The 71,096-nt window shown below is 44.5% G+C and overlaps 2 protein-coding genes across 8 annotated transcripts in view; both read left to right on the forward strand.

The window, feature by feature from the left end:
• CLSTN3 (calsyntenin 3) overlaps positions 1-2,755 on the forward strand; it is a 26,529-nt gene extending 23,774 nt beyond the window's left edge. Inside the window, exons 17-18 of the mRNA XM_008683514.2 lie at positions 891-1,093; positions 1,318-2,755. Of these exons, the coding sequence (XP_008681736.2) occupies positions 891-1,093; positions 1,318-1,458 (344 nt within the window). The 3' untranslated portion in view covers positions 1,459-2,755. The remainder of the gene's footprint in view (positions 1-890; positions 1,094-1,317) is intronic.
• Positions 2,756-20,405: 17,650 nt separating this feature from the next.
• PEX5 (peroxisomal biogenesis factor 5) lies at positions 20,406-37,366 on the forward strand. Of its 7 annotated transcripts, none has more exons than XM_040642121.1 (16): positions 20,406-20,552; positions 21,179-21,341; positions 21,676-21,711; positions 21,968-22,100; positions 22,329-22,460; positions 27,681-27,786; positions 28,314-28,404; positions 28,803-28,913; positions 29,155-29,247; positions 29,612-29,731; positions 33,743-33,886; positions 34,092-34,162; positions 34,555-34,767; positions 35,079-35,244; positions 35,582-35,739; positions 35,910-37,366. In XM_040642121.1, the coding sequence occupies exons 2-16, from the start codon at positions 21,195-21,197 to the stop codon at positions 36,109-36,111; spliced, it is 1,923 nt and encodes a 640-aa protein (XP_040498055.1). In that variant the 5' UTR covers positions 20,406-20,552; positions 21,179-21,194; the 3' UTR covers positions 36,112-37,366. The 7 variants fall into 7 exon arrangements, with proteins under 7 accessions (XP_040498055.1, XP_040498056.1, XP_040498058.1 ...); XM_040642122.1 differs by having other exon boundaries at positions 29,636-29,731; XM_040642124.1 differs by having other exon boundaries at positions 29,642-29,731.
• The last annotated feature ends 33,730 nt before the right edge of the window (positions 37,367-71,096 follow it).

Genomic DNA, 71,096 nt, shown 5'->3' on the forward strand with positions numbered 1-71,096 from the left:
CGCTTTTCCTGGGCACGTGCTTGTGCATCCACGTCTGCTTGGCCGCCATCAGCTCCAGGGTCCGCGTGCGCGTGCACGCGCCTTTCTCTGTCTCGCTGCCCTTCAGGGTCCGTGCTCCCCTGAGCCGAGGCATCCAAGTGAGGCTGTGGGGCCAGAGGGGTGACGGGGCCGCGGGGGAGGTGGGTATACCTCAGGGGGAGACTTGGGAGGAGCAGGAGCCCCGGATGCCCAGGAGCCCTGAGCCCACAGGGAGAGGAGAGGTGTCACAGAGCAGGAATGAGCTCAGTCCAGGTGGGTAAGTGAAGGGGCTGCTGCTTGCCCCTGGGGCCTGTCCCTCAGCCTGGGGCGCTAGTATCTCCTTCTGGCTGCCAGGCCAGGCTTGGGGCCTGCTTCGCCTCTTAGGATGCAGGAGGACATTCTCTCCTCTTGCACCATTGTGCCTGTGTGGCTGCCTCTCTCCTCTCCCCCCGGCCCCCAGGCGCCAGGCACCTCTTCCCTAGGCTGAGTGACCCCTTCCTGAGCGGGGAAGGCATGGGCAGAATGACTGTAGGCTCCAATCCTTACACCTGTGTCTGCTGAGAACAGGGCTGCTCATGACAGCATTGGGCAGGGAGCTCTCCTCCCCTGGCCCATGCCCCGCTTGGGACACCCTCTCCCTCTGTCTCTGTCCCTTTGGCCTTAGCAGCTCTTCCCCCCACTTTCCTCCCTATCTCCTGCTCTTCGTCCTCCAGCTTGCACAGGGTATTCCCCCCTTCTGGGCCATCAGGGATCCTGTCTTTTCTTACTCCAGGACTCCCTCTTCCCCTGGGGCCCCCCATCCCCCGCTCCCTGCTGTGCCAAGTCCCTGCGGGGGTGCCTGGCGGTCTCCTCACTGCACGCTGTCCCTGCAGTGGTCCCCAGCGCAGCGACTCTCGTCATTGTGGTGTGTGTGGGCTTCCTGGTGCTTATGGTCATCTTGGGCCTCGTGCGCATCCACTCCCTTCACCGCCGTGTGTCAGGGGCCGGCGGGCCTCCAGAGGCCTCCAGTGACCCCAAGGACCCTGACCTCTTCTGGGATGACTCAGCGCTCACCATTATCGTGAACCCCATGGAGGTGAGTGGCACTGGGAAGTGGGGCAGTCTACAGTCAAGATGCAGCTGGAGCATCTCCATGGCCGGGCCCTGGGCAAAAAGCTCCAGGATGAGCTGCCTTGAGTGGGAAGGAGGAAGGTTTGAGGGTGTGGGGTAAGGGGCCCGAGGGAGCGTGGTCCCCACAGGAGAGGCTCTGGGGTGTGTGTGGACCACTGAGCCCGTGCTCTCTGCTCCCACTTTATCCAGTCCTACCAGAATCGGCAGGCCTGTGTGGCAGGGGCTGCTGGTGGCCAGCAGGAGGACGAGGACAGCAGTGACTCAGAGGCAGCGGACTCCCCCAGCAGCAATGAGAGACGCATCATTGAGACCCCTCCACACCGCTACTAAGGCTACACTCCTCCCTGAACAGAGAATTCTGCGCTGGTGAGACAGAGACACCCCCAGAAAAGAGACAAGGACATTCTGAGAGAAGAGACCAATAGAGAGAGAGTTCTTCAGAATGAGTCATCCTTTAATCCCCGAATCCCAATGGGCCCCGCTGGGATCCACCCCCCCTGCCCCCCACCCCCAGCCCACCTCTCTCCTGTGCCTCTGGGCTTCAGTTCCCCAAAAGACTTGGGCTGCCTTCTCTGTCCCCAAGGCAGTGGCCGCTTAGCTTGCCCAGGTCTCTGTCCCCCCCACCAGCCATGTGCTGCATGGGGGATGGGGTCGTCACTAGCGGCGGGGGGTGGGATCGAAGGGAACCTTTCCCTACTCTCCTGTCCATGGAGGCCTTCCTTCCCTGGGACTCCCTCAGCTGGGCCTTCACAGCTTCTCTTCTGTCCCCTCCCCTTTCTCTCTTTCCATTTCACTCTGGGGACCCCTGCTTCTTCACCTTGCCCACTCTCCTTCCTTTCCTGTCCTCTTTCCTCTCTTCTCCTTGCCTGAGGTCCTGCAGCCCCTACCCCTTCCAACGTGACCTGGTTGTGGCCAGGTTGTGGGGATGGCAGGCGGAGTGGCGGGGTGGGGGCCCAGGTATTATATATAATGTATATTTTTTCATGTTGCTGTGAGCGCAGCCCCTGTGTTCCGTGTGCAGCTCACAGCCTTGTGTGTGTGTGGCATCGTCATGTCCTGGGGTGGGGGTAGGGGGTTGGGTGTGGTGAGGGAGGGGACACACCCTAGGGTTTTCAAATAAAACAACCAGAAAAAGCTCTGTGAGCCGCCTCCTGCCTGCCCGATCCCCTGTGGGTGTTGTGTAGGTGGCAGGCTTTCCGGTCCCAGGGCCCGTTGGGGTTTTTGAGTGGGGCTGCAGTGAGAGGGCAGGGTGTCAAAGCACCCCCCAGGTAAATCTCCAGAATCCAGGCCACTGGGAATGTGATACTATTGGCCCCACTGCCTTCTTCCTTCAGCACCCCCAAGAAAAGCATAGACGATTCAGGGAGCGCCCGCATGCCTGGGCTTCGGGGGAGACCCTGTCAGCCCCTCCTTGTCTCTTGGAGATTCTGCCTGGAGCTTCTAGCCCGGAAGTCCAGGGCGAGAGGGCAGGCTACCCTACTGTTTGTAACGAGAAAACAGGCTCTGGTTCACGTTCCCCAGGTAGTAAGGAACAGGAAACAGATGGGCTCATTTCAGAAGAGGGAACTGTATTGGGAGCATCCTTCTGGTGCTCTCCCTGTCCCAGAAGTACCAGGGATCCACGTCTTAAGTCCTTTCTGTCCCATGAGGAGCTTGGAGCATCAGTGGTTGTCTGTGATTCTCAGTAACTCAGTTGAGGGGGCGGTGGAGCTCACTGGCCCCGCCCAGACTCCACCCAGGGCCCAGTCTGACTCCTGCTGGGTGCCTCACCTTACCTATGGCTTCATCTACCAGCTGCGGGTTGACGCCACCACCTGTGTGGCTCCCTCCCACATCCCCTTCCCCAGCCCTGTGTACAACTACACATTGTTGTCTCCACCCAGGCAGCTGGGGCCTTGAAGCTACCCTTTGCCGGATTCCCACTCTTCTTACTCCCTTGCCTACCTATCCCTTTCCTCTTTCATGCATTTACCGAAGCCAGAAGCCTGGGAGTCTGTCTCCATTTTCCTCTCTCCCTTAACCTCATGTCCAAATGGTGACTAGACCCTGTGAATTTTACCCCTTAAGATCTCTTGAATGTGTCTTTCTTTCCCTTTCCCCTACTGCTGCTGCTGTCTCAAGACATGCCTGTTGCCTATCTGTTGCAAGAGCCTCCCTCCTACCCGCCTCGTCCCACCTGTTCTCCTTGCCCCGGGGTGTCTTGCTGTAGTCCATCTCAACTTTGGATCTGAGTGACCTTTCTAAAGTGCAGCTCTGGTTATGCCACTCTCCTACTGAGAGCTGTCCCAGCCTCCCTGTCACTGCCAGGGTCAAGTCCTGACATCTTGGGAGGTCTTCTCATGCAGGGGGTCAGGCCCTGTCTCCCTCTTTCCCTGGCCCTGTCTGCCCACCTCCTCTGTGCACCTGGGCTCCCGTCGCACAAACCACTGGCACTTCTCCAAGCTCACCCTGCTCTTCCGGTGCCTCCGTGTCTTTGCATGTGCTGTTCCCCCGTGCCTGGTGTGCCCCTTCCCCTTCGTGCGCCTCGCCGTCTTCCGTGCATCACTGGAGACTCAGTTGGAATGTTGCCTCTTCCAGGAAGTGTGTGCTCTGGTGCCCCTTGATCACACCCCTGCCACAGCCCCTCCTCCAAGGCTGTGGCACGTGTCTGTCTCCACCACCCGGTTGGTTTGCTGTATCCTCAGCAACTCGCACAGTGCCTGGCACACGGTAGGAGCTCCGGGAATACGAGCGAGGTGATGTGCATGGCTCTCAGGCTCAGAGAAGCCTTTATTAGCAGGAGGAGAGGGGCTCTGGGGGCCTCTGGCCTGGGGGGTCAGTGCACAGAGCACCACGCAGATGCCCCGCAGCAGCCCCTCCTATAGTCGGGGCCTCCCAGCATGGCAGCTGCGGGAATACCAAGTGGGTATTCGACCTACCTACCTGTTTGACCCGGACTCCCTCAGAAGCTCCGGTGACGGCTCCACAGTAGAGCCTTCAGACATCTGAGGGCCTTCACTCTCAAAGGGTGTGAGAGAGTTTTGAGTGAGTTACCTCCTTCTCCTCCCTCCTGCTATCCCTTCCAGTCCTCACCCGGCCCTGGTCTCAGAGACTACAGCTTCCCATGCAGGGGATCCCATTATTCTTGTGTTGGCTCTTGGAGCCCCTCCAGTGTGGCTGAGACTGGGGTGTTTATTTACCTCTGGCTCAAGCCTTGGCTCCAGGGAGCAGGTGGAGGAGAGGGCAACCTTGTGAACTTGCCCACCGCCCCCCGCCCCCCGATGTACAGACACCTGCAGCATGCAGAGCAAGTGACAGCATAGAGACTTTCTCTCAACATCTGCCAAACCTTGGTCTGACTTCCGGTCTTCCTGGGTCATCTGTCTTGGGAACCAAACGGGTTTCTTCTGAAGTGTATCATTCTGCATTTGATTCCCGGAGACTCCACAGTCAGAATCACTGATCCCCAGTTAGGTCGAATAGCTGTAAGCTTTTCTGTCTCTCCTCATCACCCTCCCTCAGTGTCTGACACCCCAGATCTCAGCCCTTGGTGACCACTCTCTCCCTCTATGACAGTTGGGCAGGTAGATGTGTCATGAGGGCTGAGGGTGGAAGTAGGAGTCTGGAGGCCTAGAGAAGACCTTGAACTCCTTGGGCCACCACCTGTCTCAAACTGTTGCTCTTGCTTGCTGGCCCACCCTCCCTCTCGCAATCTCTCTGTCCCTGTCTCTTCGTCTCTCTGTCCTCTCCACACCCCCCCACTACACACACACACACACACACACACACACACACACACACACAAACACGAGAAACAGGAGTCATGAGTGAGGCAAGATGCCAGCTACAATCATGCAGAGAAAGGGCACCAGGCAGGAGTCCAAATGGGTTTTTATTTTGTTGCTCAAGATCTCCTAGAAGGATGCTCTCTACCCTCCCTCACAGCAGCTGGTAAAGCCTCAGGATGCCAGGCCTTGGGCAGGGTTTCCAATTTACCTGTTCTCAAGTTAATTAGAAACAGCAAACACATCTCCATTGGCCTAACTCAGATCTTTCCTTCTGCATTGGGAGGCTGTTTTCCCCCTAGGTCCATTCTCTGCAGTGTAAATTGATTAGCTTGCTGAAAGGTGCATGATGAAAAGCTGTGCCATTGGGAAAAGCCACGCTGTCACCAGTTCAAGACAGAGTGTGTCCTTCCTGTTACCAGGCCAGAGACCTGAAAACTCACCTGTGCCTTCTGGGCAGGGGGACACAGCACTCTGCCCACTTCGAGAGTCTCTGATTCCACTCTGCACCCTGGGGGCTGATGCACTAATCAGCAACAATAAGGAGGCCTCCATTTCCCCCCTACCAGCCCCCACCCCGGAGCTTGTTGGGGGAGGTCAAGAATGACGAATTTGCTCCCGGTCTTCTAGGAAGGCTATGGAAGATCTCATATTCCCTTCAGATTTTAATCTCCATCCTGGGGACTCCTGAAAGCATGTCCCCTGGATCCCCCAGACTTATGACACCTCAGGGCTCCTCTGGACTGTGTGTTGATCCATCTGGTGAGTCCCTCGGACACTGGGGTGTTTCACGGCACTGTCTGCAAGCATGAACCAAGGATGAGCTTGTGTCTGTTATGTTCTTCTGTGGTTCTGCTGGGACCTCTGTGGTACTGTGGCTCCTATCTTCCTGGACTCCACCTTCCGGGGATCCTCTCCTCACGCACGGTCCTGCTGAGGGCTCACAGTGAGCTCCCTCCTGGGAGAGAGTCAGAGCAGGGGGAAGGGGGCTAGGTGAGGAGGAGGATGGGTGATTCCCCAGCAGGCGGGTGCATCTGACAGACAGAGGGGAGAAGCTGGGGTGCTTATTTTCACAGCGCTGCTGTCACTGCGTCTCCTGCGGCACACGCTGTCACTCTCTTAAAATACTCGCATCCTACAGGAGAAGGACAGATGAGGGTTTAAATTTAGCAACAGTGGGTAGGAGGAGGGGGGATAGAGGCTCTGGGATGTGGTGGAGCTGGCTCTGTCAGAAAAGGAGTAGGAACCCCATGGGACCTGGTGAGGATTATAACCCACAAGGGTAAGGGAACCTCTATCCCAAACATCCAGTCTCCAGGACCTGACCCCAAATTTTGAAGTTCCCACCCCAACTCTACAGCCCCCCCCTCCCCCATCACATGTGGTCTTTTCTCCTCAAGCGTGTGTGGGTTGGGATTATGCTGCCCTCTTCCCATGGGCTGCAGTATGGCTGCCTCTGGGGGGTTATCAACTGGCCAAAGCAACATTTGAGAAGACCTCTGATTTTTGCTTAGGCCACTGGAGGGGGGTTAGTCTTCCTTCATTCTGCTCCACTACAGAGAGGGTAGAGTCCAAAAGGCATGAAGCAGTGAAGAGAGGGTAATGCAACTTCCACCCAACAACTAGGCAAGGGCCCAGGGCACCGAGTGCAAGGTGGGCTTGGGCTGTTCACACTACCTCGTCTCCTGCAAGTTCAGCTGTCCCCTCACAGACCACTGGGCCAATGACTTTCTAGCTCAGGACCCTATTCTTGAACTGCCATCTTGTCACTTTGAGAAAGTCCGAAAGCCCAGAGGGGCACCTCTTGCCAGGGAAGGTGGTGGGGAGGAGGGGTTGAGGTGGGCTTTGCTGTCAGGTTCCTGTGTTCGGATCCCAGCAACTTAGGGTCCAGTCTTGGTCTTTAACTTCTTTAAGCTTTTGTTCATCACCTAACAAGGGGAATTGCTTACTCAAAGGATGAGTGAGGGTTAAATAAGGTAACTCTTTCTGTAGTAACTCAGAATCAGCGTATTACATTAGCTATCATTATCATTAATTATTGGGAGATGGGCAAAACCATCCCCAGCCCCAGTGGCAATGGGGTCTTTAGAAATGCAGTCTTGGCGAAGGCAGGATCCCTGAAGTTTCTTTCATCCAAAGCCCAGCCTTGTGGTTTTGAACACATACTTTGGAGTCAGGCGCGCTTGGGGTTCCTCTCACCTTGGCAGCTTACAGAAGCTGGTTATGGCTAATCACATAGGACAGTGACTATTTTTATAGTTACCGGGCTGTTTTAAGTGGGCACAGGGTTATTTTTTAATAGGTGGGGGCTTCAGCAACAGAAACTGCTGGGATTTTAGTAGTCAAGGGTTCACAGGCTTTCAGGTGCCGACTCCTGCGGCTGACCTTGAGCCAGGTGGGTGAAGGTGACCTGGAGCTGCAGTTAAAGGAAAAACAGAGATTAGTTCACCCAGTAGATGGTCTTTTGATCTCACTTCAAAATGGGCAGAATTTTAGCTATGAAGTCTTTCTAGGCAAGGTGTTGGTAGATGGAATAACTTCTTGTTCTGGTGTGTTTTTCAGCCAGGTTTTCAGGTTGGGCCTCACACGTCACAGGAAGCAAATGACACTCCCAAGCGTGTTTGTGTGTGAACTTTGTGCAGGCGCAGATGGGCTGTGCCTGGTCAGCCTCTTACTGTCATTAGAGACTGTGTTATGCAACAAGGGGATGGGGTGTGGGGAGGCCTGGAGTTACCTCCAGTCATTTCAAGGTGGCTCTGAAATTGTATCCTTTATACTCCTTTGGTTAATTATCCAGTCCTTGGCCATGAATTTGAATCTTGTAGACCCAGACTGCAGCTTCACCTACTAAGGCTGGCGTATTTTTTTCCAATAAAGAGTTCAAAAGAAGTGGGGTTCCTTTATTATATATATGGGATATACCATTTTCTTGTTAAGGTAAATAATTGAACTGACGGCAAACCTAAAGGCTCAGGAAGGTGATTAAAAAGGTCTGTGTCTTGAGTTTTCTGGCTCTAAGAATCACGTTTGCTCAAGAAGTTGGGAAGAACTGCTTGAGAACAACACCACAATCGCTTCTCGGCCTTTTGGCTAAGATCAAGTGAAAAACAATAGCAACAACAGGAGAATTTGGTTTTACTCCTGGAACAGAAGAGGTGGAAAACTGAAAGAAAGATAGAAGGCTGGTTAAGCTGGAGGAAGGGATAGATTTCATTGGAAGAAAGGCTTATGGTCTTTGAAGACAGGCTAGACACATAGGAAAGGAGCCTGCGATCTCAGAGGTCAGGCCAGGTGGGTATGAATAGGAAAAGATCTATGTGAATTTGATACCCCTTAATTAGAAGAGAGGCCAGTGACAGGGCTAGAGCGTTGGGTAAGACAAGCAAAGCAGAGAAGGAATGGAGGACCAAATCAGCGAAGGGAAATTTGCTGAGAGCTAGGTGGGGTGCAGTAGGGGTTCATCTATCCAAGATGGGATCAGGTAGCATGCAAGAGATGCCCTGATTTGCACTGTGAATTGTGAGCTGGTCTAACTGAAAGCCCAGCCCTACGTTCCACACAGGAAGCTCTACCAGGAGAACGCGCAGTGAGCTCACTGGTGAGAATTATTCTGACAGCACGTAACCCCTTCGCCCCTGAGTGCTCCTGTCCTGCTCTTCAGTCTGATAACTAACTGTTTTATTGGCACTAATATTTTGACCTAATAACCTCGGCCTTCCTGATGTAGTCAAATTGATCTTCTGAGAAGGTATAAAATTTGGCATAGAGACAGTGAAGTAAATCATAATATTTTGATGTTAAATTTAAGGTAAGTTTAAAAATCTGTATGAATTTAAGTTAAGGTTTGCATTTTCAACTTGGAGTATCTGTTGATTCTGACTTTTAGTTGAAAGTTATAAGATAGTGCTCACGCTTATAGACAGTATTAGGACATTTAAGACAAATCTAACATCTGAACAAGGTACGTTAAGTAAGGAGATTTACAAGTTGCTTATGTATAAGAAAGATTTTGCGTGTAAGGATTTTAACCTTACGTTGTCAGGCCAGTAAAGTGAATGAGGAAAAAAAATAAAAAATCAAATGTATTAAGCATATGAATTTGGTCTAAAACAGTTATGGAAATTTTAGTAAGTTTGTGGATGGGAGTAATTGTTAAGGAAATTTGAATCCCTTCAAGTTGAGTTAAACACCAATCAAAGAACAAGTGGAAGTGATTAAATGTACCATTTGGCACATTTATAAATAGAATTTCCGGATTTGTAAGTTGAATGTAAAGATTTAAGCAAAACTAGATTTTATACTTACAATTTTAATAAATTACATATTAAAACCCAGATAACTGGAAATAGTCCCGCACACACTAGACATTATAGCTCTTCACAACGATGTGGTGTGTGTGGCGCTCATATCAGTTGTTGAATCAGAAAGAATGATGGGATCTAAAGAAATCTAAGACGTTAGAGACACGTCCCAGAGAAGACCAGAGATATCACGAGAGAGCTCCCGGCCAGGGCACAGCTGCGAGGCGGCTCCCCAAAGCTGCAGTAGAGCCCATGAAGGAACAATTCAAAATCAGAAGATTGGAAGATTGAAGATTGGAAGATTAAAACAGCTACACCGACCTGTTGATTGGCAAATCCTTTCAGTGGAGTTTAAATTCAGAGTCACTGGCATAGCCTGATACTGGTGAGCAAAAGGGTATGTAATTCACACACCATATTTGCCTTATTAAAATCCCCAAAGTTTTGAACACTAAGACACATCTGGCTCCAAGAGTTTAAGATGAGGGACTGTGGACCTGAGAAAATGTGGGTCTGGGGTGTGTATGTATTGTCCTAGATTCTGGGATATCTTGCTTGGGCTAATCAGTTTTGAATTAGAAACTCAGGCTAATACCTTCTGGTGCCTCTGCCATTTTCAACACATGATTTCCAAGGTCACTGGGCATGGACAGCTGCACCAAGCTGGAAAGAGCAAGAGTCCGAGGGTGGCACGTGGGGGGATTTCAGGCCAGACCTGGAAGGAGTGCTTATCCTTCTGCTCCGGTTCTGTGAGCTAGTGTTTAGTTACTTGGCCGCCTTAACAGCTAAGGGAGCTGGGAAATGTAGTTTGGCTGCGTGCCCATTCCTCCCATGAGGAAGAATGAGGCTTTGTAATTAGCTGGCAGTCTCTCTACGACAGTCCATCCTTCTGGTATTTTTAGCAAAATATCCATTTCATCCTCCTTCCCATATAGGGAATACACTCACCCCTTTCCCAAGGGACAGACCCAAGTCCCAACCAGGCATTTCTGGATGGTGTGTAGTATTCTCTAGGTCATTCCTCAGGGTCTGGTGACTTGAGAGCTAAAAGACAAGTTATCTGAACACTGCTATGACTGCACTGGAGTTCAACTTCTTTCTTTGCTCAGTCCTGCTTTCTTTGCTCCACCATACATATCGATCCTAGAGGCACTCCCCAATAAGCCTTGTGCATGCGAGTTTCTACATTCAGGTCAGCTTGCAAAGGAGTCCAACCTGTGACAAAAGAGGTACGGGACTTAGTCTCATAATTTTAAAAAAATTTTCCTGGTTTGTTTTTGATTATTTCTTCCTTGTCATTTCTTAATTTGTGTATTTATACTTCCCCTTTTGCCCCTTGACTAAGTTTGCTAGTAGTTTATTTTCTTAACTTTTTAAAAAACCATATTTTAAATAAATTTTTTTGCTATTTACTAATTTAAAAAATTAATAGACTTTATTTTTTAGAGGAGTTTTAAGTTTACAGAAAAAGAGCTTCAGGTTTTACAGAAAAATGAGCAAGAAGTACAGTCTACATATATCTCGTCATACCCCCCTTTCCGCTATTATTAATATTTTGCTTTAGTGTGGTTATGTTTGGTACAGTTGATGAATCAATACTGATATATTATTATCAACTAAAGTCCATAGTTTACATGAGAGTTCACTCTTTGTGTTGTACACTTTATGGGTTTTGACAATTGAACAATGTCATGTACTCGCCACTATAGTATAATACAGAATAGTTTCACCCTGTGCTCCATCTATGCATCTCTCCCTCCTCCCTGTCCCTGTTGGAAACTACTGATCTTTTGGTCTTTTCACCATCTCCAGAGTTTTGTTTTTTTCCAGAATGTTACATAGTTGGAATCATAGAGTATGTAGCCTTTTCAGATTGACTTCTTTCACTTAAGGTTTCTTCATTTCTTTTTTATGGCTTGATAGCTCTTTTTATTTTTGAGAGAGAGAGAGAAGTGCGTGCGCGCACATGTAGGGATGAGGGGCAGAGAGAGAAGGAGAAAGAGAATCCCAAGAAGGCTCCATGTTAAGCAGGCTCCATGCTCAGCGGGGCTCGGTCTCACCACCCTGAGATCATGACCTGAGCCGAAATCAAGAGTCAGATGCTTAACTGACTGAGACACCCTCATTTCTTTTTCTTTTTAAGTTTTAGCACATTTCTTTTTGTCACTGAATAATATTTCATTGTATGAATGGATACAGTTTATCCATTCATCGACTGAAGGAATCTCGGTTGCTTCCAAGTTTTGGCAATTATGGATAAAGTCACTATAAACATTCATGTACAGAGTTTTGTGTGGGCAAAAGTGTTCAGTTCATTTGGTTAAATACCAAGGATCACTACTGCTGGATTGTATGGTAAGAGTATGTTTAGTTTTGTAAGGAACTTCCAAACTGTCTTCCAAATGGCTGTACCATTTTGCATTCCCACCCAGCAAGAAATGACAGTTCCTGTTGCTCCACATCCTTGCCAGCATTTAGTGTTGTCAAAGTTTTAGATTTTGGCTATTCCAGTAGGTGTGTAGTGGTATCATTGTTATTTTAATTTGCATTTCCCTAAGGACATAAGATGTTGAACATCTTTTCATGTACTTATTTGCCATCTGTACATCTTCTTTGGTAACATGTCTGTTCAGATCTTTTGCCCATTTTTTAATGGGGGCTGTTTATCTTCTTCTTGAGTTTTAAGAGCTGTTTGTAAAATTTCGCTGCCACTTCTTTTCTTTTTTAAATCAGGTACATGTTTTGCAAATTTTTTCTCCTAGTCTGTGGCTTGTCTTCTAATTTTCTCGAAATAATACTTTTTAGAATCAATAAATGTAGATGAGGTCTCAGGGGAAGTCAGATTGGGAAGATGGGAGGGATAGAATGCTCCTACGGGCAGGGAGTGTTTGTGTGTGGTGGGGGAAGAGGGGTAGGTAAGGTTAAACCTGGGAGGGGATTTAAAGGTAATGTAAGTATCACGGTAAATGCCCAGTGTCAATAAAAAGGAATTAAGGAATTAGCACAGGGATTTGAGCTCAATACATACTTGCTGACTTAATGAATTAACTGTCTGGCTTTTATATAGGACATCTGATACTACTCACTGCATGACAGTCACAGATTTTAGAGACGGAAGCCTTTTAGAGATGTAGTGAATTCTATCCCTGCCCCGGGTGTAAATGAGAAAATGAGGTGTCCAGCCAAAGTTACTGCAACTCATAGATGGGATTCAAATCCCAGATTTCATACCTTTACCTAATGCTTATTCCAAAAAATAAAAAGTGGTATAACGATGCTTCGGCTACCAAACATATTTTAGAAAACTCAAGCATATTATATTTGTCCATATTTTTGCTTACTGTATTCTTTCTTTTATCATGATTTTGCATGTTTTTTTATTTTATTGTTTCTCTTCTGCTCAAAGAACTTTTTTTAGCCATTCATTTAGGGTAAGTCTGCTGGTGACAAATTCTCTTCCTTTTCCTCCATTGAGAATGTCTTGATTTTGCTTTCATTCCTGACGGATATTTTCACTGGGTATGATGCAGAATAATGTTCCCCAAAAGAGGTCCATGTCATAATCCCCAGACCCTGTGGTTATTTTAGGAAAAATGGGTTGTAGATGAATTAAGATTGCTAGTCAGCTGAATTTAAGATGATCTGAATGAGCCCAATATAATCACAAAGGTCCTTATGAGGACTTTTAGAAGAGGGAGGCGGAAGGGAGAGAACCAGAGGAATGGCAGGGTGACAAGAACTTGGCCCAACCTTGCTGGCTGAAGATGGAGGAAGGAAGCCATAAGCCAAAGAACGTGAGTAGCCTCTAGAATCTGGAAAGACAAGGAAACAGATTTTTCCCTACAGCCTCCAGAAGGAATACAGCTCTGCTGACACCTCAGTTTTAGCCTGATGAGACCAATTTCAGACTTCCGACCTCCAAGACTGTAAAATAATAAATCTGTGTTGTTTTAAGCCACCAGATGTGTGATGCTGTTTTACAGCATCAATAGAGAACTAGGGTTAATATATCCTAACAATACAGGATTCTGGGCCAATAGCTCTTTTCTTTGAACACTTGAAAAGCATTGTGCTGCTTCTTTCTGGCCTTCTTGGTTTCTGATGAGAAATCTGCTATTATTTGTTGTTTTTTCCGCTATGGGGAGGTTTCATTTTTCTCTGGCTGCTCTCAAGATTTTTTTTTTTTAAGATTTTATTTATTTATTCGACAGAGATAGAGACAGCCAGCGAGAGAGGGAACACAAGCAGGGGGAGTGGGAGAGGAAGAAGCAGGCTCATAGCTGAAGAGCCTGATGTGGGGCTCGATCCCACAACGCCGGGATCACACCCTGAGCCAAAGGCAGACGCCTAACCGCTGTGCCACCCAGGCACCCCTGCTCTCAAGATTTTTAATTTGTCTTTAGTTTTCAGAAATTTAATTATGATGTATCTTAGTGTATATTCCTTTGGGTTAATTCCGTTTGGGGTTTGCTCAGGTTCTTGAATCTGTAGGATTATATGTTCTGCCAAATTTGGGAAAATTTTGACTGTTATTTCTTTAAGCTCTTTTTCAGCCCTTCACCTCTTTCCTCTCTTTCTGGGACTTTGATTACACAATGTTAGATCTTTCGTTATAGTTCTACAGATTCTGATCTTTCTTTCTTTCCTTCTTTTTTTCTTCTTTTTTTCTAGTGTACTTTTTCTCTGTTGTTCAGATTGAGTAATTTCTACTGTCCTATCTTCCAGTTCACTGGTATCTCCAGCCCCACCCCTGGCCCCAACTCACCGTCCTATCCTGTCTCATGTTGAGCCCATCCACTGAGCTTTTTATTTTGGCTATGGTATTTTTCATTTCTAAAATTTCCATTTGGTTCTTTGTGATAGCTTTTATTTCTTTGCTGAGGCTCTCTCTATTTCATTTGTTCCAAGTATGTTTGTAATTGCTTGTTGAAGCATATTTATCATGGCTGCCTGAAAATAATTCCAGTATTTTCATCTTGGTGTTGGCATCTGTTGGTTGACATTTTTAAAAAAAGATTTATTTATTTATTTTAGAAAGAGAGAGAGAGCGCACAAGTTGGGGGGGGGGCAGAGGAGAAGGAGGGAGACCCTCAAGCAGACTCCATGCTGAGCGCAGAGCCCAGCTTGGGACTCAATCCCACCACCCTGAGGTCATGACTCGAGCCAAAACCAAGAGTCAGACACTCAACCGACTGCGCCACCTGGGTGACCCTAGATGACATTTTTCATTCAGTTTGAGATCTTCTTGATTCGTGATATAATGAGTGATTTTATATTGGAATCAGGACATTTTTACTTTATGTTATGGAATCTGAATCTTATTGATGACTTCTATTTTAACTGACTTTTTTTGGACACCACTCCTGCAAAGAAAGAAAGTACACCATATCACTCCTGCCATGTGGAAGTAGAAGCCCAGGTTTTCCATTTGGCCTCCACTGACATGTGAGAGGCCAAGGCCTCTCTTAACTGATGGGCTGGGTAGGGGTATTAATTCCAACTCTCCACATGGTGTCCCCTGACATTGCAGGGAATGGAGGAGAGCCTCATCGCTGGCCTGTGGGAAAGGGGTCTCTACCTGGCCTTCTTTGATACCACCCCACAGTAGGTATTGGGGTATCTTGTAGGTATCTTGATGTAGCCTCATGAGGGTGGAGATCTGGGCTTCACAACGCTTGGCCTTTGCTGGTGTGAGTGTGAGTAGAGCCATAGTTTTTATTTCATGTTTTGCTGGAGCAGAGTGGTTGTTTAGAAGATTCTGTCTTTGCAGGCTAAGCCTTTCCTGGTCTTTTGGCCGGAGAGAGCTGGGCTTTTATTGGCGCTTTTTGTTTGTTTGTTTGTGCATGTTGGTGCTAATAGGCTGCTGACCTTTCTAGCACCCAGTGTGGGATATAAGAGGCAAAAAGAAAACCCATAAAACTGACTATTATGTTGTTTCTTGGGTTTTGAGGTCCCTAGCTAGTCTGCTTTCTTTTTTCCACCTTTTGGACTCTCCTTATGTTTACTTCACATACAACGTCCAGGGTTTTTAGTTGTACTTAGTGGTAGGAATAGAGAAAAGTATGTCTACTCCATTTTTCTTTCTTTTTTTTTTTAAGATTTTATTTATTTATTTGAGAGAGAGAGAGAGAGACAGCTAGCGAGAGAGGGAACACAAGCAGAGGGAGTGGGAGAGGAAGAAGCAGGCTCCCAGAGGAAGAGCCCGACGTGGGGCTCGATCCCAGAACCCCGGGATCACGCCCTGAGCCGAAGGCAGACGCTTAACGACTGAGCCACCCAGGTGCCCCCTACTCCATTTTTCTGAGAGCAGAAGTCTTGCGTTTTCCTGAAAACAAATACATTGCTTATCTATGTAAGCTATGGATATTTGGTGAAAAATCCTGAAGAAGGAGCAAAACTCATTTGGAGAAAGAAAGACTCCCAAGTCAAAAACCTTGACTACTTTTCATTCTTCCTTCCATTCTTTGAGGGGGAGAGGATGGAAAGGTTCCCATTGGATTTTGGCAAGGGTGACATATTCTGAAACTTCTCTGGATTTCTAAAGGTGGTACAATTCTGCTACAAGCTTAGGGGTAGAGGGAACATGTACTACAGTCCTTATTGCTAGCTGGGGGGATTCCCTGCTGTGTGTCCAGGAAATGGAGTTAGGTGCTTTGCACCTAAAGTTTGGTTGGTAGTGCTGAATACACCTAGGTATATCTAGCTCTCACTATTCTTTTTTTTTTTAATTTAAGTTCAACTAATTAACATATAATGTACTATTAGCTTCAGATGTAGAGTTCAGTGATTCATCAGTCTTTTATCATATCCAGTGCTCATTACATCACATGCCCTCCTTAATGTCCATCACCCAATTACCCCATCCTCCCCCCCTCCTCCCCAGCAACCCTCAGTTTGTTTCCTATGATTTAGAGTCTCTTATGGTTTGTCTCCTTCTCTGATTCCGTCTTATTTTATTTCTCCCTCTCTTCCCCTATGATCCTCTGTTTTGTTTCTTAAATTTCACAACTGAGTGAGTACATCTCATTATTCTGAACACTTAAAGCAAACTGAGATTTTTGTCCAAGTATATTTAGATGGGCCCAACTTTGGGATTTGCTGTGTCTCACTACACATGTAGCTTTCTTCCTCTGCCCGAGTTATCTCTGCCAGTGATGGTACTGAGGCTGAAAGGCTGGTAAATCATAACCAATAATCTCTGCCAAACGTACAGGTATAAAGACTGGATATATTTCCAATTTCCAGAGCATGGACAGTTCCATAACACTACATCTTATGTCATTAAAAAACCAAAGAATCAAACCAGAGGAGGTGGTTCCCCATTTCCAACTCCCCCCCCAACAAAAAGAAATACAGAAGTCAACACTTCTACAATAGTTCGTTTGCTCCAGTGAAGTTGAGTAAAGCAATTGGTTGCACCTAAATGAGACAATAAAAGCTAGGGAAAATGGAAAACTGTGAGTCAGGTATCATATTAGCTGAAGGAAATGGCCTCAGGGACTATGATACAGCAGACGGAACTCATCTCTAAAATTTGGCTGAGAGTGTTCACTTATTATTCAGACAGCACTGTCTTGGGAATAGGTAGCTCCCAAGTCTTGTGTGTTGGTCTCAAATCTCTGGCTTTTAAGGACCTTTACTCCGGTTCCAAATTTGGCCTAGTAATCTTGACCTACCCGAGCCAGTAAATTTACTTTCCAGAGGTATAAGTGACTTTATGAATTAGAATATTTGATGTTTAAGCGAATCCGATGTATTAGCCTTCAATTTGGGAAGTAAAATTTTAGACTTGAGATTTTAAAAGGACTAAGGGAATCAGATAAATATTTATAAGTTTGATTTATTAGATGTACAGGGTTGAATAAATCTAGAAAGGTTTTGCCTGATAAGAGTTGGTGGCCCTGTCAGGCATTCAAAATGCTTAAAATATATGTATATTAAATGCCACGTAGTTAAAAATATTTAAGGAAATGTAATTTTTATTTTTAAAAAGGGGAAGTCTAGCATAAGGTTTAAGAGCATGGCCTCTGGAACCAGATTATGTAGGCCTGCTGCCTATTTCTGTAAAGTCTGCAAGCTAAGGATGGTTTTGACGTTTTTAAATGGTAAAAAAAAGATCAAAAGAATTCTTTTGTGATGTGTGAAAATTATATAAAACTCAAATTTCAGTGTCCATAAAAAATGTTATTGGAACATGACCATGCTCATTCGTTTGTGTATTATCTTTGGCTGTTTTCATGCTAAGAGAGCAGAGCTGAGTGTTTGTGACAGAGACTGCGTGACCTGAAAAGATAATATTTACTGTTTGGCTCTTTACAGATAAAGTTGGATGACCCTGGCATAGGTTACAATCACAGCTTCGCTACTTATTAGTATGAGCTTGGGCCAGTCATTTAACCTCCCTGTGCCTCGGTTTTCTCTTCTGCAAAATGGGGAGAATTATAGTTTCTATTATGAACTTATTGTGAGGGACACCTGGGTGGCTCAGTTGTTAAGAGTCCGCCTTTGGCTCAGGTCATGATCCCAGGGTACTGGGATAGAGCCCCACATCAGGCTCCTTGCTCAGCAGGGAGACCGCTTCTCCCCCTGCTTGTGCTCACTCTCTGTCTCTGACAAATAATTAAATAAAATCTCTGAAGTTATTGTGAGGATGAAATAAACTGATACTTGAAAAATGCTTAGAACAATGCCTGGAACACAGCAAATATAGTCTATGTCTACAAATTGGAAAACTTTAACCCGTTAAACCTGAGTTAATCAACCAGTAGTCAAAAGAATAAGAATCTGGGGCTCCTGGGCAGCTCAGTTGGCTAAGCGTCTGCCTTTGGCTCGGGTCATGACCTCAGCGTCCTGGGATGGAGCCCACGTCTGGATCCCTGCTCAGCGGGGAGTCTGCTTTTCCCTCTCCCTCTTCCCCTCTCTCCACGTATCTCTCTTTATCTGTCTCTCTCTACTTCAAATAAATAAAATCTTAAAAAAAATAAGTAGAGGGGCGCCTGGGTGGCACAGCGGTTAAGCGTCTGCCTTTGGCTCAGGGCGTGATCCCGGCGTTATGGGATCGAGCCCCACATCAGGCTCCTCTGCTGGGAGGCTGCTTCTTCCTCTCCCACTCCCCCTGCTTGTGTTCCCTCTCTCGCTGGCTGTCTCTATCTCTATCAAATAAATAAATAAAATCTTTAAAAAAAAATAAGTAGAATTAAACATTGAAGTATGAAATGCAATTTTCATTTAAAAAAACTTATTACTTTTATGAATCGAATAATAATTTAAAGTTGAACCTAGTATTTTAAATCTAGAACTTCAATAAATTGAATGTTAGACACCCAACTACCTTTATTAGTCCTTTCTTAGCCCCCGAATCCCTCTTGGACTTGTAAGCCAGGTTCTGTGCAGAATTCTGTGGCCTGGGAGACAAAGCTCTCTGGAACTTATAAATAGGGCTTTTCTGAGATTGGGAGGCCATGTTTCATAATGGGTAGGTATTTGGAGTTATGTCTGGATTGAATTTTGACTTTCTAGCTGTGTGATTTTGGGTAAGTCTCATCTGCAAAGTGGGTTGGCAATACCTATTTCATAGGGGGTATTATGAAGAATAAAAGCAGTACAGCCCATAAAGTGTTTAGTGCAATGCCTGGGTTTTAGCAAGCATCAAATAAACCTCAGTTATGATCATTATTATCATCTCCTCGGAGGCGGGCACATAATGAGTTATAGATAATCAGTTACTAAACTCCTAGCAGAGCAGGTGGCTATGTGTGTGGTATGGTTTGAGTGGTACTGGGAAGTCCTTTCTGGCTGCCTTGATTTTCTAAAATTCTACCATATCATATGGTTTCAATTAAATGTTTATTCCCCTCTCCAGGGATCCTTTACATCTTACAGAGCGTCCCTTCCTCCTCGACATGGTTTAGTTTATTAGGTACTAGTTATTTTCTTTACAGTGGCAGCTGAGAACAGTGAACATGCACTGGGATGGCTGGGATTTGTGTTCTCTAGGGAAAAGGAGCAGGGTAGGGGGTGCAGGGGTTCTGGAAGATGGTGAAAAAGTAAGGAAAAGGAGAAATTCTGCACAATCTCCAGGTTTGCCCTGCCATTCTGTTCCCTTGAGGTGTCAGAGCAGCTTCTTTCCTTTGCCAGGAAAGTTTACAGAGCCAAGCCCCTCTGATCCCCTGGGGCGTCCACCTTTGAAATCTGCTGGGCAACCAGGAAACAAGCCTGGCCCAGGGCACCATCTGCTGTCTACCTGTCTCCTCTCCTGCACTCTGGGCTAGGATGGTGCTTCTGTCCTTTTGGTACTAACCCATCCTTGCTCAATTACTAGCAGCCCTGAGCCCCTTCTGCCCTTCTTTGTGGCACCAGGACTCCCTTAGTCTTGGAGCCAGGTGAGATATAAGGGTTTATTTCCTGGTGACCTTGAAGTTTGACATCAGAGCCAATGTTGCGGCAGATGGTGGGGCCTGAGGCTTATTCCGTGATTGAAAATCATTTCTTGGATCATGTCTGTGCTTTCCCAGTCTGGAGCAGTGGGAATACGGCAACCATGGTGACCTTGACCATGGGTGAAGGAGGAAGGAGGGGAGAAGAGTGATTCACTGTGCACCTTCCCTGTATGTTACCAGCTTGAGGACTCAGAATGCGTTGGACCCTATTTTAGTCTCCGGAATTTGTCATCATCCAGTGATATTTTCCCTACTACGCAGAAGTGGCAGAGGGATTGGGGGCAGGCTTCTGTCTCCAAGGAGACTGTGACGATGTCCCTCTAGGGGCAATTTGGAAGTGGACATCCTTAGAGGGCTGGGGAAGGCCTCGGATTTGACCCCTGCAACTCCCGTGTTAGGGCCTTTCTCTTACCTGCTTTGGGGCTTAGGAAGACTAGTCAGCCCCTTTTTAGAAGGGGAAACTGAGGCCCAGAAAGGGGAGGAAATCCCATTGGGTCACAATGTGCCGCCAGGGAAGAGTCAGGATGGGCTGAATCCAGGATTACGCTCCCTCGGCTTTCCCTCAAAGCTCAGGAAGCCCCTCCTAGCTCCATTCTTCTTTGAGCTTTCCATCCAACCAGTCCTAGAGCCGGTGATCCTTTTAAACGTTCTAAGCGTCGCCGCTCCAAGACTTCCCCTTTAAAAGACTTCCCCTTTAAAACGGTCTTCCCCTTTAAGATTCACAGCTCCTTCCGTCACGCTGCGTCGCAGCCTTAAGGCCCCGCCCCTACAAGCAGCTTTCCGCAGGGCAGAGAAGGCTGCGCGGTCGCCACGGCCCCTTTAAGCCCGAGCCCCGCCCCTGGCCTCCCACCCCCTCCTCTCCCCTCCCTCTTCAGCCCGCACCAGGTGCCCCGGCCGGTCTTGTGGCGCGGCGCGCTACGGTGAGCGCAGGGTCCCGAGGGGCCGCGCGGAAGCGTTCCGGTCTTCCCTAGTCCTCGCGGGTCCCGGGGGCGGAGCTGGAGCTGCGACTGGGGCGGGGGAAATGGGTGGTCCGGAGCGCAGGAGGGGTGGGCCGGGACCCGCCGAATGGGGGGAGGGGCTCAGGTGACTTGGGAAGGAATGGCTCCCCGCGGAGCTCGCCGGACGACAGGGGGTTTGGGGGGACAGGGCTTACGCTCTGGCGGGGTTCCCACTCTTTCTTGCCCGTCCAGTGCCCCGGTAAAGCCCAACTGCGGAATTGTCCCCCTTAGTCCCTTGGGGCCCAGGCCCCTTTGTGGGGGGCGGCTGCCGGCCGGTGCCGCCGCCTGCGACCGCAGTCGTGGAGGCCTCTGGAGAGGCCCAGGCTGAAAGCTGTGGCCTTTGAGGGGGGCGGCAGGAGAGCATCGGCCCCCTCTCGGACTCCTGGCAGAGGTGGGGGCCATAGCAAAAGGTACAGGGGTGGAGGGTGGCGAGTGGCTAACAACCTGGGACAGAAGTCCGCCCGCCTCCCCCCAGATTTGGGCAGAGTTGTGGAGTGGGAAAGGATCTGGCAACGGGAGCTCAGTTCCAAACCTTCACTACCCATCAGTGAGCTGGCGGTCACCATGGCAATGCGGGAGCTGGTGGAGGCCGAATGCGGGGGTGCCAACCCGCTCATGAAGCTGGCCGGGCACTTCACCCAGGACAAGGCCCTTCGGCAGGAGGGGTTGAGGCCTGGCCCTTGGCCCCCAGGAACCCCAGCGTCTGAGGCGGTGAGTGTTCTTGAGGTAGAAAACTGGAGTGGTGGCCTGGGATGGAGGGGCCAGATGAACACTTTGGGATAACTGCTTTTTCTGTTGTGTTGCAGGTTAATAGTAGTTATTACTTAATGAGTGTTTACTTAACACTGTACTGAGCATTGTACATCTTTATACAGCTGAAGGCAGTCATTTTGTAGGTGAAGAAACGGGCTCAGTGAAGTTTTGTGACTTGCCAAACAAAGGTCACTCTAAATGCTAGAGCTGGAATTTTAACTCCTGTTTAACTGAGTTGCTTGTGTGGATTTCATTACTGTACCATATTGCTTCCCTTTCTTTTCTGTCTTAGGTCTCTAAGCCTTTGGGAGTAGCTTCTGAAGATGAGGTAAACATACCAGTCTCTTCTGCCCCATTTTTTTTTTTTGCCCATTGTGTTTTTACTTTAAATGTGGCTCATTGATATTTCACTCTTTGGAGCTTCCTGACCAAATGAGATTTGCCTTATTTCTTCTCCTGCTTGTTTTTAAAAATGTATTCTTTGAGATTTCCAAATCTGTAGTTTCTGTGTTTCCCTTTCCTTGTATTTGATGTTAGTGTCTCCTGGTCATTGGGCCGTGAGTTCATCATCTTTTTCCCGGCAGCTGGTGGCTGAATTTCTCCAGGACCAGAATGCACCACTTGTATCCCGTGCCCCTCAGACCTTCAAAATGGATGACCTCCTGGCAGAAATGCAGGAGATTGAACAGTCAAACTTCCGCCAGGCACCCCAGAGAGGTGGGTCTAGAGTCTGGTGGGAGGGCAGATCACCATTTTCTGTGCAGGCAGGACCAAGGGGGTTCCATATTTGGATGCTGCAGGCACTGGGGAACTGAGATGCAGAAGGAGACAAAAGGGACAAAGTGTTTTCATGTGCGCTCAGGGTTCCTGAGGCATGATAGAATGATATGCATTTCTTTTCTTTCTTTTTTTTTTTTCTTCTTAGTTCTCTCTCTTTCTTTTAAGCTCCTGGTGTGGCAGACTTGGCCTTGTCTGAGAACTGGGCCCAGGAGTTTCTTGCAGCTGGAGATGCTGTAGATGTAACTCAGGATTATAATGAGACCGACTGGTCCCAAGAATTCATCTCTGAAGTTACAGGTGAGGTTTGTCATGGGTAAACCTAAAGTGGTTCATATGGGGCAAAGTTCTGTTCCCCCAGCTCAATCTTAGGATATAGAGCGATTTCTTCTATGGCTTTTCTGGACTCTTGACTCATTTCTCTAGGGCACTGAATCTAATTTCCCTTAGGTGATAATAGGGAGTTATTGAAACTTACATGAAAGAGGGGATTGGGTCTGAACTGGATAAGAGATTTTGGAGATGATATTTATGTATCTCTTTATATCTTTATATAAAGACAGAATGGGAGAGAGGATGAGGAGAACCCGAGGAGTTAGGTACTTCTTTGTTATCTGGAACTTTATTGTAGTTTGGTGGTGAGGATTCACAGATTAGATGGATGGCAATGTCGCCCAGGAAGAAATACTAAGCATAGCCAGTGGGATTCTGGTATTAAGCCCTCTTGAACAGAGTTGGGGCCTTGGAAAATGGAATTGTGTTCAAGGGCCTGAAGTATGAGGTCTTAGAGGGCAAAGACCATATCCTGATGATAATAATAAATACTCATAATAATAGCCAGTGTGTACTTACCATGTTCGAGGCTTTGTTTTAAGTGCTTTCAGTGTATTATCTGTTTAATCCCCACGAGAATTCTTGAGGTAGCTACTGTTTTTATTCCCAGCACATAGATAAGAAAACAGGCTTTGAGATTAAGTGATTTGCCCAAGGTGATACAGTTTTATAAGTGGTGGAGTTGGGGGATTTCACTCTGGGATTGAATGATTCCAGACCCTGTGTGGGCTGAACCATGGTGCTCTACTGCCAGGCCTGCACCCGAAGCTCTTCAGGGTCCCAGCCTAGTTCTCCGTCTTTGAGAATGTCCGTGCTCATCCTGTCCTTTGGGATTGATTCTTCTCCTCCAAACCTGTCTGATTAGGGGCATGCGGGAATGGCATTCTCTTTAACTTTCTTCTTCCTCATTGCTTTCAAAGAGAAGCCTTTGTTAGCCTTTTTCCAGTTTAAGAAATTAAGAATAACAAGAGCTACAAATGGAGAAATTTACAAAGATTCTAAACTCTCAGGGCATTCCCATCGCCATAGATCTTGAACATTCCTGAGATCATTAATGGCACCTAATTGTTTTCTTCCGCCATCATTTTTATTCTCTAAAATAGGGCTTTCTGTTTCTAGGGTAGAACCCCAAATCTAACAACTAAAACTCATCTTTAATAAAAGATGTTGATCTCTTTTATCATGACTCCCTTTCCCACCCTTAAGTTGGAGTTTAAGGTAGAACAATAGATATTCTTTGTTTCATTAATAGTACTTTGCACTTTATAATCTTCAATTCATTTGGTCTTCACAGTTATATTTACCTTGTAGGTATTCCTTCCCCATTTTATAGATAAGGAGACTGAGATTTGGAAAGGTTAAGTACTTTGTTCAAAGTCACTCAGTAACAGAGAGGACATTCAGACTCCTGTCTTTCTGACTCGAGGCTTCATACTTAGAGCCATTATGCTATCATTGAGAATCTTCTTCGGGGAGCCTGCCTCAAGTGAAAATCTGAGTTGTAACAAACACCCTCCACCAGACAAACTCAGTTTTTCATACAAACCATAGACTTAAATGCCATCTCTTAATTGTAGAGAGACTTCTTTTGTAATGTGTGGGCATCTGTCATTTTTGGTAACTCAGGGAAGAAAAAGTCATTGCTACTATAAGCATTGAGATTGATGAGATTTTTGTTATAATTACTGAAATTGCTTGCAATCAGTGAACTCTTCCTTAACCTTTAGGTGGAAAACAACTTTAGAAAAATCTGTTGGACGTCTCTTACTTGTAAAGTCGTCTTTGGGAGATTTCTTCTGTTTCATACATTCTTTCGGGACGGTGCCTGCTTCGTGGAGGTGGGGAGATGGAGAGCTGGAAAGGGAACTTGAGCTATTTGGGGTCTGCCTTTACAAAAATGCCAAATGTAGTAGTATATTGCTTTATATGTACTGGACCTTCAGTATTTATTGAGCAAATGAATTGAGATTTGGGAGAAAGCTAAAGGAAATTAATTTTCCAGTAATTCATTTTTTATTATCCTCATAGTGTTTGTGGCTGCTAGTGTTAATTGATGATATAGGTTACCTATTACTTTATGGATAAGTAGACTTCAAAATGAAAGGAGGTTATATTTAAATCCTTATTATCTTCAAATCACTGTTGTTAAGTTTCTAGACTCAAGTTTAAAAGGAGCCTTGACAGTTCATTTTTTTTGTTTTTTGTTTTAATGTTTTATTTGGAAGTAATGATAGTTTCGCTGGAAGTTGCCAAAAAGTGTAGAGGAAAGTTCTGTGTATCTTTCTCGCTGTTTTCCCCAGTGGTAATATTTTGCATAACTGTTAGTAATGTACAGTAGCAAAGTCAGGCAAGTCCATTGGTATAGTCCACAGAGTTTATTAAATTGCACCAGTTTTACATGCCTCTGTGTGTGTGTTTATGGTTTCATGCCGTTTTATCGTGTGTGTAGATTTGTGTAACTACCACCACAATCGAGTTACAGAATTATTCCGTCACTACATGAAGCTCATTTTTGAGTCTGCCATATTTCTTGATGCAATCCATTCCCCCACCTCTGCCCCTAAATCTCCTGGGCCAAATAATTCTCCATCTTGTGACTCAGCTGTAGGGATGAAATACGTTTTTAAGGGGTTTGAGTGTAGACAGCCTCAGCTAACGTGGTGTGTGCGAGGTTCCAGCGGTAATCATGAGAGAGAAGCCTGCGCGTTCCTAGGAGAAGTGGTAGGCAGCAGTAGCAAATGAGGAGTGGCAGTATTTCTCCCCTGATGGCCGCAGAGAAGGCTGTGGAAGAAAAGGAGTAACAATCTCGTTGCGATGTTTTCTACTTTCGGTACAGGTTTGCTGTGAGCAGACAGTCATGATAATAATAACTAACACTTGTTACTCCGTGCTTGCTTTCTATATGCATCATCTCACTTGGTCTTTACAACAGTCCCTATGAGGTAGCTATTATTATCTCTGTTTTATAGATAAGGAAAGGGAAACTTAAGGGTTAAGTGCCTTGCACAGTGAATAAATGGTGGTGTTGGTATTCGAGTGCCCAGTAGGCTGATCTGGAACCTACATTCTTTACCATTGGGTTATTTAGCAAATAGTTCTGAGTTTTTGATTTTGGAGCTTGGGCTAGATGTGCCAAGGAACACAATGAGAAACTAAGTAAGAGAACATTGTGCATTGGATATTTGGAATCTAGATTGTTGGTTCTAATTCTACTAATTTATGTGACCTGGGGTAGTCCCTTCCAGTCTGTAGGTCTTTATTGTTTCAATTTCAGGTATCCAAGTGGATCTGATTTTCTGTGAGAATTTTTTGAAAAATAGCATGAAGACCAAAGAGAATTCTTTTCATCATTTCATTTTGACTCCTTCTGACAGGTTCCCAATGCCAGAAAATTCTGAGGTTTGTGGTTAGTGTGGCCAAATACCAGGTTACGGCTGTTTGAGGATGATTTTTCTCACCTCTGGGGTTTTTTTTTCTAATCTGCCTCATGTCTCTTTTAAAGTCCACATGGCTTTGTATTTTTTCCATTGCTTCTTGTCCTTGAAAGGAGCATTTCACAGAAACAGTATGCTCTATAATTTGAGGAGCACTGCGGCCAGAGTATGTTTCTGCAAAATCCTCTAGTTGAGAGGAAGGATTGACTGGAGAGTAAGGAGAAAGGGTGTCTAGTTTTAACAGAATGGGACAAAGGGACCAGGAGGCATTGTAAGGTTTACTTAAGTATCAAGTATTTCCTTACTAGGTCTCCACTCTTGAGCCAACAGTCTAGTTGGGGCAAAGGAAAGAGAAATGTTGTCTGTAAGAACTAGTGAGGGCATCTGGATAAAAACGTTGAGCGTCCTTGAAGTTAAGAGATCGTATGATCAAAAAAAAGTTGTCAGCCACATCTTTTATTATATTAGTAATATTTATTATTTATAATTAGGTATATTTTGAGAGTCTGGATCTTTTTTTTTTTCTTCAGATTTTGACATTACTTTCTCAGATTTGTGTTGACTTTGTTGAAATTGTTCAGGCAAAGTCTCGGTAAATAGGATAGACAGTTCTGTTATATATTTAATATCGAGGAGATGAATCTGCCTTGTCAGTGTTAAAAGCACTGACAGATCTTTAAACTGGGGACAGAGACAGGATGGGCACTTCAGTGTTGATGTGGAAAGGTATGAATGCAGAGCAGAGGGAAAACGGCACGTCCTGCCTTCTCTGTGTTTTACTCATTCTTTTGGGCACTTTTGAACAATGTCTTAATGCTTTTGTTTTGTTTTAGTTTGGGTTTTTTTTTCCTGCCCCAGAATAGTACAGGACAAAGTCAAAGGTGGAGAAAGAGTTTAGCGCCCTCATTCGATCTGTCACCTTGGTATGTTTATTATGATGTTGTGGTGGCACCCTTTGTCACTAGAGCTTCTGAGACAATTTCTAGTATTACACTTAAAAACATAGCCCTCAAAATGAATGGAAAGTGACAAGTCAGACTAGTGTTTCTTCCTGGGGGAGAGGCAGTCTGAGGGAGCCTGTCAACCTGTGTCTTGATCTGGGTGGTGGTGATTGAGTGTATTCGCGGGTAGGAGTAAATAAAGCGGCAGACTTACGTTTGGTACACTGCACGTACTTTCATGTTTGCATGTTACATCTCAGTGAAAAAACTGAACAGACATCCAATGGGAGGAGTGGACCAATGTATTTTTAAATTCTAGCCCAGCATTCTGCTTCTCAGATTCTCTAGGTAGTTATATTAAGATAAAATATAATTGCAATTGTTTTCTTGGGAGAGGGTGAACTCTGTTGATGGAGAACGGACCAGAGGTTTGGTTAAGAGGCAGGGGCTCTTCTGTTCTCCCTTAGCTCCTTACCAGTTGCCTGCAGTACCTTTGAGGAAGGTGGAGGCCCTGAGTGCCTGCTGTTTCTTATTGAAGTCTCTGGCACTTCAAGCAGAAGGGTTTGGTCCATACTCCTTCCCTGCGTCTCCTCATTTGTTTTCTTGTTTCCAGCTCCGTAAACTTCCACCCCAGGCCCCTTGGGAGTGGGTTGCATATTGAGAATTCGGTAGTGTTTTCTTTTGACCAGGAGTCTCTGAGGGATTCAGTAGGATCTCATCTGCTTTGGCTTGGATAAGAGGGTCAGTTGTACTCTCCCTTTCCCTGATCCTCACTGAGCCCTGTGTGATTTCTCCACCTCTGCTCCTTGCAGATCCTTTGTCTGTGTCCCCTGCCCGCTGGGCTGAGGAATATCTGGAACAGTCAGAGGAGAAGCTGTGGCTGGGAGAGCCTGAGGGAACAGCAACCACGGATCGCTGGTGAGTCTAGCTACTTCTTTCTGGATGGATCCCTGTGAAAGGAGTACTAGATAGTTTTCCCAGCCTCCCTCACTTTCTCCATCCACATTCTCAAACTGACTTGCAGCCCCCTCATTTTCTGTGGTAAGGTTCTCGCTTATGTTATTACCCCTAGAAATTTGTCTCAGATATAATTGAGTTAAGGATTCTAAATGTCCTAACCGGAAGTTCGTAACTTTACCTTATGCACCCTGTTCCCTCTTTACTTTGGAGGCTGCTACTGTATTCCTTCTCTCTATAAACAGAGGTTTGGGAATGGGAAAGATAAAAGAATGTAATTAGTGCTTTGCCACTTCCGTGCAAGTGTCCTTTTTTAATGTGAATTGGAATTTGTAGGTCCTCAGTGAGAGAGCAGAGTCTTTCCCTCCTCCCCTTTCCCCCCTCCCCCAGGTACTGTGATTGCCATGGGCTGGGAGTATGGAATAGTGTGGGGAAGGTGGTGGTAGACTAGTGTGTGGAACGAGTGTGTCCTTCCCTGTTCCTTCCAGGTACGATGAATATCATCCTGAGGAGGACCTGCAGCACACAGCCAGTGACTTTGTGGCCAAGGTGGATGACCCCAAATTGGCCAACTCCGAGGTGAGCCACATCCCACTGCTGCTTTGCCCAGCAGAGCTGGTCTTGGAAGTCAAGAATCTAGCTTCTCTTACCCCAGTTTAAAGAGAAGGAAATAAGATCTGAAGTCTGTTCCTTCCTGTCTGGAGAACAGAGACTTAGGTTCCTGCTTCTTCCTTCCAATATTCTTTCCCTCATTTCCTTGCATACTAACCCTTTCGCTTTTCTGTGTCTTCACAAATCTTTAAGGCCAGAAATCCCTTTCTTTTTGCTCTTGACATTTTTCAGGGTCTTTAGCAAATCTCGTCTGCAGCTAGAGATGGTCAGGGGGAGGGGTAAGTGCAGGCTTCTCTTGGGCATGGTTGAGAGTGCACACCTGAAAGTCCTCTCCCAAGTGGCCTATGTGTGTCTCTGTGCCCCAGTTCCTGAAATTCGTGCGGCAGATTGGCGAGGGGCAGGTGTCCCTGGAGTCCGGTGCAGGGTCGGGCCGAGCTCAGGCAGAACAGTGGGCAGCAGAGTTTATACAGCAGCAGGTAGGACGTCGTCACTTCCTAGTCCCACTTCAGAGCCGGCTGGTGCCCCAGGCCTTGGGTTCAGTGTTCAGTGGTCCCGGACGGGGAAGGGATTTTATTGCCAGCTTGTCTTGGTAGCATCCAGGTCCTGAGTGGGTGGGAAAGAGATTCTGAGAATGTTCTCAGAAGTGTCCAGGTTGCTGGTGCTGAGTGGGTGTCACCAGAAAGTTGGTGGTGGTATGATCATCCTTCTTTGTCACAGGGTACATCTGAGGCTTGGGTTGACCAGTTCACAAGACCAGTAAACACAGCTGCCCTTGATATGGAGTTTGAACGAGCCAAGTCTGCTATAGAGGTGAGAGCAGATAGCACAGGAGCAGACACCTCAAGGGAACCCACTCCACTGGAGAGTTGGTGTTTTAATATCACAGATGATGAACATTGTATGCCATAGTGTTCTTGGACCCGCTGTGTCAGAACTGCTGGGGGCAGGGTGGGTAACTGTCAAAAATGCAGATCCCAGGGCATCACCTCCCACCGCAGAATCAGAATCTGGGGGTAGCATCTAGGGATCTGCATTTAAAAAAACTCTTCAGAGGCTCTTGGACGCTTTGAAAGTTAAGATTTACTGCCTTAGGGAATCCATCCTAGTGACGCTGAGGGTGGGGTGGGGCGAACATGATGGATCTCCTTTTCTACCTGCCTTCCCTTCCTTACAGTCTGATGTCGATTTCTGGGACAAGTTACAGGCAGAGTTGGAGGAGATGGCGAAACGGGACGCTGAGGCTCACCCCTGGCTTTCTGACTATGATGACCTCACGTCTGCTTCCTACGATAAGGTAAGAACTCGGTTCTCAGATTGCAGGGTTTCCTTGTTGTGTTGTTTCTCCTCTAATCCTGAATTTGAAGGGTACTTACTTTCAAGTAATTACTTCCTTGGGCCCCTTTCTATGAAAGGAAGTCTGAATCATTCCCTTGTCCCACTCTTCTTCAGTAATTGAGGGTAATGCTTTATTCCTAGGACATACAGATTAATAATAATAGACTGTCCTTGTCAAATAACGATAAGACGGTGACATAATACCTGTGACAGATTTGCACACGATGCATTCAGAACACAGATGAAGGAGCGCTGCTTTGGAGGTTGATTGAGAACATTTTTGAGGAGATCGGTAACTCCTTTGGTAGAGAGTGGTAATTGGTAGACTGTCTCTCTGTCTCTACACCTTAATACCTATTTACTTTTTTTAACTCACAAATTTATCTTAAGTTTGGATCTGTTCCTCTAAGTACTGACCACTTGTGCCAATTTAGAGTGTTTGCAAAGAATTATATTAAATAAAATGTTAGGAAAATTTCCCAGTAAGTCATTGGTCAAAGATGATCTAATTTTGTATATAGCATAGACTTAGACTTAGAAGCATATGCTAATTGAGAGGTGTCACTGTAGGAAAAAAAATCTACTTTGAGGTTGTAGGGTATTTAGGGATGTGATTAATAATTGAGCTTCTGAGTTGAAGCATGAGGGGGAAGGGAGAGAATTGTTGGGTTTTGAAAGAAGCAAAACAGGAACTGAGGAGGTGAGTAGCGATACCTCTTCTCAGCTCACATGTGGTTGGGAAAGGATTCTGGGACTAAAACCAGGGCCTGAGATGTAAAGCAGGATGCTCTAGGTAGATCTTGACATCAGGGAGCTGTGTGTGTAAAGATAGGGAAGAGTGAAGTTCAAGATAACTTTGGAAAGGCTAGCATTTGAAAGCCAATGAAAAACTTAGTACTGGGAAAAATAGGATTTTGTTTACTATTGCAGCGTGATTTTTTATGAGCTATCCTGTTATATATAATAGAAAACAGCTTTCTTCTTTGATCCTGCCCTGTGTTTTGCCATAATAAGAGTTTCTTCTATAGAATTCTGAGGAGGAAGAACTCAAGGAAATACGTGGAGATAATACATTTATTAACTTGTATTAGCAACTTGGTAAGTTGCATAGGTTCTATCAACTTACAAATGGCAAATTATAAATTTTAGGTGACAATTTCTGTGCTTTTGATAAATATAGACATAGCACTGATTTTGTATGCATTTTTTACTCATGTTAATGACTTGCTAGGTGGAATAAAAATTTTTTTGAATAAAGCTTTTTTTTTTAAAGATTTTATTTATTTATTCAACAGAGATAGAAACAGCCAGCGAGAGAGGGAACACAAGCAGGGGGAGTGGGAGAGGAAGAAGCAGGCTCATAGCAGAGGAGCCCGACGTGGGGCTCGATCCCATAACGCCGGGATCACGCCCTGAGCCGAAGGCAGACGCTTAACCGCTGTGCCACCCAGGCGCCCCTTGAATAAAGTTTTTAATTCAAAACTTGAAAGTAATGTTTTTAGATTCTTGAACCCTATTTGATATCATTGATACCTTGAGATATTGCAGATTTAGGACTAGAAATATTTGCATTAATGTTCCACAGAAATGTGCTATACTTTGTTATTCACCAGTAATGAACAGTTCAGGTTTTATCTGGCTTTATGCTAACTGTTACTGAATTATATGTCAGTAGTGCTTTTTTCTTTGTTTTTAAATGTGACTCTGACCCTGATTGTCCTATAAATTCATGGGTCTCTGAAAATACTATTTTTTACTGGATGGTCCTTAAATTTTCAAGACAGCTTAACATCTGTAGCTCAAGCAGATAGTGTATCCTTTTAGCATAAAGGAGAAGTTTCTGTGATGGGACAGACTCTTAGTAGTGATCCTGTTTCTGCCGCATGATCCTGTGAGATTTCGAAGTAGACCACACAGTGGATCAGACCTAATGACTGGCTCAGATTAGACTTTTCGGTTGCAACAGCGATCATAAGCTCATGCTGCATTCTTTGGTGGGCTGTTGAAGCTTCTTCCAGCATATTCTTGTTCCCATTTCTGCAAATATTCTAAATGTGAAAATTCCTCTCTGATCAGCAATTGATAAAATGGCAAGGAGGCTAGACAGCACAGACGAGAGGGCACGTAAAGAACCCTGTGGTTGCAGCCTGATGGCCTTGACGTATTACATTGTCTTTCCAGGATAATACCTATTTTATGAATAGTATTTTATGTTTTTTGATAGTAAGACCTGGGCGAATATTCTCATTTGATGCTCTCAATAGCTCTGAGAGGCAGGCATTAATTTCATTAAGAAATTGTGTTATAGATGACAGTGATCTCTGTTTCCCTCAGGGTGGCTTAAAACGTGGATCGATGATAGATAGGAGTTGAAGTTGAATGCGGGGGGCGGGGGCGGGTTGGTGATTTATTTAGTGGAAACCTGTAGTCTAGGGTAGGGGTCAGCAGACTGTGGCCCGCAGGTAAATCTGGCCTGCCACCTGTTTTTGCCTGGCCGGTGAGCTGATAGTGGTTTTAACATTTTTAAATGGTTAAAAAAAAAATGAAAAGTACTATTTTGTGACATGTGGAGATTAAATAAAATTCAAGTTTTGGTGTCTATAAATCAAGTTTTATTGGAACACAGTCATACTTGTTTGCTTACCTGTCTGTGGCTCCTTTCTCTCTCCAAAGGTGGAGTTGAGTAGTTGTGACAAAATATTTATTTTCTGGCCCTTTACAGAAAAGGCTTGCTGATTCCTGGTCTAGGGTCATTTTCTACCTTCAAAGTTTTCGTATTGTACAGAGATATCCCAGGCACATTACCTATTCTCAATGTGAATATACTTTTAATACAATTATTTGTAATCCATCTCCTATAACATGTCTTGTTTTTTAGACTTCCATTGTAATTATGTAATTTCTGTTCGTTATAAATAATTTACATCTGATGACTTATCATGGTTTAGAACTTGACTACGAAGATTTAAGTGTTTCCAGTTCTTTAGCAGTTCCACAGTAATAGTGAAAAAGGGCCTCTCTCATGTCCGTATTATGTATGGTTTCACTTGTATGTGTCCTTAGCTACATTGAGAAGGGCTCTGCCTGATATTTTGCGTCTTGTTTTCATTCTGGTGTGGTGTTTGTGTTGGTAACCATTTACTCCCCCAAAAGGACATTTTATTTGCTTGTCTCAAGTCATGCAGCTTACTGGTGACTCCCATTTTACCTTGTTACCTCTTCGCCTAACATGAAATACCAGCAGACAGGGCTTTGCATGTAGCATCATAATTCTTTCCTCAAATGAGAAATCCTCAGTGAGAAGAGAACAGTATCTTTCTGAAGCATTTTCTGCCGTCGGGATTTTGGGATTTAGCTTTCATTTACTATCAGGTAGAGATTAATATTAGTGAGTTTTAAGAGTGAAATTAGCGAACAACTAAAATTTTCAAAGCGCCTGAACATCCAGTCAATGCACACGGTGACTCTGTGAGCTAGGTGAGAGTGGCATCTGAGTGGTCGGGCCTCTGACTCCACATTGCATTTCCATTATTCATTTTCACACTGTTGCCGGAAAATAAGAAGTGCCCTTTGAATAGCTAAGGAGAGCTTATCTTATAAGATCTCATAAGATCTGCTTATCTTCAGCAGATCCTGTAAGAAATGTGTTCTGTCCAGTGGTGAGAATCAAGGATGTGGAAATACAGGCCTTTAAGGGCTTCCTAAAATTAGCTTATTCCCAACATAGAGCAGAGTTTGTAGACTTGCTTAGCTTTTCAGGAGCTAGCGGCATGAGCAGGATACTGAGTGGATTGACTGTAGTCGTAGATGATCTCCTTTCTAATATGGAAAATTTGCCGGCATTCAATTGAGATACCTTTCTGGAGGCCTTCAACTTCTCCACGTCTGTCTTGGTTGTCATCTCCCATTCCTGCTGCTTTGACTGTGATGGCTCTTTGTTAGGTTTTCACTTGGCTTCCTTTCCCTCCAGGGCTACCAGTTTGAGGAGGAGAACCCCCTGCGTGACCACCCCCAGCCTTTTGAGGAGGGGCTGCGGCGACTTCAGGAGGGGGACCTGCCAAATGCCGTGCTGCTCTTTGAGGCGGCCGTGCAGCAGGATCCCAAGCACATGGAAGTGAGTGACTCATTACTCGGACCTCATAGGAAAGACTGCTTCCATCAGTTTTGAGGGAAGCCCCCCAGAGTAGTGCAGATGGATTAGGGCCTGGGTGATGGCCTGGGGTGGGTAGTAAGAGTGAGACGCTGAGTGGGGGAAGCCAGAGGAAGGGAGGTTGGAAAGGTGAATGTAGGAGTAATGGAATCTGGCACCTTCTCTCTAGGCTTGGCAGTATCTGGGTACCACCCAGGCGGAGAATGAACAAGAACTGTTAGCCATCAGTGCACTGCGGAAGTGAGTACCTGAAAGGTGGGGTGAGGTGGTTCTCGGGCTCTATAAATAGCTTAGAATGATAGGGTTCCAGCCCGAGATCCTTGTCTTCTTTTTGGTCACTAGCAAGAGTGTTTTCTTGTGTGAAACTCTTCAGGTTTGGAGTGAATTGGAGATATCTGGTTCCATTCCTTCATCAGCTTTTAATTTTATATGTGGGACCCTCACTGGTTCCTTGGTTGCTAAGACATTCCCCTTCTCATATCTGTAATTTTTTTTTCAATAACTCCCATGTAGAGCGTTCCTCCGTATCTTTAATCTGAGGGAGCTGGCGGGCGAGGCCATCATGACTGCATTCCATGACTACATTTCAGTGTCACTGTGGATACCAGCTCTGCCCACCTCTGTCCAAACAGGTGTCTGGAGCTAAAGCCTGATAACCGGACAGCACTGATGGCACTGGCTGTGAGCTTCACCAACGAGTCCTTGCAGCGACAGGCCTGTGAAACTCTGCGAGACTGGCTGCGCTACACGCCGGCCTACACCCACCTGGTCGTGCGTGGTGAAGAAGGGGCTGGGGGGCCAGGGCAGGGCCCCAGCAAGCGCATCCTGGGGTCTCTGTTGTCAGAGTGAGTGAAGGATTCATGGGGTGACAGATGGTAACCTTTTGGAAGCTGGGATGGATCGAGACTCAGGGACCTCAGAGTGGGATGGAAAACCCAGGATGCACTTGAAGGAGGTCTGCATTCTGTGGTGCAGTGCTGGGATGAAATAGAAAAACATGTTACTAAAGTGAAATTTGAGAGTAGGAGGATGACTGATAGGTTGATGAATCTTGGGATATGAGTGACTAATTAAGGAATTATTTTGGAAGGGTAGGAATATAGACACATTCATCCACCTATTTTTGTATTTTTTTTTTTCTTTCCTATTTATCCAGCTCCCTGTTTCTTGAAGTGAAAGAGCTCTTCCTGGCTGCTGTGCGCCTGGACCCTACATCCATTGACCCGGATGTGCAGTGTGGCTTGGGAGTCCTTTTCAACCTGAGTGGGGAGTATGACAAGGCGGTGGACTGTTTCACAGCTGCCCTCAGCGTTCGTCCCAATGTGAGCCTCAGGGGAGGAATAGAAATAGGACATGATTGCGTCTTATTGAAGGATCCTTTGTTGGGACCTTCGGAGTCACGGGAGCTTCTGTTCCATATACTGATTGTCTGGGGAGAATTGGGCAAAGAAGGCTGGGAGTGTAGGGTCATCTGGACTAGACGTCAGGGAGTCTGCGTGAGACGAGAGCAGTTACAGTGTGTCACGCAATGAACAGTTGAGGAGAAAGGAAGGGATAGTAACATGCGTTAGCTAAACAGAATTGTGACCCGGGGAGAAATGGGCAGAATTGGATCTGAGCCTGGCTCTTGTGTCTAACCCTTCTCCATCCCTGTTCTAGGACTATTTGCTGTGGAATAAGCTAGGGGCCACCCTGGCCAACGGAAACCAGAGTGAAGAAGCGGTAGCTGCGTACCGTCGGGCCCTTGAGCTACAGCCTGGCTATATACGGTCCCGTTACAACTTGGGCATCAGCTGCATCAACCTCGGAGCTCACCGGTGAGAACATCTATTGAGTAATTAACGAATGAGCCCTTTTCCCTGCCTTTGACCCTAGCTCCTCATCTCTGATCCTCTGACTCACCAGCCCCAGCTTTCTCCCCATGCCAGCTGACCTGCCTCCTTCCAGTAATGTTTTGCTCACCAGCTCTCATTCTTCTTCCCGACAGGGAGGCTGTGGAACACTTTTTGGAGGCCCTGAACATGCAGAGGAAAAGCCGGGGCCCTCGGGGTGAAGGGGGCGCCATGTCGGAGAATATCTGGAGCACCCTGCGTTTGGCATTGTCTATGTTAGGCCAGAGTGATGCCTATGGGGCGGCTGATGCCCGGGATCTGCCCACCCTCCTAGCTATGTTTGGCCTGCCCCAGTGACAGTGGGATGGGCTGCCCTGTGAGTGTCTGCTTGGAGGGTCCCTGCTCTGGATGTAACTCCCTCTCCCCAAATGGGCCTATTAAGGGGGTGGGCTGATGACCGCAAGCGGCGTGGCCTCTCAGGAGCTGCCTCAATGTAGGGGTGGGTAGTCTGTGTGCTTCCTACATCGCTGTAGGCAGGTGAGCTGTGTTGTCTCTGAGTCCCTTGGTAATTCAGGGGTTGTACATCCAGCCACAGATCTCTCTGCTCATCATGGCCTTTCTTGGTGCTGCTTTTTGGGTAGGACCCAAAGATATAGGGTAACTTGTCATCAGCTGCCATTTCTGATAGGGTCTACCACAGTTATGATGTCTGTCCTTCCCTGCACTTACCGGGAGCTGATGACAGTACAGCTTCTTGGGCAGCTGTGTGTGGCAGTTTCTTCTACTGTGCACCTCTGTGACGACCGTATCTGGGGTGGGATGTTAGGAGTTGGCCTGTTGGGTTGAAATTTTGCTTTGGCTCAGCAGAGCTGAGTTTTGATAGAGGTGCTCATAGTTCCGTTGCTCCTGGACCTCTCCTGGCCGTAGTTCAGCTTCTCTGGGTACAGTGCTGCATGCGGTACTGCTGGCATCATCACTGAGGGGTCCTTAGGAGTTGCCGGGGTCAGTTGTACAGAGAGTGTTTGTGTGTGTGGCAGGGAGATGGCGTATTTGTGGAATGAGCCTAGAAGCGACCAGATGGGGTCACATCAAGGGCTCTGTTTTGGGGTCTTTGGTGGGAGGACAGAGCAGGTGGGCTGGGGGTGTGGTGAGTGCAGCCAGCCCTCCTCTTAGAGAGGCCTGCGAGTAGGAATTGAGCTAACTCTTCTAGAAAGTTGGTTCAGAAATGACAGCCTTGCCAAATTCCTAGCAAAGAGGCAGTTAAGTGTTACCATAAGCCTTTTGTTTTACTTCTTGAAATGTTTCTAGGGGAAACCATTGAAAAATCCCTTTCCCCCATATTACCTCCACAAGGTGAAGATTGAGGGAGCAGCTTGGATTCTTCTCAACTGTCCCCTGCATGGGAGATACACTAACCCCCAGAAATGACTGCTAAGCCTCTTGCCTTGTCTTCAGTAGCTAATGATCAGAGAGATTTTTTTTAAACTACCATGGTCCCAAGGTTCCATCCTGAAATTTATTTTTCTTTGTATGAATATGTGTAAATGATTTAAAAATAAAACTGTATGAATAAAATTTGTATGAAGAATAAATGGAACTGACATGGGTGTGAGTTCTGTTGCCAGGCTTCATGAAGTTGGGGTATGGGAGGTGGGTTGGTGTTTGGAGGATTGGTATTTAACGGTTTTCCTCTTCTCTCTTTGTCTCTCAAATTCTCATTGGTGTATTGATTATCCATCCATCCATCCATCCATCCATCCATCCATCCATCCATCCAGTAATATTGAGCACCTAATATATGCCTGGTACTGTGAATAAGATGGACAAGATCCTTGCATTCACGGAACTTAAAGTTTAGCAGGAGAGACCACTGGTTAACAATCATGCATTTTTCCTACTTGTGATAATACTCTAAAGGGAAATATGGGCTGTGATAAAATTGGTATTGTTTTCATTCTGAATTACATGGGAGGATTATGGTAGTTTTTCCAGTGCTTATGCTTTCCAAAGGTTTTTATCTGGCTCTCCCAGGTTTTATTAGGAACTATATCAAGAGCCATATAAAGATGGGTACTGATCCTGGGGAATTTTTTTTCTTTATTTGAGAGCGAGAGAGTGCACGAGCAGGAGGGAGGGGTGGAAGGAGAGGGAGAGAGAGAATTTTTTTTTTTTTTAAAGACTTTATTTATTTATTTGACAGAGATAGATACAGCCAGCGAGAGAGGGAACACAAGCAGGGGGAGTGGGAGAGGAAGAAGCAGGCTCATAGTGGAGGAGCCTGACGTGGGGCTCGATCCCGTAATGCCGGGATCACGCCCTGAGCCAAAGGCAGACGCTTAACCGCTGTGCCACCCAGGCGCCCCGGAGAGAGAGAATCTTAAGCAGGCTCCACACTCAGCACGGAGCCCAACATGAGGCTTGATTTCACAACCCTGAGATCGTGACCTGAACTGAAATCAAGAGTCAGATGCTTAGTCCACTGAGCCACTGGGTGCCCCTATCCTGGGGAAAAATTTTAAAATAGAAACAAGTACTTATATTTGGAGATAAAGGTCCATACTCATGTTAGAATTGAACAACAACAAAAATGTCTAAAAGAGAATTGGTTCAGTAAATTATCCAGACAGCGAAGTATTTAGCTATTTAATTCTATTTATGGAACAATTTCCAATGACAATAAATGCTAACATAATGAGAAAGAAAAGGTTAGCAAACTATTTCTAGGCTATCTGAAGAAAACCATGCATTAAAAAGAGACTAGGGAAATATCCCATTATGCTAAAAATGTGATCATGAGTGATTTTTCTCCTGCTTTGTCATACTTCTCTGTAATTTTCAATTTTTCTTAGTGCATGGGTAATACTTTCATAGAAAAACCCAACAAAACACGTGGGGGGAAGAGAAGGGCATCTGTTGTCACCACCTGGGTGATCTTGGGACAGCTGTGTCCTGGGCTCTGAAGGGCAGGCAGGCAAAGCCACAGGCCTGGCTGTGGGCTGGGCAGGCTGAGGCAGCAGTTTCTACAATGTGTAGATACAAGGAGAAACTCCTGGCTGGAGAGTCGAGCTAACTTCTGGTTTCATTGAAGTCTCCAGGTTTACCTGCTCTGCCTGCCTTTGGTGGCACGAAGGTGTCCAAGAGGATGCTTTTCTTGCATGGCCAGGGCTGGGCAGCTCTTGAACGCAAATCAAATCCAGGTGATGGTTATTGAGCCCCTAGCATGTGCCAGGTGCTGTTCGGGCACCAGGGATGCCATTCTCAAGGCAGACAAGGGCTCTGTTCTCATGGCTTACATATGGGTTGACAGAGAGAATATACCTTGCATGGCCAGGGCTGGGCAGCTCTTGAACGCAAATCAAATCCAGGTGATGGTTATTGAGCCCCTAGCATGTGCCAGGTGCTGTTCGGGCACCAGGGATGCCATTCTCAAGGCAGACAAGGGCTCTCTGTTCTCATGGCTTACATATGGGTTGACAGAATATACAAGTTAAAAAGAAAATGCCAGTTAGTTTTACGTTCTGTGAAGAAATCAAAATGGCACATTGCACTAGAGAGTAAAGGGGAGGGCTTGCGGGGCAACACTGTGTGTTCAGGAAAGGCCTTTCTCCTGAGGTGAGCTGAGTGTCCGGGAGGAGCCAGCGCCGCGGAGGCTCCGGTGGAAGCTTGGCCCAGGTCCCAGGGGGCAAATATGAAGGCTGGGATCCGAGGGTAAAAGAGCTCTCTCTGTGCACCCTAACGGAAGAAGGCTGCAGTGTAGAGGAGAGGAGCAGTGGTAGGACAGAGGGTAGAGGGGTGGGCAGGAGCCTGGCAGGAAGGCTCTTTTCAATTACGGTGAAGAGTCTAAATTTTAAGTTCCCAGGAAATCACTGGAGAGTTAAAACAGAAAAGTGATGTGATTACGTGTTAAAAGACCATTCTGGCTGCAGGGTAAAGAATGGATCAGGGTAGAGGAGGCTGGGGTGGGTTGGCGCTGAAGCAGGTGGACCAGTTAGGCAGTAAGGCCACTGAGAGACGTTGGTGGCTTAGTTAGGGTGGAGAGGGAGTGCAGGGGAGGGCTGGATGGATAGAATGCAGAAGGAGGAAGTTGCGCAAATCCAGTATATATTTTGTAGGTACAACTGTAGGACTTGCCGCTGGGTTGGATGGGGGCGAGGGAAAGAGATGAAAGATGACTTCTAGGCTTTTGGCCTGAGCAATTCCAAGAACGGTGGTGCCCTTAACTGAGAAGGGGAAACAGTGGGCAGAGCAGGTTTGGAAAGGCAAATATGAAGCTCCATACTGAACACATTAGATTGGAGGTCGAGATCTCTCCAAAAATAGATACCAAGTAGATATAGCGGATATATAAGTCTCAGGGGGAGAAGTCAGGGCTACATGCTTAAATTTCAGTCTTGTTTACAGAGATGGCGTTTAAAGCCCTGGGACTGGGGCGCCTGGGTGGCTCAATCATTAAGTCTGCCTTCAGCTCAGGGCATGATCCCGGAGTCCTGAGATCAAGACCCGCATCAGGCTCCTCCGCTGGGAGCCTGCTTCTTCCTCTCCCACTCCCCCTGCTTGTGTTCCCTCTCTCGCTGGCTGTCTGTCTCTCTGTCAAATAAATAAATAAAATCTTAAAAAAAAAAAAAAAAAAAGCCCTGGGACTGGGCAGGTTTGCCTAAAGGGAGAATGTAAATAAAGGAGGTGGAAGGCTCCAGGAGACACTGAGACACTGATTACCAGGCACGCAGGATCCCTTGAAGCAGCTGTTTGCCCTGTAGGATACAAATCTGTTAAGGGTGACCTTGTTAAAACACAAAAACAAAAAATGACTTGGAGGTCTGCAACTTTAAAGAAACAACTTAACTTTTAACCCAAGGTTTTCTTTTTCCGGGAAGATGTGTAACTGGCCTAGGATCTGTGTGTTCATTTCAGGAAGACCAGGGCATTCTCCCTCTATAGGCAGTCTGATAGGAGCTGAATGGTTAAAGCCTTCTTGGTCGGTGAGGGAAATTGAGTTCATGGCCCCAGAGCCTTGCGGCTGATGGGCCAACTCCACAATCCTATCAACCGAGTGGACAAGCAGGCAAAGCACGCCAGGCAGCCTCTTCTCCAACTGCAGCTTGCACGGGCCCTGAGGGCCTCCTCGACGTTCCTCTACATTTTCTTTGTTTTTTTAATTAAAAAAATTACTTTTTTTTAATTTAAATTGCATTAAAAAAATTTTAAAGCAGTTTTAGGTTTACAACAGAACTGATAGGAAGGTGCAGAGATTTCCCACGTGCGCTCTGCTCCCTCACTGGCACGGCCCGCCCCATAACAACATCGCCTACCAGAGGAGGACTTTTTTTTTTTTTTGTTACCAAGGATGAACCTATGTTGACACATCATAATCATCCAAAGTCCATAGTTTACTTTAGGGTTCACTCTTGGTGTTGTGCACTCTATGGGTTTAGGGAAACGCATAAGGACTATATCCATCATTGTATCACACTGAGTACTTTCGCTGCCCTGAAAATCCTCTGTGCTCTGCTCTTTTGTGTCTCCCCCACCCCCAAGTCTGACCTTTTAATTGTCTCCATAGTTTCGCCTTTTCCTGAATGCTGTAGAGTTGGAATCATACCGTATGCAGTCTTTTCAGATTGACTTCTTTCACTTAGCAATATGCATTCAAGGTTCCTCCATGTCTTTTCATGGCTCGATAGGGGTTTTGTTTTGTTTTGTTTTGTTTTGTTTGTTTTAGCACTGAATAATGTTCCATTGTCTGGATGTATCTCAGTTTGTTTATCCAGTCATGCTGAAGGGCATCTTGGTTGCTCCCAAGTTTTGGCAATTATGAATAAAGCTGCTATAAACATTCATGTGCAGGGTTTTGTTTGGACAAAAGTTTTCATGTCCTTTGGGTAAATACCAAGTAGCATGATTGCTGAATCGTATGGTAAGAGTATGTTTCTTTCTTCTTTTTTTTCTTTATTTTTATTTTTTTTAAAAAGATTTTATTTATTTATGTGACAGAGCCAGCCAGTGAGAGAGAGAGCACAAGCAGGGGGAGTGGGAGAGGAAGAAGCAGGCTCCCACCAGAGGAGCCCGATGTGGGACTCGCAGGATCACGCCCTGAGCCAAAGGCAGACGCTTAACGACTGCGCTACCCAGGCGCCCCTCTTTTTTTTCTTTAAAGATTTTATTTATCTGACAGAGAGGGAGTGAGCACAAGCAGGGGGAGGGGCAAAGGGAGACGGAGAAGCAGACTCCCTGCTCAGCAGGGAGTCTGACACAGGGTTCGATCCCAGAACCCTGGGATCATGCCCTGAGCCAAAGGCAGACGCTGAACGACTGAGCCACCCAGGGGCCCCTAGACTTTTTTATTTCTAAGTGATCTCTACACCCAGGGTGGGGCTCGAACTCACAATCCCAAGATCAAGAGTTGCACACTCTACTGACTGAGCCAGCCGGGTGCTCCTAGACCCTTTCTTTAAAACCTTGAACTGGGTTTAGGTTATTCTTTTTGCACAGGAGCTATTAAATACCCTCTTTGTACTCAGAGGCCGTACTTGGCAACTTTCTACGTGGCAACTCCCTCTCTTTTCGCTCCGCAGAGACCCTGCAAGGTCATCAGGAAAACGCTGTATAAATGTTCTCACCTGCCCCCTACGAGTTTATCTCTGCTTGTGTCCTTTGGGTCCTTCCTCCTTTCCTGCTGCGTTTCGGGGGAACAACTACCGTCTGCCTCTTCAAGAATAATCCCTTATTCTGGTTTTTAACTTTCGGTCTTAGCAGAATTGCTTATCTAGACTTTATCTTTAATTTCTCCCTCCCTACCGGCCCTTTTTTTTCATCCAGTAACCCTGCTCAACTCTTTCCCATCCTAAACCAAGTAAAAACCTAACTGATCCGCTGACCGATCAACCAAACAAAACAACCCTTTCTTGGCCACAAACCCGCCCCCAGTAGTGTCTTCCTCCTTCCTCATGGCCAAGTTTCTCCCGGGCGTTGGTCACGCTTACTGCCTCCGGGTCCATTCCATTCATTCTCTCTCTGCACTCTTTGCTGCCCTCGCCCCACCACTGAAACGCTTTGCCCAGGTCACCATGACTTCCATTCATCATCAAAGCCAACGGGCATTTCTGATCTTACTTGACCAAAGTGTGGCGTTTCATCCTAAGGCAGTTCTGCCACACCTGCTTGTGCAGACGGTACACTGTGTATCTTGGGGGTGCCATCAATGTAGTCCATGTGAATGATGCTAGCCGGCGTTGTGCAGTGTGCAGTCTATATGGCTGTACTCATTGGCCTGCATTGATGATGACTCTTTCTTTTAAATCCTCTCCCCTGTTTCTCTTTTTTTTTTTTTTTTCTCTTCTAAGATTCTGTCTTATTATTCTCCTTTATGTGCCTCTGTGTCTATCTGCTCCTTAAATGTTCTTTACCTGCTTACCTGGCTTTATAGGACTCTTTGTTGGCTTCATTTACCCCAGTGGCTGTAACTACCATTTAAATGTCGATGACAATTTAACCTAAATCTCATCCTGGGCCTTACCTACGTTGCTCAGTTATGTTCCATCTCTTCCATTTGGATGTCCCCAGCTACCTTAAACTCAACACATTCAGAGAAGGAATTTCCTTCTAAAATTGCTCCTCGTATTGTATATTCTTGGTGACATCATGGGAGAAAACAGTGAATGGATCTGGATGACTCCTTATTGTCCTGTAATACTTCTTCAGTCACCAAGTCCCACAGGGTCTCCCTCCTCAATATAGCTCACAAGCGTCCTCTGGTCTCTTTATTTTTGCTATTACTTTTGTTTAGGGCCATATCATGTCTCTTGGATTATTGCGATAGCTTCATGTTTGTGCATGTCCTTCGTTTGCAGCCCCTTGTCACTGAAACAAATGTTCTATCATCTATCTATCTATCTATCTATCTATCTATCTATCTATCTATCATCTATCATCTATCTATCTATCATCTATCTATCGCAAGTGAGGGTGGGAGGGGCAGAGGCAGAGGGAGAGGGAGAGAATCCCAAGCAGGCTCCACGCCCAGCACAGAGCCCCACACAGAGCATGACATGGAGCTTGACCTCACCACCCTAGTATCATGACCTGAGCTGAAATCAAGAATTGGACGCTCAGGGGCGTCTGGGTGGCACAGCGGTTAAGTGCCTGTCTTCGGCTCAGGGCGTGATCCCGGCGTTCTGGGATCGAGCCCCACATCAGGCTCCTCCGCTATGAGCCTGCTTCTTCCTCTCCCACTCCCCCTGCTTGTGTTCCCTCTCTCGCTGGCTGTCTCTATCTCTGTCAAATAAATAAATAAAATCTTAAAAAAAAAAAAAAAAGAATTGGACGCTCAACCCACTGAGCCACTAAGGCACCCCTTTAGGAGAGACTCTGAAGAGTGTACTCTCTTTCAGAACAAAACTATGGAGGGAGTGAGTCAGAGACCTTGTTCGGCTGCCTTTCCTACGGAAGGGAGAACAGCTCCTGCAGAGGGACCTCTGCGAGGGATGGGCTGTATGTCCTTCAAAGAGACTCTTTGGTGCCGGGGCTCGGTGTCAGCAGCTATGCGGTGTGGGGAAGAGCTCTTTGCAAGCTGCGGCTTGGCAGCACAGCTTACCAGTAATCAGTGAGGGGCTCCTGGTGCTTTGTGCCAGAAGAGAACAGCACCATAGAGACAGTGATGGTGGCAGGGTACCGCGCTATGACTGAGCAGTGATTGCCTTGACCACCAGTGGCATGGCAGGGGACACTGTATCTGGATGAAGTGCTTTCTGGTGCCTGGCGTGGGGCACCTGTGACGGTCCTGCTTTCGTTTACACAGGGTGGGGACGAGGAAAGTATTGGGGTAGAACTCAACCATAGCCCATGGCCAAATGATGAGAGAATCAGAAGAGAACCTCAGTGACAACACACACCACACACACACACACACACACACACACACACACACACAGGAATTCTCAAGAAAATGCCAATAGAGTACAAAAGGATTCCTAGAACCAGTAGATGTGATTTTCTAAGTAAAAATGCAACAGGGAAACAGAAACAGAGGATGATCACCACTGAGGACTAAATTAATGGTCTGAAAATACAAAAATTATGGATACCTATAAAAACATAGAAATAAAAATTAAAAAATTTAAAAAATTTAAAAACCCCATAGAAATGAAAATGAGGGAAAGATGGGATTAGGAGGACAGATCTAGGAAATCTAATATACAGAATTCAGACGACTTCCAAAAGAAGAATAAATTCAATCAATAAATGAATAATAGAAAATGGTCCCTGGGCTCAAGACTTGATTGAAAAGCTATACTGAGTCCTGTATAAGACTTGGTTTCCTAGGGGCGCCTGGGTGGCGCAGTCGTTAAGCGTCTGCCTTCGGCTCAGGGCGTGATCCCGGAGTTCTGGGATCAAGCCCCACATCAGACTCCTCTGCTGGGAGACTGCTTCTTCCTCTCCCACTCCCCCTGCCTGTGTTCCCTCTCTCGCTGGCTGTCTCTCTCTGCCTAATAAATAAATAAATACACACATACATACATAAATCTTAAAAAAAAAAAAAAGACTTGGTTTCCTAGTATCAGTAGAACAATAGGATTCTAGAACAGCAGAGGCTGTAGGGAAGCACTTAAGCATGAGAGGAAGGTGGGCATAATTACCACAGTAGATGGTGAAGTTGGGTGGGAATCAGGGGATTCCCTTAACTCCTAGGAAACTATGGTGAAGGTTAATAGCATATGGTGTTCCTAAGAGTAAGAGGTGGGTAGCCAGTGGAAGTACTGCAGAGGACTCACGTCAGCTATGACAATGGAAAATCATGATCCCTTCCTCAGGTTCCAGATCTGTGTCAGTTATTAATTGAAAGAGAGGATAGTTCCCTTTAAAAAGGAACCTTGCAATGCCACCACAAGTATATTCAATAAATATTCCCCAGATCCTCTCTCAAGGGACCTACGGCCATATACCAGGGTGATCGTATACTAGGGAAAGGAGAATACTCAGATTTTCAGGGGACTTAAATGCTGTTATGACCCTGGTTGGTATACTGGGGAGTGAATGAAAGCCAGACACAAATGGAGTCTTAGTCCAAGTCCTTCTCATAAAGGGTCTAATGTGATGTTTTTCTTTTTCAACATTTAGCTTTTCCTGACTAATACAATTAGTTATTATGAAAACCATCACCTCCCTTCAGTTCCCCAGACTGGAAACCTTAGTTCCCAACTCCCCCTCACTCCCACATCCCATCAGTTACTAAGTTGTAACTGAAACTTTCTTGTTCATTGTTTAAAATCATTTATTATATAACATTCGATACAAAGAACACATTTAACATGTAATTTACAAAGCACAATAATGAAATTCATTCCCTTCAATATCACAACCAGAATGTTATCAGTAACATTGAAACTCTGTGCTTCTCCTCTGTTTTCTCTCCTTGACTTTGCCTCAGAAGGAACCACTATCCTTTTTATAAAAATACTTTTTAGCACTCATGCATGCTTCCCTAAACAATAGTGTGATTATTTTCAAGTTTTCTAAAAATGGTATGAGTCTGTTGTAATTTCCTGGGATCTGCTTTTATTCATTTAACATTGTATTTCACATTCATTCATATTTCAGCAAACAGCTGCAGTTTACAAGTATACCACAAATTATTTGTTCAAACTTTTGTTGATTAACACTTTAGTTGTTTCTACTTTTGGCTATAAGCAACAAATCATTGCTCAAGTATTCTTGTAGCTGTCTCCTCGTGCATATGTGCAAGCGATTTTTGGGTATATGCCAAGGAGTAGAATTGTTGAGTGTTTAATTTATAAGGTAATGCTGAATTGTTTCAAAAGTGAGTGTGCCAATTTCCATTCCATCATATACACCTGTCCGTGTGTATAAGAATTCCTGTTGATCTATATCACTCCCACACTTAGTACTGTTGGATTCCAACTTGTTCTCTCACTCGGTATTGTTAGACTTTAATTTTTACATTACAGTGATTTTGAAATGGTATTGCACTGTGATTTTAATTTGCATTTCTCTGATTAATAAAGAAATTGAGCATCCTTCCATGTTTATTGGCCATTCACATTTCCCCTTCTGTGAATTGCCTAATTTATGTTTATTGCACAATTTCCCATTGGCTTATCTTTTTTATTTCTGATTTTAAAGAAGATCTTTGTATATTCTGGAGACTACTCCACATGTATTACGAAAAACTTCTCCCCTGTCTGTGGCTTGTCTTTTCACTAACTTTCTGGTATTTTTTGATTAACAGAAGTTCTTAACTTTAGTGTAGTTGAATTTCTCACTCTTAGAAAGATGAGTAGTGCTTTCTGTGTGTAAATAAAAAAAGTCCTTGCCTACCTCAACGTCTAGAAATATCCTATATATTATTCCGTAAATGTTAATGCTTTGATTTTCACATTTAAAACTTTAACCCATCTCAAATTGATTTTTTCACATATTGTGTGAGGTAAAGACCCAATTAATTTTTTTTCCCATTTGGAAAATTAATTACTGTAGCACTCCAGAACCATGCATTGAACAATTTCTTTTTTCTGGTGATTTATAATGCTTCCTCTAGTCATCTCTCCAGAGCCCACATACATATGGATCTATTTCTGCCTTTCTATTCAGTTTCATTTATCTTTTTATTTATCCCTATGCCAAAACTGCTTGTCTTCGTTATCTAACTTCGTCATAGTCTTTGTTTCTTTCAGAGAAAGTCTCTTCTCTCAGTTTGTTCATTTTAAGTTTTTAAAAACAAAGTCTTGAGACTTTGCTCATATATATTTATTTTATATGTATTTATTATATATATTATATTTTATTTATTTATATATTATATATATATTATATATATTATTTATATATTATATAACATTACATATAACATTTATTTATTTATTTATTTATTTATTTTTAAAGATTTTATTTATTTATTTGACAGAGATAGAGACAGCCAGCGAGAGAGGGAACACAAGCAGGGGGAGTGGGAGAGGAAGAAGCAGGCTCATAGTGGAAGAGCCTGATGTGGGGCTCGATCCCAGATCGCCGGGATCACGCCCTGAGCCGAAGGCAGACGCTTAACCACTGTGCCACCCAGGCGCCCCTACATATAACATTTATATGTAAGAGTTAAGAGTTTATAAAGTTCCACAAAAAAGCCTATTGAGATTTTAATTGGGATTGCATTTAATTTGTAGACGAATTTTGGGAGAGCTGAGATCTTTACAATGATTCTTCTGTAAAACTTACAGAACTAAAACTTTCAGTTTTACGTAGATCTTTGTTATTGTTTTAATGTAAGGTTTTAGAATTGTTAGATTCGTTTCTAGGTACTTGTGTTTATTATGGCTATTGTTATTGTCTTTATTAAATTATGCATTAAAATTGTTTATTTCTGGTGTATGAAAATGCAGTTGATTTTTTTTGTATAGTGAACTTATATCCAGTTATCAAATTTTCTTATGAAATCAATACGTTTAATTAATCTGACAGTATATTCTTTTAGATCATACCGGATCATATCATAGAAAACCAGTGACCTTTTTATTTCTTCCTCTTCAATCCTTGTGATTACCTTCTTATCATACTGTACTACCTAGAGCCTCCAGTAGAATATTAAATAAAAGAGTTCATTCTTGGGGCGCCTGGCTGGCTCAGTCAGTAGATCATGTGACTCTTGATTTGGGGGTTGTAAGTTCAAGCCCCACATTGGGTTAGAGTTTACTTAAAAATAAAATCCTAAAGGGGTGCCTGGGTGGCTCAGTCAGTTAAGTGTCTGCCTTCAGCTCAGGTCATGATGCCAGGGTCCTGGGACTGAGCCCTGAGTCCCCCCCCCTGCTCAGCAGGGAGTAGCGGGGAGTCTGCTTCTCCCTCTCCCTCTGCCCCCCCACCCCTCCTCCGCTGCTTGTGCACCCTCTCTCTCGCTCAAATACATTTATAAAATCTTTAAAAAATAAAATCTTAAAAAAAGTCTTGGGAGGAGGACTAGATAGTCTGGTGGGACGATCCTTCATCCCCTCAGCAGTGCCTTCAACCTTTGCCCCCTCACCTACTCCTGCTGTGATCAGCAGTGGTCTGAATGACCTGTGTGAACTCTCCACGGGAATAGCCATGGCACCTGGTGGATATGTGGCTCCCAAGGCTGTCTGGCTGCCTGCAGTAAAAGTAAAGGCTTGGAGATTTCTGGAACATTTACTCACCACCAAGGGCACATTTATATGGGCATGAACTTCACCAACAAAACTCTGCAGCACGTGACACATTTTGCAATCCGGTTTAACAAGAATAGCTTCGGGGTCATCCCCAGCACTCCTCTGGCCATCCATGCACCGCTGATGCCAAACCAGAGCATAGATGGCTCCCTGCCTCTCAACACTTTGGGCCCAGTCATGAAGACGGAACCTCTGTATAACCTGCAGGTGCCTGTGAAAAACAATATCTATGTCTTCTACTTCAGCTGCCTCATCCCACTCAATGCGCTTTTTGTAGAAGACGGCAAAATGAAGCACCGGGTCTTCCTTGCCACATGGAAGGATATTCCCAGTGAAAATGAACTTCAGTTGCAGATTAAGGAATGTCATTTAAATGCTGACACTGTTCCCAGCAAATTGCAATACAACAATGTTTATATGATTGCCAAGAGGAACGTGGAAGGGCAGGATGCGCTGTACCAATCCCTGAAGCTCACTGATGGTATTTGGATTTTGGCTGAGTTACGTATCCAGCCAGGAAACTCAAATTATATGCTATCGCTGAAGTGTAGAGCTGCTGAAGTCTCTCAGGACATCTATCAGGTCTACGACAGCATTTCGAAAAACTCATAGACTTGTGTGGGGCCCTCCAAGCACCCTGTGATTGCTGCAAGCCAAGAACTCTTAACTGGAAGAAATTGTATTGCCGTATGAAATCTGAACCCAAACACACTGAGGCCACCCACCAAGGTAGTGACTAGTCTAACCTGTGCTAACATTAAGGCATGACCCGTTGGATAGGTCCAGCTTCCTATGAACATTTCTAACCACTGCTTGGATCACTTCCCACCTCTTGCCACCTGACGCTGCTATCTGTCCTTTCTTGTGAGCTTCTCCGCGGTGTGCCAGTGGCTGGCAGTTTTGAGTGTAGCTTGATATTTCGTAATTGAGAACTCATTTCAAAAGCAGAAAAAGAAAAAATTTTAAAGCAAGAAAAAGTGTCACTGAAAAAAAATGTGTTCTTGCTTGTACATTCAATGCTTCCTATTTTTCACAAGAATGATTTTGCTGTAATTTTTTTTTTTTGGTAAAAACAATTTTATCAATTTACAGAGGCTTCACTTGCTAAGAGATTTTTTAAAAAATTGTGATTGTTGCATTTAAAAAAAAACATGAATAGGTATTGAATTTAATGACTTTAGAAATCTTTAAATAAATATAGATTCTTCACTAATTATTACCATATTGTATTATTCCAAAGTTCTAAAGTCATTTTGGGATTTTAGAAATGGTATCGAAGCTAGCTTCAGTGAACAATATAATTACCGTTGATAATGAATTTATCAGAGAAATGTGGCAACTTAAAATTTTACTCAGATTGTGGATGTAAAGGTAACTTTGCAGTCTACATAATTTGTACTAATGACTAAGATTAAGAAAACCCTTATATAAAGATACTAATTATCTCAATTATTACATTTAAATAGTAATTACATAGAAGTATTTAAACATTCATTTGCATATATATATACACGCACATTTACATACTGTTAAATAATGGCAGAGGTAACGACTTTATCTCTAAGGCAAGTGGACATAATTTAGTAGGTTTCATTTAATCTAGCCTTTTAGAAAGCAAAATCCAGTCTTACATAAACTATAATGCCACATTTGCTGTTTTATTTCATACTGTGGGGAAAATTGGAGGAATGTATATAGAAACCTTGTTTATCTGAAATTCATACACCAGTTTCTTTAATCCAAGGGAACTTGTATTAAAATTTAGTTCTTATATTTATTTTTGCCATCATAACTTCTAGTTTTGGGTTTTAAGATCTTAGGATCCCAACAAGAAGGTTTTCAAAAAATATCTTTCAATTTGTAATAATGTATTTGAAGGGAATTTAGCCCTGGAATCTCCAAAGTTTCTTCTGGCTGGTTTTATTCAATTTACCTATTTCTTTTCTCCAAAAATATACAGCAGACACTGCTTCTGAATCAAAGGCTGGCATTCCCTTGGGGTCCTGAAATTGTCTTGGGCTCTTTACTCACCATCTTTCAGTTTTCTTGGGCATTCATATGGGAAAGCAAACCTTCACTTGTTCAAATGAAAGATGACAATTACTGAAGTTTGGTCACTAGATATTCATGATAGCCTTGTATTTCAAAGAAAGGAAAAGAAAAGACATAATTGAATCAGGGGGAAAACCCCATCCCCAATCTCAGAATGAAACACCTTAAACGGCTTGTTCTAGGGTTTCCAGCAAATCACACATTTATTCTATCCTCTAAGGTAGTAGGTCCCTTGTCTGGATGAAGGGCTGCCACTGGGGCCCTATCTTTTTGTTTCTCCTCTAAGCTCTACTCTAGCCAAACTTTTCTGGTAGCCTGGGAACTCTTGTCCCCTGATCCCTGCTGGATGGCTTAATCTCAAATGTCACAAAGAAAGAACGTGTTTGTCTCCAGTTGGGTTAATATCTATCTAAGTCGATAAAATTTTCAAATAATTGCCAAAATTTCCAAGAGGACAGAGTTTAAAGGTTTATTTATTTATTAGAGAGGGGGGCGGGGTAGACAGAGAGAAAGGGAGAAAGAATCTCCAGCAGACTCCCCACTGAGTGTGGAGCCTGTTGTAGGACTCGATCTCATGACCCTGAAACCATGACCTGAAGGAAACCAAGAACCAGACACTTAACCGACCGAGCCACCCAGGTGCCTCCAAGAGGACAGAGTTTAAACCACTTTTCCTTTAAGTTGGACTACACAGGCTTTATCAGCTAAAAAATTCCTGTGCTGACTCCACTAACAACATCTGGCAGCCACTACTATGTAGCAACAACGACTACTACCACCATTACATATTTGAAATTCTTTTACGTTCTGCTGGTTCTCAGCTCAAGTTACCCTGCGTTGTTTGGATCACGTTAGAAGAAAGCACAAGTCACACCCAAGATACAAAGGGAGGTGAACTCATCCTTGGGTCCTCATTCTCTGCCTTTTGCTTCTTCTCAGTTTAAACAGCTAGTTCAAGGCAACACTTTTTTGTTTGTTTGTTTGTTTAAAAAAGAACCAAATAATCTCAATCTCTTTGGTTGAATAAATGACCCAACAGAAGAAGAAAACATCATATGCAGATGTTTCCGTAAGAAGAAGAAAAAACGTCAGCTATCTAGGGAATCCAAACCATTTGGTATTGCCAACCCTGGACCAACAGCAGGGGGTGCCAAAGGACTTTCCATGATCTTAACCATCTCATTCAGGGATCTTCCTTCTTTCTCCTTTGAGGACTACAACTGGGTTTAAAAAATGTATGTTGTTTGATGTGAGCATTTTGACAGGCTTTCTCCTCTACTACTTCTAATCTCTACCTTATATCAATAAACAGTATCACAGAACCTTTTTAGTAGTACTCTTCTTCCTGTGATATTCCTGTGTGGTTTTACTTGAAAAACAACCGAATGATAAATACATATGTAAATACCCTGTCTCTTCCGTGGTGTCTGATTAAGATGTAATAAGTTTCCACCTGTTAGTATGTTGTGGTTTGTCCTATGTATCTTTGGAGACAGAGAGACTGACAGCATTTGTTGCTAATGATACATTCGTGGGTGATAAGCTGCTTCTGTTCTTGAAAAGAATTCGTTAATGGCTGAAACTTATGCCCTTGAAGCTAAAACATCAATTACCTAAGTAATATTCTCAAAAATAGCTCTTTTGACACAAGATCATTTCTCTTAAGTGTCCAGCATACTGTTATTTATTCAATAAACATTAGTTAAGCATCTAGTAAGTTATAGACATTGGAAATACAGAGCCACTCCCCTCCAAATCTAGTTTAGAAGAGTAAGTGGCACATAAATAAATGAGTTAAAAATTTCAGGCACTCTGGTAGCAGTAGCTGGGAGGCAAAATAGGGAATATAGGCTTTACCCCAACCTTTGGGTCTGCAGGACCTCAGTAGCTGTCTGTAGCCTGCAGGGGTCTTAGTTAGCATGCCCAGATGGGGAAGGATTCAAAGATAAAGGAAAGAGAATCTGTTTGCAGACTTTTTAGATGTGAAAAGGAAGAAGCAATGTGGCTGTATTTTCAGTGTTTCCAAGCAGGTCTGCGGTCAGGACTTTAAGCTGCACCAAAGCTCCGTGTGCAACTGAGCACCCATGTGGGAGCATGTAGCTTTGAGGTCTGCGTGCCGGCCACAGACGGCTCAGATGCTCAGATTCTGCTCTTCTTTATTTGGTTTTGAACTGACTTCTGGGTTGGAGAGCAAACTGTGCTAGCACTAACCTTGGATTTAAGGGGCTCAGGAATCACCACCCACAAGAACTCAGATTGCTCTGGACTGGTTAATTACCGGGGCTCTGGCCAGAGATGGATTAGTCACGACGCTAATAAAGCCGAACTTCCTGGCCTCCCACTGTATGGGCCCTTCCCAGGCCCTGGGAGGGGCCCCAGCGCTGTGCTCACAAGGGCATATATTTTGAATGTGCCATTTTTCTCGGGTTGAGGAAAAGAAGCAATTTGGGGAAGTTATTTCTTTTCTTTTTTAAAGATTTTATTTATTTATTTATTTGACAGAGAGAGAGAGAGACAGCCAGCGAGAGAGGGAACACAAGCAGGGGGAGTGGGAGAGGAAGAAGCAGGCTCCCAGCAGAGGAGCCTGATGTGGGGCTCGATCCCAGAACACCAGGATCACGCTCTGAGCCTAAGGCAGACGCTTCACGACTGCGCCACCCAGGCGCCCCAAGGGGGAAGTTATTTCTTACCCAAAGGCCACGAAGGTAATTAAAGCCTGAGCATGGAACACTACACCCAGGAGTCAGGTTCGCTCAGGAAACCAAGAAGCAGTGGAAGAGGTTTAAAGCACACCCCGCCTTTTCCTTAGTAGGGGAATGTGGATGGATGAAAATAAAGTCAAAGGTGATGGACTGACTAACCTGGAGGAAAGGAGAGATGGTTACGGATTAAGGTCAAGATGGTGAGAGGTGAAAGCAGGGAAATGGGAGTGTGACTGTGAGCACAGACTGAGGTAAAAGGAGAAAGGAGATGCAGCCAGGTCCACTTGCTCTTAAAAGGGGGGTTTTGATCTGGTTGTCAGGGAATCAGAAGCGGTAACTGGGAACCAGCAGAGTCCCGCAGAGGAACACACTGAGATCTGAGAGAGCAGCTTGGAAGGAATACCCAGGACGAGGCCTGGACGCAGGAAACTATGAAGAAACATCTTCTCTATGTGGCAGATTCCATCTTCTTTCCAAGTCTTCTTTCTCCTTGACATCAGTCAGAATAGACTACACACTATGCCGTGCAACAAGTTAACACAGCAATCTCCGTAGTTCACATACACACACACAGATTTATTTATCACCATGCTACAGATTTGTGGTCAGTGGAGGGCTCTGCTCTCCTTAGTAACTCTGGGACCCAGGCCGACTGAGGCTCTGCCATCTTGTCGATGTCCCATCTGGAACATGCAGTTCCTGGGGCAAGAAAGTGAGAGACTAGAGAGTTATCCTTGGGCTTCTCACTGCCTCCACTGGGAAGGGGCACATGTGATACCTAGCTGCATTTCATTGGCCAGAACTAGTCATTAGCGCCTAGGAAAGGGAATATTTGATGGGTATGTTGCTGCCTATGCCACACCCTTCAATCAAACTTTTGATAGCAATGCTGTCAGTCTTTTCTTGGAGAAGCTTGTGAGGTACAGCTCTGTGCAGAAATCAAACACATTTGAACTTCCCCCTGAGTGGGTGTTGAAGATATTTTATATCTGATTCCACTTTAGTCTGTGCTGAATGTGATTAGTCAGATTTTTGTCTTCTCTGTTTCCTAGCTTCCATGAACCCCAGGAGTTATGAACTGCAGGGTTTTTTTCATCCTTTGTTCATGCATCCATTTCTTTCTTTCTTTCTTTCTTTCTTTCTTTCTTTCTTTCTTTCTTTCTTTCTTCTTCTTCCTTTTTTTAAAGGATTTTATTATTTGTTTATTTGATAGAGAGAGAGAGAGAGAGAGCGCGAGTGCACAAGCAGGGGGAGGGGCAGAAGGAGAAGGAGAAGCAGACTTCCCTCTGAGCAGGGAGCCAAATGTGGGGCTCCATCCGAGGACCCTGGGATCATGACCTGAGCCAAAGGCAGACACTTAATTGAGTCCCCAGGTGCCACTCCGTTTCTTTATCCAATATTTATTAAGCTCTTACCATGCACCTTTACTTGGCCCTAAAGAGACATTGAAGAATAAGACACAGTCCCTGCTTTCAGGAAGTTTCCGATGTGGAGACAGTAAGCACATTTGTACAGATTAAGTAGACACAGCAGTGATTTCTGGCTGGAAGGATCAGAAAATGCTTCACAGAGATGATAGCTCAGAACATTTATAAATTCAGGAAAGACCTAAATGTGAGACCTGAAACCATAAAAATCCTTGAAGAGAGCACAGGCAGTAATCTCTCTGACATCAGCCATAGCAATATTTTTCTACATATGTCTCCTGAGTCAAGGGAAATAAAAGCAAAAACAAACTGTTGCGACTATATCAAAGCACAAAGTTTCTGCACAGCAAAAGAAACAATCAACAAAAATGAAAGGCAACATACTGAAGGGGAGAAGATATTTGTAAATGACGTATCAGATAAAGGATTAGTATCCAAAATATGTAAAGAACTGTTACAACTCAATAACCTGAAAACAAATAATCCAATTAAAAACGGGCAGGAGACATGAACAGAAATTTCTCCAAAGAAGATATAAAGATGGCCGGCAGACATTGAAAAGATGCTCAATATGACTCGTCATCAGGGAAATGCAAATCACGACTACAGTGAGAGGGGCACGTGGCTGGCTCAGTGGGTAGGTACATCACGCGACTCTTGATGTGGAGGTTGTGAGTTCAAGACCCACGTTCGGTATAGAGCTTACTTAAAGGAAAAAAAGAAAAAAAGAAAGAAAAAAGAAAGAAGAAAAAAAGAAAAAAGAAAAGAAAAAAGAAAAAAAAAGAAGAAAAAAAACCCCAACAAAACAAAAGCTACAGTGAGATATCACCTCCCACCTGTCAGAATGGCAAATATCGAAAACACAAGAAACAAGAAGTGTTGGTGAGGATGTGGAGAAAAAGGAGCCCTCATGCACTGTTGGTGGAAATGCAGACTGGTGCAGCCACTCTGGAAAACAGGATGGAGGTTCCTCAAAAAATTATAAATAGAACTAGCCTATGATCCAGGAATCACAGTACTGGGTATTTACCCAAAAAATACAAAAACAGTAATTCAAAGGGATGCATGCACCCCTATGTTGATAGCAGCGTTATTTACAATAGTCCAATTATGGAAGCGGCTCAAGTGTCCACAGATAGAAGAATGGATAAAGAAGGTGTGGCATGTATACACAGTGGAATATTACTCAGCCATAAAAACAATGAAATCTTGCCATTTGCAACAACTAGAGAATATATTGCTGTGTGAAATGCGTCAGTCAGAAAACTCCAGGCGAATAACATATGCTCTCACTCATATGCGGAATTTCAGGAACAAAACAAGTGAGCCAAGGAGGAAAAAAAGAGAGAGACAAACCAAGAAACAGACTCTTAACCACAGAGAACACACTGCTGGTTATCAGAGGGGAGGTGTGTGCTCTGGGGAAGTAGGGGGTGGGGATCAAAGAGTACACCTATCATGATGAAAAAAAATAAGATAAAAAAAACTTGGGAAGATTTGGGAATTACCTCTCTTTAGTGGACTAGAGAACGTCCTCTAGAGCTCAAATAAGCACAAATGTAGTGTTTTCTATTTTTGTAACTGATTTTATCTTGCTCACAGGCAAGGGGTGTTTGTGTGGATTACAAATTTCCATAAAGTTAACTCTCTTATTTAAAATGTGTTGTTTAAGTTTGCTCGGGTTCAGTGCAATAAATTGTCAATTCTAGATTGAGACTCTGGGTTGGAGTTTCTTTTTTTCAGGGATGAATTTCCTCTCTTTCTCCTTCCAAAGGTGGTGTCTGGACCAGGGGGCTTCTTATTACCCTAATGGCAGTGGAGAAAGCGTCCTCGTTCTCCACTTAGTCTCTGCTTGTCTTGATTTAATAGGTTGATCTGATCTGGTTTCTGGGCATCATGCGCTGGATTTGTGGAGACGTGAATGAGGCCTCTTCAGTGCGAAGCTCTTTGCTAGGCGTTGCTAGCCATAGACTGCAACAGGCTGCACAAGCATGGGCTGGCCCTGAGCACACTCATGCCTCTGGTCCCTTGAAACGAAATGGGCTTTGCTAAAGGAGCCTTTCCTAACCCTGGCACCATCCATATGGAGAACACAGATTGGTGAGGTGGATCTCCAATGCTTGGGTAAAAAAAGTTAATTAATAATTTTTTTTAATGTTGCATAGATCTTTTTTAATTCATAAGGGATATTTTATTTTATTTTTTCATAAGGAATATTTTATATCTTAGTGGGAATATTTTGCATCTTGGTCACTCTATTTCTGATAGCTTTTGACGAACTCTCCCTCATGTAAGAATGTTTAATATTAACTTTCTAGAAAAGATACTACTTAACCTCTTAAGCCATTTTCTCATGGGCCAACTGGGAATGATAACACAATACTGTTGTAACATGTTGCATTGTTTTACAATCCATAAGGCCAATCAAACCGGTATCCTAGGTAAAAAAAATTCTTTCTGCTCCTTACCTCTATATTTTGTATTCAACATAGAAGATGCTGAATTAATATTTTTTATAACCAAATTTTCTTCCTGTTACAGTCGTGTGTGGTTTTAATTGGAAATGTGTCAAATGATAAATAGGTAACATCCTGCCGACTTAGCCCTATCTGATTGAAACTAGAGTAAGAGGCTTCATGGTCTTCACCTGTCAATGTGCTGCCGTTTGTCTTCTGTATCTTGGGGGTACAGAGAGGAACCCGTAGCATCTGTTTTTTGCAACTGGCGGTCTCATCACTGCTGTGCGAATGGGGATGCATTGGTTTCTGGAACTTGGAATTGACTGTATTCATTGCAGAAGCATTGTGTTGTTTTGAACCCTTGCTCATACCATTTAATGGTATTGTATGAAATATATTAATAGAATAGCCTTTACGGCTACTGGATGATCATTCTCTCAAGTGATGTAATTTGCATTGTGATGTGAAGCTCTCATGACATTGAGGTGAATGATATTCTTGAAACAGTTCTTTTTAGTTGAGATGGTTTGTATAAAACACCTTCCTGAGTGCCACTGAAATAGGTATAATTTGGGATTGTTTAATAACCAGGCATTGAGGAGATAGAGGTGAATTAGATGCAGAGCTAACACCCAGAACATTGGAAGATAGGAGATAAAATGAATAGGTAAATAAAGAGTTAATGAAAAAGTTGTAGATGCAGGGCTCCTGGGTGGCTCAGTCAGTCTGCTTTCTGCTCAGGTCATGATCCCGGGATGCTGGGATCGAGCCCTGCACTGGGCTCCCCGCTCAGCGGGGAGGCTGTTTCTCCCTCTCCCTCTGCCCCGCACTTGTACTTGCTCTCTCTCTCTCTCAAATAACTAAATAAAATCTTTTTAAAAAAAGAGAAAGGGTTGTAGATACTAAGATACAATTTCATGATCAGTAGAATGGGAGCACAGAAGAGAGGGGTGAACTGCAGAGCCGCACGAATGGGGGCACCACCAGTTCTCAGTATGCCATCGAGCCACCAATGCATGTGGTTCCATGATGGATTTTTGACAGGCTGGGGGTAAAAGAATTTAATTGCACATTCTAAAGTTCTGTGATTCCTGGGGAGGGGGGGATGCCCTGATACTACTTCTCCACTACTCCCATGTACTACTGATGAGGGAATGGAAGCAAGCTGAAGACAAAGCAGAAGCTGACACCCTACAGTCCCCCCTCCCCCACTGCCATGTATGCAACACTCCTCAGCACTCCTGGCTGCCCTAAAACTAAGGAAAGGACCTGCAACTCATTGATAAGGACACAGTGATAGTGTGGACAGCCTTGGCTTGATGGTGGTGGGGCCTCCAATATCCTGCAAGTCTTCTTTGACATATGAAGATATCTGCAGCTCATTGATAAGGACACAGTGATGGTGGACAGCCTTGGCTTGACCATGGCAGGGCCTCCAGTGTCCTGCAAGTCTTCTTTGACATATGAAAGTGCTTTCTCAGCCTCCCTTTTTCCTCACCTCCCCCAACCCCATGGTATATAATCAGCCACCTCTCACAACCTGGGGCAGCAGCTCTTTCTGCCCACGGGTCCTGTCCCCGTGCTTTAATAAACCACCAATTTTGCACCAAAGACGTCTCAAGAATTCTTTCTTGGTCATCAGCCCTGGACTCCACCCCACTGAACCTCACCTATATTCCACAACCTCATCATATGGTGCCCAAATGTGGGGCTTTGAGTCTTCACATCCGGACTTTGAGCTCTGGTGCAAACTTGGTATTTTCTCTACTCTTCCTTTACTCTCACTTCAGGGGCTCTTCAAGGAGTACGGTCTTATTGGAACACTTTCACGTCAACTGCTCAGGCTGTAATCCTCTAGCTCATGGCTACTCTATGGGGAGGAGAAAGCTTGCCTTTTGGCTGGAAGTTAGTACCCTGGCCAGGATGGTAGTAAGACCCAGAAACCTGATGCCCTCTCTTTATTGCTGTCCTTATACAAAGTCATCTGTCTTGGGCACGGGACAGCCACCTAAGTGACTAGCACGGCTGCCAATCTTAAGACTCCCGTGTGAGGTTTCCTCCTGATTGATCTAATGTGATCCCCTCCTCATCCCTGGTCTAGCCGCTTCTGGCTGCGGGACCTCCACTCGGAGCTGGCCGAAACCAGTACCCAATTGAACTAAAACCCAACCAGGGACCGTTTCCTAGGGAAGTTGGCTGTAAGGACCACCTGTGTTGGAATGTCACTTAGACCATGATGGATTTCTATCTTTACTGTTTTCCATCAATGTACTCTACTAATTACTTAGGCTACAAAATTTGGTAATTCTCCCTTGTTAAACTTTTCTAGTTTTCCCCATGGGTTAAAAACAGCTGGTTCTTCAAGGCAAGGTAAAATACTTTCAAGGCAAGACAAAATAAGGCATGACCTTAACGGCACGGCCTTCAAGGCATGGTAGTTTCAATCCATTCACCAGGCACCCATCAGCAGCCTAGGATGCGATGGGGTAGGGGAGGGACGCCCTCCTACGGGCCTTTTATGGAAGCAATGCCTTCACTGGAAGGCAGGATTGTGATCAATAGCAATGTCTTGTTTGAGGGACGCCTCCAGTCGCTTTTGATACAAGGGAACCTCTGACATATCCTGCGTGGGATGCCACCCAGTAGTCGGGATTTGGCAATGGACCTTCTTTACTTTTCTGAGTGTGGCCTCTGTACGCTGCTTCTTCGGGTCCCAAAGGATTCTCCCTTGGGATGCCTTTTAACCCATTGGAAACAATTTGGACTGCAAAATTTAGGAAAGGACTGAGCTCCTGTGACACTGCATGGCTTCAGTGGGAGCTATTGGTTAGCTCTCTTCTGTAAGGAACAGAGCAAATGGACCTAGGGTACCTTCATTGCTCGTACCTAGGCCTTCACTGCTCTACACAAGGACCCCGACCTAAGGGCCTCTTGCAGAACGTGTTTGCCTGAATGGGTCAGCTAGTAAACTCTCTCCTGACATATTGGATGATAATTATCTAAGTAGGCCTCCTCCGAGTAAGCCCAGGTTGCTGGAGGAAACACAGGCCATCCCCAAAGGGGACTCTTGACTCTCTTCTCTCACTGTTTCTTCTAACAGATGTGGGGGCATCTCCCTCACTCATTTCCTGGGTTGATGACTATAACTGGAGCCAACTGTGGTTAGTCTATCTTGGGATGGGGACTTTAAGGAATATTCCCAAACAACTGCTGAAACTCCCTTTGTTTCGGGGAAATTCCCTGTCTTCTCTGGCCTGACATGGACTACCTGTTCCCCCTTGTTGGCAGGAAAACATGGCCTCTGCTCCTGTTGGAGCTGATGAGCTCTAACACTGGGAACCCTTTCTCTGCCTTCTGGCAGCACTCTGCCTCTACTGTCCCCCCTCCCCCTTCTTCCTGCACCACCTGGGGTGCGGCCTGCATAACTGGCTTCTGTACCATCCTGGGTGCCTCTGGCACCATGGCTCCTCCTCCTCCCCTCACCATCAAGGAGTGAAGAAGAGCACCCCCTGGACCTAATGTTACCCACTCCAGATTTCCCCACCAGTGTCTCAGGCAAAAACTGAAACTGGGGTGGGCCCAGGTGGAACATAATTCAGTGTTTAAACTAAGTCAAGTTTGTTGGTTTAATTAAGATAGACCTGTCTTTAAAGTTATCAGCACTAAATGTAAAACTTATTCTATCGAGGTTTACTAAAGGTCAGACAAACTTGTGTTACCTCTGTTGTGAGTTGTTAGTAAAAAGAGGACTAAAATAATGGTTAACTGTCTCAAAGTTTTCATTGGGTAATTGTTAAAATAGCTTTCAAAGTCTTTGGTAGCTTGAATCTTTAAAGTTTCCTTGGATGAATTCGTTGGACATCTAGGTCTTTTCCAAATAGCGTCAAGTACTAAGTCATTGATTCCTGGATGTAGGTTTGTGCTTTTGACTTCTTATTGCAAAGAAACTAAAGATATTTAAATCTGTTGGTAGACATGTTTTGTGCTTAATTGATTCATAAATTTACCATCTAAACATTTTGGTGTAACAGTTTACAGTTGGTTACTACTTAATTCTCACTGGAGACTAAGGTTTCTAAGAAAACTCTACTAAATGTAATGAAGGCTGATGGAAATTAGGGAAGCAACTCTATATGTAGAAAAGTAGGAGAATATGGAATGCATTTTTTGTTGAAGGTAATATTGTCCTAAATAAGATGGTTGTTTGGTAAGATAGCATAGGATAAAATCTGAATGCAAAGAAAGCTGTAGAAGGAAAATCCTTGGAAAGGAACTTTAGGTGGGGTCAGGACTGACTAAGTGTGAAATGAATTTTTAAAGTACAGTGGTATAATAAGATATGTGTCTGCTTTCTCTCTGTTCAAAAGACAAAGGTTTCTTGAATTGTTCATTTGCTCTGGATAGGAAAATGTAAACAGTTTTCTTTTTGCCCAGAAACCAAAGTTTCTATGTTTTGTCATTAACAGGTCTTCCATCACTTAGTTAAAACTTCTCAATATTAAAGGAGCTAAGTTGTGCTATAAGTTTAAGGTTTTAACAAACTTTACCAACATTTAAATTGTAAATGAAGCCTCTTTAACTCAATAGGCCTTTTTCTATGCTCAGTTACTCTGGAAGCACTGTTAAACAAATGATAAGCCTTAGGTTACATTTGTACAAATGTATATTTTGTATACTATTTCTAGAGATAATCTACAATTCCTAAAGTTTTAATATAAGGTCATCGTCACTCTATTCTGGCTATTGGAGTGTTATGTGTCACAGAAATAACCTGACCTCCTTGCCAGCTATGTTGTAAACTCATCAGACTCTAACCATGTCCATTCTGTGTTTTTGTCATTTATAATTGTTCTTATTGTCTTGCAAAATGAGTTTCATCTTCAAGGAAGTTCATATGAAGGACTTTTAGGATGGATACAGGTATTCAATATCTTTATAGAATCCTAAAACTGAAACGGGTAGGAATTTCCAGAACTAACTAAAGCTGCATTCAAACTAAACAAGAATTAGTAACATGGGACTAAATAAACCGAAAGATTATAGTGTTGTGACTCTTGTTTAAAACATTACTGGTTCTCTAATGTTTACTCTTCCAGATAGAGGAAACTTTCTCTTAAGACATCAGCGATATACAGAAATAATAATAAAGCAAATTAAAGCATTTAACTCTTCTCTCTACCTGAACCCTCTGAAATTAAAAAGGTCTCAGTAAGTATTCTTTCTTCCATGACAATCATAATCATTTGCATAAGTTCAATAAGTATTGTTCTCCTTGTAACAGGACACCATTGGAAACATTGGTTATTTTACCAAGGCTTTGACTGGAATGTCATATTTGAGAGACATACGTAGACTCAGATATAACCAAATGGCTTTAAGGAACTATGGTTGATTTTATGAAACCTGGAGCCATAAAGCCCCCTGGAAATGGCCTGATACCTTGCTTACAGAGTTCCCAGCAGCCTTACCAGGTGAGTAAAGAATGTCACTTCCTGGCAGGTGCAGGAACCTCAGGCTACTTTGGGGACCTCGTGGAGAGGAATCTGCCCAAATCTACAAGTATCACAGACATGTCCTATGTCAAGTACTTGGCTTGGCTTCTGGCCTGGAAAGGCTACTAGAAGTTCAACCTGGAGATTCCTTATAAAAGTTCCAGCAAAGCAGATTCTAAAAGTTCTATATGATCAGTCACTATTCTTGCTGAGCTTATGTAAATAATTATGCCAAGCTTGTTAAAATTGGACTTGTTTTGCAAATAAATTAGTCCTGATTTGGCTATCTCTGGAAATGAGGGTTATTTTAGAGAGAAAAACTATGTTTAACTAACACACCTTTGTGGATGTTAAATTCTAGATCTGATTGTCCTTAAATGTTTGCTTAAGTTTGACAACTTGAGGTAAACTTAAGAGAAATTGCTTTTTCTATTTCTATACAATAGCTCATGTATAGATAATCTTCATGCTTTTTATTCTGTGGGGCTAATAACAGGACCCCATGGGCATATGTTTAATTATTTGAACAACCGGGAAATGGGATAGATTCCCCAACGATTGTATAAATATCACCTTGACCAATTCTTTGTGGATGGGATTGATGAGGTTGTGGAATATAGGTGAGGTTCAGTGGGGTGGAGTCCGGAGCCGACGACCAAGAAAGAATTCTTGAGGCGTCTTTGGTGCAAAATTGGTGGTTTAGTAAAGCACGGGGACAGGATCTGTGGGCAGGAAGAGCTGCTGCCCCAGGTTGTGAGAGGTGGCTGATTATATACCATGGGGTTGGGGGAGGTGAGGAAAAAGGGAGGCTGAGAAAACACTTTCATATGTCAAAGAAGACTTGCAGGACCCTGGAGGCCCCACCATTGTCAAGCCAAGGCTGTCCACACTATCACTGTGTCCTTATCAATGAGCTGCAGGTCCTTTCCTTAGTTTTAGGGCAGTTTTGGTGCCAAGGAATGCTGCATACATGATGTGGGGGGGCAGTTGCAGGGTGTCAGCTTCTGCTTTGTCTTCAGCCAGCCTTCTGTTCCCTCATAAGGATGATGAAATCACTCCCTAAGAGCCAGAGCATACCCCACTTCATAGGCTTGTGGAGATAATGGATGACCCCACTTTCCTTGTGATTGGACTGGAAAAACATTACCAACTCAGCCAACCTTCCAAAATTTAAAACCATGGTGGACATGTTCTGTATCTCATTGGTATGACCACCTAGCATCTATCTTTGTTACCTCTTTGAAACTGGAAAATGTTGTTTGGCACATGGAAACTCTTAAGTACACGGTCAAAGCCCTAAACGACACTCAGGATAACATTTATCTATTAAATTCTGAAGTAATACAAATACATGAAGCAGTTTTACAAAGCGGAATGGCATTAAATTCCACAAGGTGAAACTTGTGCTAACATAAAAGCAATGGTATGTATACAGTCCAAATTACCGCCAAAATATTTCTGGGTTTCTACCCGACAAATCGATACTCAAATTGGTGCTTTAAATGATCTCTTTCCTTTAGTGATTGTTTTAAACTCCTGGACTGGAGGAAAATTGTCAAAGGTCAACTATCAAAGATCTTTTATTGAGATCTCTCTTTCTTTTTCAATGTTAACCTTATTTTGTCATTTCTGGTGTCTCCCTTCCTGGTGCCAAGACTCCTTCACTGCCCTAACTTCCAGCTAACAGATGATCCCTTCTACTCAAGGAGGTTCATCTACGTTATCCTGTGATTCAGCTGCCTCCCCTTTTGTAACTCCCCTATACATTCCTCACTGACCAATATTGACCCATAGGTAGGGACATCTCTACGCCCCTATCCAGCAGGAAGAAGTTACAGAAGATGAGACCTTCCACCTTCAACAACCTTAAAGATTTAAGGGTCAAAATTGTTCAGGGCGGAAATGATGAGGGAACGGAAGGCAAGCTAAAGACAAAGCAGAAGCTGACACCCTGCAACTCCCCCTCTCCCATGTATGCAACATTCCTCAGCACTCCTGGCTGCCCTAAAACTAAATTCACTGAAGAATGAATTGGCTTTGTTAGATGATTCATGAATTGGGCAGCGTCCCACCTAGCAAGAAGAGAGGAGCTCTGAGGAGTTGTACAAAATAGAGGGTTTTCATAGGAAGGAGGGTGGGGTAAGAAAGTTACTAGCAAAAGGAGAGGGTTGCTCCAGGCAAGGTAGCTTTCCCATAGGGGGCCGAGCAGGGGGCTTTATGCAGATTTTCACATCTTCCTTTCAGGGCTGGAGAGGGTGTGCAATCACAATGGCAGACTCATTGGCTCTGATCAGAAAAGTCCTGACTGATCGGTTAAGACTGCATTTCCGGGGGGAGGTTGAGACTGCAATTAGAGTAGCTGTTAAGCCCCAGTTTGGGGACTTGGCCTAAGGGATGCCATTTTGGGTGTGTGGTTGTTTCTTTTCTTTTCTTTTCTTTTCTTTTCTTTTCTTTTCTTTTCTTTCTTTCTTTCTTTCTTCTTTCTTCTTTCTTCTTTTCTTTTTTTAAGATTTTATTTGTTTGAGAAGAGAGAGCAGAGCGAGAGTGAGCGAGCAAGAGAGCTGGGGGGAGAGGGAGGGGGAGAAGCAGACTCCCTGCTGAGCAGGGAGCCTGACTCCTGGCTTGATCCCAGAACCCTGGGATCTTCACCTGAGCAGAAGGCAGATGCTTAACCAACTGAACCACCCAGCACCCCGCTGTGGTTTTCTTTCCTCTTTTTTTTTTTTTTTTTAAGACTTTATTTATTGCATGGAGCCCTGGGTGTTATACGCAAATAATGAATCATGGAACACTAAATCAAAAACTAAGGATGTACTGTATGGTGACTAACATTACATAATAAAAAATTTTTATTAAAAAAAAAGACTTTATTTATTTATTTGACAAAGAGAGAGAAAGAGAAGCCAGAGAGAGAGGGAACACAAGTAGGGGGAGTGGGAGAGGAAGAAGCAGGCTCCCAGCAGGGCAGGGAGTCTGATGTGGGGCTCGATCTCAGGACTCTGGGATCACTCCCTAAGCTGAAGGCAGACGCTTAACGACTGAGCCACCCAGGCACCCCTGTGGTTTTCTTTTAAACAAAGGTCACACAGAGCATGTGGCAGAGCAGTGAGTGAAGGTCTGCTGGTCTGGTTCTGGAGTCTGTTCCCTTGACCACTGCGTTGTACTCTGCCAGGTTCATTGTGGGACGCAGCTGGATTGGTAGCCTCTCAAATTTTCCTCCCCTTCATCCTTGATGAGACTGTACACTGATATTTCCTCATGTGTCAAAGATCTTATCAGAGGACAAGTAGGCTCATGTCGACCTGTACCCTAAGCTCTGGAGTACAGCGTGCTACGTGGAGACGGCCCGCCAGCCCTGAGTTGAGCTCCTCCTTTCCAGTCTGTCATTCCCTGGAACAGGGTCTGGAGCCCAGAATGGTGCCTTCTCTATGAGATCTCAGTGCTGAGGGAAGTGAGACCCTATGAAACTGGTTACACTAAATGCATGCCTATGCCATCCTGTGGGAAGGGATGTTGGACTCCAGCAAGTATATCCTGTGTTTCAGGTGTCTGGGTGAATGGTTTCTGGTGAGGATGTAAAGTCTCCAAATGGGGAAGGGATGGCAAATCCTGGCACCAGACGGAGGACAGCTTTGACTCTGAGTAAGAGTCATCCTAGCTGTGGCACCTGAGTGACAGTCATCATTGCCTCATCCTAGCTATGGCACCTGAGATCAAACCCCATTTCAGAGATTTATAATCAGTTATTATCATGACGGTGTTAAGATGACAGGCATAGGAGAACACAGGGCTTACGTATAGCCATGGGAGTTAGGAGTGGCAGAAAGAGATGATAAGTTAGTGATGCTTGGGAAATTAATAAGTAACTATTAGAATATTTAGGGGAGAAGTGCATGTGTTCAATTGTTTTCTTCTCCCTTTAATTTACCTAAGTCTCAAGGACAAAGAATGGGCATGGCAGGGACAGAGAACCTATATTTGCTGACCTGGATGAGATGGGTCCTTCTAGTGGAGAATGTGACAAGGCTGTGGACTGACTCACAGCTGCCCTCAGTGTTTGTCCCACTGAGAACTTCCTGTGCAGGATGGGGAGGAGGAGGAAGCTGTCTCTGAGCTGGGGGCTAGGGGACTCTGGGGCTGGGGATGTTACAAAATGCTTCCTTCCATATCTGTGTGCTTAAATGTTGAGGGCCAGGGCGCGAGGGCCGCAGGGTGGGTTTGTGTGTACTGCCAGGGTGCATTGTGGGAACCCTGAGCTTGAGGGGTTGTGAAGAATGGGAGGGTAGTGTGTGTTACCAGAGTTGAATTTTGAGGTGGGAGACTGTATCTTGCATTTCCTAACTGCCCTTCTCACTCTATACCTACCCTAGGGCTACTCTCTTGGGGAACATCTGGGAACATGTCTGATCAATGGGAACCAGAGTAAGGCAGCAATGGCTAAATTGGGCACATGCCCCATCTGCTTTTGGCTTTCTCCTCAACCCATCTGGGCTTTCATTCTTGCCCTCACCTTTCCTCTTGGCCTTAGGTCTAAGGAGGCAGGGGGTCACTGGTGCTTTCAGGCAGCATCTGCCTCCTTCTCTTTTCTGTTTCACATGCTTCTCCTTTGACCCTTACCCTTTGCAGCCACCCCCAGCAAAGGACTGTCTCTTTTCCCTTTCTGTCTGCAGTGGTTCTCTTAAATTATATTTTGTCTTCTTTAGCTGTGGTTTATAATACAGCTGTGTTCTGAGTCCTACCAAACCAACCTGTTAATACACAAAAGGGAAACATTTGAAGTTTAGAAAAACACAGTCTTTCAAAACTATTTATTTTCTTTTTGGGACCTAAAAATCTTATTTTGGAGGGCAGAGTTGAAGATTGACTCCTTTCTCTATGTGCTGTAATAACAGTCTCTTTCTTACCCGAAGATCATTTGATGACTAGCTGAAAGGGAGAGTTCATGTAAAATGAAATGCAATAAAAGAAAAGGATAGCATAGTTAAAAAGCCCCTTATGTCTAGATATTGTATCCATCTGGTTATCTATCATCTGTCTATGTATGTATGTATGTATGTATGTATGTATGTATATGTATGTATCTATTTATCTCTCTTTCTATTATCATCTATTATCTATCTATCTATCTATCTATCTATCTATCTATCTATCTATGATCTATCTATCTATCTATCTATCATCTATCATCTATCTCTCATCATCTATCTATCACCGTTACCAGCATCATCAATCATACCATATATCTAATCCATTTCTTTACTTTAGTTTCTATGTTTCTATCTTCATTAATTTCTTTCAGAGTTCAAACAATGGAACTTTGAGATCTTAGTTGATAGACCATTCTAGGACATTTGAATATGAAATAGATATTGTGATCTTTTTGAAAAACAAGTAATTACTTTGGACTTGGCTCCCTGTTTCCAGGAACTTGTCATTCCCAGCTCTGCCATCTTGTGGCGATCCTGAAACCGGCCCACTTGCAACCAGGAACCTCGGCACCCCAGTAGAAGCTGATGTTCTCACACGTTGGACAAGTACACTGATACAGGGAGTGGATTACATTTTGACTTCAACATGTCTTTGTAAAAATTAATCATTTAAGTGTTTGCAACTCAGAAGCCCAGAACCCAGCAAAGGCATGTAAAGATTGCATGTCTAGGTGAAAGGACAGTGGCTAGTGTACCTTGGGCGTTGGGGGGCGGTCACTGACAGATCTCCTGTCCCTGGGATACTTCCCATTCCAGCCACTCTTAGAAGAGATAATGACTTAGATGAGGAGTGGAATGAAGGTGATAAATTTATTTTTTGCTTTTTCCTCCTTCAGGAATGTTCGGTGATTCAGAGAAGAATGGAAGGATTTCTAGGTACTTCAACAGCAGTATGGTAAGAAACAATATTTTTGTCATTTAACTAATAGTAAATTGCTCTTCTACAAATATCATAAAAATAATAATATTCCCTTTCTGGACGTTATTACACATAAATAATCTGAGATGTGGACAAATCTATGTGAAAAGATTTTTTTTTTTAAAGATTTTATTTATTTACTTGACAGAGAGAGAGACAGCCAGCGAGAGAGGGAACACAAGCAGGGGGAGTGGGAGAGGAAGAAGCAGGCTCATAGCAGAGGAGCCTGATGTGGGGCTCGATCCCATAACGCCGGGATCACGCCCTGAGCCGAAGGCAGACGCTTAACCGCTGTGCCACCCAGGCGCCCCTATGTGAAAAGATTTTTATGATAACATTAATTAGATGAAAATGAATATGTGGAATTTTCTTTTTCATCTTCCTCCTTATCCTCATTCTTTTCTTCTTTTTCCTCGTTGATAATTACTCATACATAAATTATTACCATTAAGAGAGCTAACTGTTAATGTGTCTTTATTTTCAAGAAGATGTGTGTACTGACTGCAACTTTTCAGAAAACAATTTAAAATTTAAATCAGAATACCATTTTTATTAATTTACACTGGGAAATGCAACTTGTCAGATTGGCCGGATGTTACCAGAATATGACAAAAGCATCTTCTACCTGTAACCTTCGGGGTGGGAGAGGGGTTGGCATGAGATGATTGAAAAACCTAGTTCATGAACAGGGGAAGCTGGATATTTAGTTGGAAGGTTTAATGGCCTCAAGCTCTGCAAGCCGACAAATCTATCTTTCCAACAAAGATGGGTGGCACTTCCATTCCAACAAGACAATGTCAGATGAGTTTCAGGAGACCAGACCATCATATTGGCCAATAAGGGCATCCTCTGGCTTCAATGAGCTCTGCATAGGCATAGCCACTGTTTGTTTTTGATAGCCCTCTTATGCTTCTGGAGTAGAATGTTAAAACTGGAATTGCCACCGAGACATCAAAATGTAATAGATCTGAAATTCTGAAGCCAGACATCTAAATACAGAATTTGCAAAGGTGATATATTAGATTTGGTTCCATGGCACTTGGCCCCATTAAGCAGATTACGGATATGAAAGAGATCCTAGTGTCAAGGCAGAAAGATTTTCTGAAGAAGGATTTGGACATTTTTGGTGCCTCAGTGCTGTAGCCAGATATTTTTCCTCAGTCCAGGGCAGGCATCCTTTGCCCAAAAGGTCCTGGGGTCTCCTATCCCCTCAGAGAAACCTGAGGCCTGAAAGCTAGGTTTAGAACATGGCCTTGTGGCGAGAGCCAGACTGAGGCTTGTCCTGCTCTTCTAATTCCCACATATCCACACAGCAAGGGGCCTGGCCTGTGAGCAAGTATGTTCAGTCCAGCTTATATGTCCTTGCTCCATATAACCCGGGGCTTCTCAAATCTTGATGTGCATGAGAATAACCTGGAAAGTTTGTGACAACCAGATTCTGATTTAGTAGGTCTGGGTGTGGCCTGAGAATTTTCATTTCTAGCCAGTGAGCACGTGATGCTGATATAGCCTGTGGGTGATCCATACTTTGAGGAGTCCTGGTCTAAACTGTGCCCCTACTTCCATAGCAAACACTAGGGCTTCTCAGGGCCAGAGTTGCTTACTCGTTGTTCACTCTTAGGAGGATGTGTGGGGAAGAGGTTGATGCAGGTCTAGGAGCAGGCTGGGCTCCATTTGGGCAAGGAATTCCTGGTTCTGAGAACCCAGAGGTGGTCTAGTAGGGGATGGCAATGACTCTGTCTTGGTGAGGATATTCACTTAGCCCATGGACTCTCTTCCCAGCAGAAAGGGGCTGGCTAGGGGACCGCCAGAGTAGTGTCCTATAAAGTGCAAGATCCTCCGGACTGAGTCTAAGGGGAGTTCTGTCTAGATACGGTCTTATTACTGCACTGATCTTAAAGTGGCTTAAAGTGACCTTGGACTGTCCATTATTTAGTAGTGAGAAGTCCTGGGACCTGCCATGGGGGCAGGGAAAACTTTTCCTCTGAATTAATTTTAAGAAATGAGTAAAGTAAAAAAATATTTTCATTTCTTCATCAGTTGTGTTTGCTCAGTATTCCACTTATCTTCCATGGCTGACTAATCTTCTTTCTTAATGACATGGTCTTTACCAGGA

This window comes from Ursus maritimus, unplaced genomic scaffold (genome assembly GCF_017311325.1).
Source record: "Ursus maritimus isolate PB19 unplaced genomic scaffold, ASM1731132v1 scaffold_26, whole genome shotgun sequence".
NCBI lineage: Eukaryota > Metazoa > Chordata > Mammalia > Carnivora > Ursidae > Ursus > Ursus maritimus.

What these genes read in the sequence shown, in the direction of transcription:
- PEX5 (XM_040642121.1), top strand. Translation starts at nt 21,195, where the DNA reads ATGGCAATGCGGGAGCTGGTGGAGGCCGAATGCGGGGGTGCCAACCCG. An exon ending in GAACCCCAGCGTCTGAGGCG is followed by an intron (nt 21,342 to 21,675) that starts GTGAGTGTTCTT and finishes TTTCTGTCTTAG; the next exon opens with GTCTCTAAGCCTTTGGGAGT. An exon ending in AGGATCCCAAGCACATGGAA is followed by an intron (nt 33,887 to 34,091) that starts GTGAGTGACTCA and finishes CCTTCTCTCTAG; the next exon opens with GCTTGGCAGTATCTGGGTAC.